Source organism: Mixophyes fleayi, chromosome 4, assembly GCF_038048845.1.
Source record: "Mixophyes fleayi isolate aMixFle1 chromosome 4, aMixFle1.hap1, whole genome shotgun sequence".
NCBI classification, from domain to species: domain Eukaryota; kingdom Metazoa; phylum Chordata; class Amphibia; order Anura; family Limnodynastidae; genus Mixophyes; species Mixophyes fleayi.
Genome location: NC_134405.1, coordinates 299,816,502 through 299,888,590, shown reverse-complemented (window position 1 = coordinate 299,888,590; position 72,089 = coordinate 299,816,502).

The window sequence follows — 72,089 nt, the reverse complement described above, 5'->3', positions numbered from 1 at the left end:
AAGGAAAGATTTGCCTATGATCAAATATTTTGCAACATGCTTTAAGCGCTATTCCTGTAAAACATAATTTCTTGTTTTTAAAGCAATATTGGCAATTATGTGGTTTCATTTATTCTTTCGCAGTCTAGAAATGAATTTTCCTGGCATGTAGCTGTGTTTTTCATATGATTTTGGCCCTTGTGCAGTAAAATAATTCAGCAAGATTTTTAAATAGCAAAGTTGTGTCTTTTAATAGTTTATCCCACTTATTTGCTCAGTTTACTGCCAAAAAGCAAAACTAGTATTGCCAAAGTATTTGAGCATCATTAATAAAGCAGTCTGGCTACAAAATAAAGTTTAGAGCTCACTTGCCAGGCAGGTGTCCTCTATTTCTTGACCACACACAAAAAAGATCAGTTTCAGTTGGCTCAACTCATCCTTGTCAGTGAAATATCTTGGACGTCACTGGCAGGAAAGTTATCAGGGGTAGATGATTGAATCCTTGCAACATTTAAAAAAAAAAAAACTGCTGGAACTTCTGAAACTTTTGCAAGTTTGAAAGATTTGACCACTTTGTGGAGCCTTTTCGAGCAGTTTTGAGGCTGTTTGAAAAGCCATGAACCTGTTTAGATCTGTTGGATGTTTATGGAGCCTGTTCAACGTACATTAAGATCATGTCCGACTTCTGGTTGCAATAACCAATTTATGTCAAGCTGAGAAGGAACCGGTCCAAATCATGAGTGTACATTATACAAGTTCAGCCACTTTCAATCAAGAAGTCTCTTAAACACAATATCTAATCTGGGGCAAGCAGAAGGTTTTGAGTGACAGTATTCTAAATATATAAAATGAACAGTAGAGTCAACAGGATTCAAATCAAGAGCTTACCACAAATGTGTTCAAGGCCATATCACATAAGTATGGTATATATAAGTCCTGTTCTAATATAGTCTACTAACTACAGTGTATGATAACTATGTAATTTGCACAGAGTTGGTTTTAAATGGTATTTTTTTTTAAATGAGCTTCTTTGGTCCATATTTCTTAGCTTGTAGGGATTTGTGGCACCTGGAATCCTTCACAAACATTGCAAAAATTATGGCAACTTTTAAGTAGAAAATGTTATATTTCCAACAGTATTTTTTTGGCTTATGTCATATTATTATATTCAAGAGCTGAACACAAAAATCTGCATTCACCTTTGTGACATACACCTAACATCTGTTAATATTTTGTTAAGTCAACATGAAGTTCACCACTTTAATGAGTATAAAATAAAATCTTTGTACCTTCTGTACCAGACAATCACTGGTGGGTAATGCAGGAAAATGCTTGTGATTGGTTGATGGCGACAGTTCTCAGGATTTCCCATTTTGATAAATTCATAGCTCAGTGCTATTAAAGAGGCAGGTCTTTTTTATTGTTATTTTTCAATTGTTTACTTCTTCATTTATACTACAACTGATCAAGACAGAAGAAATGAGAAAATTGATTCCTATGTAGAATACGATGAACAAGAGCAAGAATGTTATTTAATATTTAGTAAAGTAGTGAATAAAGATTTGGGGGAGTCATTTTTTTGCTTTCACTATAGCAGGAGAAACAGATGCTCATTATCTCCCTCTTAAAGTAAAGGCCATCCAAGGCTGTCTAACCTGAGGTTGGTTTTCACTATGGAAGTGGTGCCATGCTGTCGTGGTCTCTCTTTTATAGTATAAATCATCCCAGTGTGTGTAGTACTGAGGTTAGTTGAGTATTTGATAGGGAGGGACTTCCCCTTTTTTTATTTATTTCTAACTACATAAAAGATGTCCCTGTCTTCCTTTCACTGGTTTTAAGCAGGAAAAAGGAAGACACAGGCGCTAATAATAACAATGATATAAAAATTATTTCATAACCTACATTGTACACATTTAATAATGGAAAACTTCATCACAGCTCAAAAAAGGAGAATTGCAATTTTATTATCAAGTTAAGGACTACAAAAAAATAATGTTGTAAGTGCAGATCGCAATAATCAGGAACAGGGTATTCAATAAAAAAAGTAATTAACTGGACAGCACGGTGGCTAAGTGGTTAGCACTTCTGCCTTATAGCACTGGAGTCTTGAGTTCAATTCCCGACCATGGCCTTATCTGTGAGGAGTTTCTGAGTTCTCCCCGTGTTTGCGTGGGATTCCTCCGGGTGCTCCGGTTTCCTCCCACACTCCAAAAACATACTGGTAGGTTAATTGGCTGCTAACACATTGACCCTAGTCTGTGTGTCTGTAACCTTATCGCCGATTCCATAATTCTTCTCTGCAGGGAGAAACCGAGGAGAAAAAAAAAATCACAAGGATGATATTTACCACCTGAGTCTCTCTGAGATAGTACCGCTTTGACCCCTACGGAGGATGCGTCCACCTCTACGAAAAAGGGCCGTTGACAGTCGGGTTGAAGAAGAATTGGCGCTGTACAGAATAAGGTCTTGAGATCTTTGAAGGCTTGGACTGCTTCAGGAGTCCAGATTTTAGGATTGGCGGATTTACAAGTGAGGGCTGTAATGGGAGCTACTAATGAAGAGTAACTCTTAATAAACTGTTGATAATAATTAGAGAATCCTAGAAATCGCTGAGTAGCCTTAAGGCCTGATGGTTGTGGCCAATCCAGGATGGCTTTAAGCTTGGATGGGTCCATTTGAAGGCCAGTTTCGGATATAATATATCCTAGGAAGGAAGGGCTCCTCTGTTCGAACACACATTTTTCAAGTTGGCAAAATAGTTGATATCTTTGAAGCCTACTCAGTACTTCTCTTACATGTCTGCGATGAGATGAGAGTTCTGGGGAAAAGATAAGGATGTAATCTAGGTAGATAACTACAAATTGATAGAGTAAATCTTGGAAGATCTCATTCATAAAGTTCTGGAAAACAGCAGGAGCATTACATAGCGCAAAGGTTATTACCAAGTACTCAAAGTGTCCATCCCGCATATTAAAAGCTGTTTTCCACTCATCCCCTTCTTTTATTCTGATTAGGTTATATGCACCTCTTAGGTCCAACTTGGAAAAAATGTAGGCACCCTTTATTTGATCAAAGAGCTCAAAGATCAAAGGTAGGGGATATCTGTTCTTCACCGTGATAGAATTGATGGCACGGTAATCAATACAAGGGCGAAGGCCCCCATCCTTCTTTTTTACAAAGAAGAGGCCTGCCCTGCTGGAGATGATGATTTTCGTATGAATCCTCTCGTCAGATATTCTTGAATATATTCAGATACTGCGTTGGTCTCAGGCACAGATAAGGGAAAAATATGTCCGCAGGGAATGGGTTTACCAGGTTTAAGATTAATAGCACTGTCCCAACTCCTATGAGGTGAAAGTTTAGTGGCCTCCTGTTCACAGAAGACATCTGAAAAACTTCGGTAATGAATCGGCAATAATTGGGGATTGCCCAGTTGAGCATAAATTTTGGAAAAAATAGGTGTAATCTTAGTCAAACAACTGCTGCGGAAAGGATCTCACCAGAATGCCAGTCTATCCCAGGAGAGTGAAGACGAAGCCATGGCAGACCCAGGATCAAGGAGTTGATGGCCTTAGGAATCACTAAAAAAGAGATGGTTTCAACATGTAGCGCTCCAACTCTGAAGGTTAAAGGTATGATTCTGAACAGAATGTGTCCTCCAGAAATAGTGCCTCCGTCAATGGCAGTGAGGAAGATGGGCCTCTCTAAGGACTGGGTAGGAAAACCTAATTGGGAGATGGTAGCCGAAGAAATGAAATTGCTTGCTGCCCCAGAATCCAATAATGCAGAAACAGGGTGGACCTTGGAACCTACCACTATTTCACAGGGAATAATAAGACAATCTTTGCAGTTGAAAGAAGAGAGGATGTGAACAGAGGGACCTAACTAAACCTCCCTACTAAATGTTAGGTTCTGTCGTTTCCCGGGCGCTTAGGACAGGTACCCAAAAGATGACCCCCCCCTCACCACAGTACAAGCACAATCGGTTCCTGACCCTTCTTCTCCTCAGCCGAAAGGCATGTTCTTCCAAGCTGCATGGGTTCCTCTGGAGGCTGAACAGGGGTCTAGAAACTAGGAGCAAGACGAAGGGACCACGCCGGGATTGTTCCTTCTCTAAAGATCGCTCTTTGAAGCGAAGATCAATTTTAATGCATAAGGAAATTAAATCATTCAAAGAAGTAGGGAGTTCTTGGGAAATCAATTCGTCCTTAATTCGGTCTGTAAGACCTTGCCAAAAAGCAGCTGTTAAGGCTTTGTTATTCCACCTGAGCTCTGAGGCCATTGTCCTAAACTGCACAGCATATTGACCTACAGAAAGGCTTCCTTGCCGGAGACGAAGGATAATGGTAGCTGCGTTGGCGACCTGACCGGGCTCATCAAAAACCTTCTTGAAGGTAGAAAGGAAATTGGAGTAATTATGTAGTAAGGGAACATCTCTCTCCCAGAGCCGGGTTGCCCAGGCTAGGGCATGATCAGACAAGAGGGATATTATATATGTTACTTTAGCCTTTTCAGACGGAAAATTTCCAGGAAGAAGCTCAAATTGTATAGCACATTGATTTAAAAGTCCCCTTCATAACTTAGGTTCCCCATCAAACTTAGGTGGGTTAGGAATACGCAGAGATGAGGCTGCATCTGCAGGTAAGGGGGCAACAGGAGGAACCTGTATAGGGGCTGATGCCATTCCTGACACTGCTAAGGTTGTCTGCAAGGTATCCATTTGGGCTGACAGTCCTTGCAAAAATTTAAGCAACTGATCCTGATTAGCTTCCTGCTTTTCTACTCTTTCTAACAAGTGTTAGAGCAAATCCCTAGGAGAAGTTTCTCCCGAAGTATCCATATTTTTTGGTCAGAGCAAACTGTAACAGCTATGTAACGTGTGCAACAATGCAGTAATGTAGGTAATAAAATAGGGAGTACTTGCCTTACTCTAGATCAGCGCTGGCTGGCCAGTGGTGCGGAGTATAACGAACCCCCTAGTGTTCACCAAGAACCACCGCAAGGCGGGATGGGCTTCGCTGCGGAGGATCGCAGGTCGCGGTCCACTGGTCTGCCTCTAGAGGTAAGGATGTAGGAGGTAGCTCACGATCACACTGGAACTGGAAGGTAAGTATGAACAACTCCGTGGTCAGGATAGCCGAGGTCTGGTACACTGGATACAGATAATGCGTGGTACAAAAAGCTTGGGTCTGGTACACTAGAGTGGAGATATATACGTAGTCAGCAAGCCTGGGTCTAGTACACAAGAGCAGAGATATATACGTGGTCAGCAAGCCTGGGTCTGGTACACTGGAGTGGAGATAGATACGTAGTCAGCAAGCCTGGGTCTGGTACACTGGAGCGGAGATATAAAAGTGGTCAGCAAGCCTGGGTCTGGTACACTGGAGCAGAGAAGCCTGGGAAATCAGCAAAGCAAGTCTGGTACACAGGGAATCCACACAGAGAACACCAAGTCAGGGAACAGAGGAAGTTGCTCTGACGCTGCCCAGGTCAGAACAGGGTTTTCATAGTCTGCAGTTTTGAATTCCCCACCCTGTGCTGTCATGTGACAGTGCTGTCGAGACCCGGAAGAAAGAGAGGATCGTGGCGCTGGAGCGAGGACAGGTGAGTTGTAACAGTGTCCTACTGTGTGTGTCTTAGGGAATTTAGACTGTAAGCCCCAATTGGACAGGGACTGATGTGAGTGAGTTCTCTGTACAGCGCTGTGGAATTAGTGGTGCTATATAAATAAATGGTGATAATGATGATGAAGTCTCAGTGTCACTGTCTGTTTGGTAGCTGGTTGTATGTATATAGCTGTTTGGATGTATTGTATGTGTTGTATGTAGCTGGTTGGATGTATATTTCACTGATATCAGCTAAATGTAGTTTATGTATCATATTTATGTATTTTCTATCAGACTACCAGTAAAACTGTAGAAATAGAATACCACTTGTTTTCTTTTAAATTCATGGCGAGATTGATACCTATGGGATATTAGGTACGTTCTTCAATGTGCAGTTAAGCCACTTAACTCATTTCTGTGCTTGAGTTGTTATTTTGAGAAAGGCATTACGACTGGAACTGAAAATAGAGAGAAACTAGAGAAAAGTGTTACTTTTGTGGGTGGAAGTGTGTGACAGAAATATGTGAGTGGAATAAAGATGTGCTATTGCGGTATGTTAGATAAAGTGTAATCAAAACACTGTTTGCTGCAGAGAAGATGTTTCCATTAGTGAGTCCACAGGTCCATAACCCATCCTTGATTATGAACCACAATCACATTTCAAAAAATACGTGAGCCACATGCTAAGTAGAGGAATATGTTAGCATATGTTTAAATCTGCAATATAAGCAGAAGAAAGAGATATTTTAGCATTGATTTTTCAAGCTTGAAAAAACATAAGGAATGGATGTGCAGCTGAACGCTAAGTGGACATTGAAGAACGACAACTTCACAGTGCAAAAAGGGCCTGATTTAGAGGCGGACACATTTTACACTGAAATTGTAAGTGTAAATTGCATCCCGTAATTTACATAGTATTCTAAGTGGCACGGATCTTTAAATCTGTGCAACTTAGAATACTGTGCAAATTGCACAAACACACCCCTTTATCTGCTTTATGGGGTGAGGTGTAGGTGTATCATGCACAGCGCCCTGTAAAGGAGATAAATGATTAAAAAAATAAGTGTAAAAAAAAAATTAAATTGTGCTTTTCTCCCCCAAACAACACAAGGGTTGGTTATGCTGTTTAGGAGGGGGTGCACACCTTTTTTTTTAAAAAAATTTAAATATTTTTTTACTTTGTTTTTGTAATATATCAAGGTCTCTTGCACCAACTAAAAGCACCAGCAAAAGATACGGCCCCTATCTGCGGCACGCCATTGCATTGCTAGTCTTGTCCATTACCTTCCTTGTTCCACCTCTCTATGCACAGAGAGGTGTAACGGGGAGATTCATCTCAGTCAAAATGCAAACTGAGACGGATCTAAGGGCAAAGCGCTTTTTACACTGATCAGAAGGACTTGCATTCGATTCTAAATCAGGCCCAAAGTGTGAAAAAGACCAGTATAGTATTATTTTTCTGCTTCCCTGGGTTTGGTGATAATAATTAATATTATTGTTTATTTATATACCACCAGGCATATTAAGCAGTTTTGTACCGAGGATATGTCATTTAGAATATAAATTCCTTACCACACTGTGCCCCATTTTGACAGAAACCGACTAACCTACTTTGGATTGTGGAAGGACACAGGAACATCGACTGGAAACCTGCAGGCAAAACTCCACACAGATAGGACCCATCTTGGAATCAATCTCATGACCTCAGCACTATGAGGCAACAATGCTAACCACTGTGCCACCATGCTGTCCTAATAATGAACCAGATGAAATACATATAAAGGCTTATTAACAAACTGTAGTAAATGTAGATGTGCACCATTTATTTATGTAAGTGCACCTATTTGTCCATCTACTACAATTCAAGCTACATTCCCATATTATGGTCTTTAAAAACACCCCCATAGAAACAATCTGTGGCTACTATCGCAAGTTAGTGGATAGTCTAGAAAATGCTTATGGTGGGAAAAACAAAATGGTGACATTATAGTTCAACCGATTTCCATTTTAGAAACACCTCTTTGTTTAGCATATTTTCCTTAAAATACTGCTCAGATTAGCCTAATTTAATTTATCACTTATTATCTTGAGTTAGTCATGAGAGTGATGAGGCATCAGGACTGTTTTTAGTTCATGTGTCGCTTATTGTGTCTGAATCGTTTTATTACATTACACAAAGTATGCCTAGAAATGAAAGAACAGAAAGTAATGCAGCTTTTTGTGAGATCAAAAATATCTCTAAGATGCATGGTTGGCTTGTCCGTCCTTCTTATTATACTGAAGTTGCATGAAACGATCCTGACCAGCCTCCTTAAGTGCAAGAGGATGCAAAAATATGATACACTTTAAAACAGACACAAGTTGAGCGAATTCATTTTTTTAAGTCATATTTATACATGGTACAAATAACTTAGGCACAATTCTAAATCAAGCCCTATAACTTTTTTTGTTGTGTGTGAAATCCCATTAGAACAGTGTGTGGGAAGTGGTTCTAGCTATCTGTAATTTACTGTTTAACAGACCTGCAGTGGGAAGTAGGAGAAATACTGAACTGTGCATTTTACCTTTATAATTACTATTACAAAATGTAAATTTTGGTGTTTATTTCAGGCTTTTTTAAATTAATTTTCCTGTTTCTACTTCATCTGAGTGATGTATAACATCTACTAATGTATTATGACTGAGAATAATTATCCTGTACAGATTAAGATTACCTTGGGGATTGAAAAGTAATTAAGACATGGCTTGACCACTCACTGCTACCCACTCTAACCACTGTTTTATAGGACTGTGCACGTTTGTTTTTATTTAGAGATTAGCGAATGTGTGACAGTTAGATTTACAAAAAGATTGCCGACACTGGGATATCAGTTCTATTTTATCAAAACCAATTCATGAATATTTTATTACTTGTTTGAGCAAAAAAGTTGTTCAGAAAGATGTTTAAGGGCATAAAAGTTAAATTATATGCTAATTTGTGCAATTTGTTCTGTAAGAATTCTAAGCGTCACACAGACATTTAAAATCTGATATCTGATATGAAAAGGTTGATGATGGCCCTGCTTGTTAGAGTTTACAATCTAAATGATAAAGGGGGACAAGTGAAACACAAAATATCTACAGTACATTGGCTGTAACACACTTCACCTTTTCAACTTTTATTCTATTACACAGGATTTTTAGAGGGGGGTTGCCAAATGCTTGATTTTAGAAAAAAAGCAAAAATAAAAAAATCACTTGCTGCAATAATAATAAAATTAGAAAAATACAATGTATAGAAATGTAATAACGTTTGCTAAATAAAGTAAATGGAGCATAAAGCAAGCTGTACATTAAAAGACCCACGTTAATGTTAATCTCCTTTTAATAAATTAATCTTGACCGTCTTACCAAAATAATAAAATGTAATACCTTGTGAAGTAATACAACAAAATGAATACTAATCTCCCACTCACATCCAATTAAAAAAATATACTACTATTTTTACTATTATATACAGTTACTCACCAATGCTTAAGATCCCTCTCAGCAGTCAAGAAACTGCTGAATATCACAAACAACTTACTTTTACTGCATTTACCTTTTCCCTAAAGTCACAAAAACGTTAGAGCCAAAACTGAAAACAATCATGGTGACTATTTTGTTGAAGCCAAAGTTCCCTAAAACATATGCAGATCCCCACAAAAATAGGTCTTATACTGCATATTGTTATATATATTTTATTAATGCAGACAGATGAAGAAGTTGCCTAGAAGCTATTTCCTCCTTCCAAACCACAGAACTGCAGTAATTCAAGTGAAGGGGGGTTTATGGGCAACTGGAAGCCACCCCCAATAAAGGGGCCCCCTGGTGCTTAATATGACCAGAATCCCCAATAAAGATCCTCACAAAATCTAGAGGATCATTATCTATCATCTGTCTGCTGTCAGCTTCTGTGCGGGATCAGACTGTAGTATCAGGCTGCAATGAAGCCAGAAGTAATTCAGCATGTGTGTAGTCAGTTTAATAAAGTTACACCACTCCACTGCTAGTCGCGATCTGGGTAACGAGATCCAGGTTGCAACTCTGCCTTTTGTGATATTGGAGGCAGATACATTATTTACTATTTAGAGTCAGCCCTGGGTCCATGTCATTGCCTAAATACGGTAATAATGTCTTGCTCACTGAGCTGTAGACTGGTCCACTCTTTCAGTAATGGAAAATAAACAGATAATTAAATAAAGTACTTGGATACACTGTAGTTACAAGTTATTGACACTTTGTTGGGATCCCAATTATAGTGAAACTTTGCTGGGTCCCTTACAAACAATATGTTATTGGTCTTGTGTTATTTTTTCATTCTTGACTCTGTAACATCCCTTTGTTGGCTAGAGGAAAATAATAATCCCCTATATTGTGTGAGTGAGTGAGTGTAACACCCTGGTGGTGTGACTGGAGTGGTTGGAAGGACCAAATTATTTAAATAAGTGACTTGTGAGTACTGAGAGAGCTTTGGGAGCTTATGTGTACATTACCCTTTGGGACTATCCCGGATGAGTACCTGATCAACTAGTAGGTGCCTCTCTCACTATGATGATGATTATGTAAACTGGTTGCTGTACAACTGAAAGTGTCTGAATTCCTAGATGGAGGCTCTGGAATTTGGGGTAAGGTGAGAAGCTGTGAGTGGTTGCTCCGAGATACAACTGTTATTTGCAAAACTACACTAGTTAGTTACTGAGTGTGCCCATAGGCAGCAAAAGTATATCTGTGCCCAGCGTGAGAGAAAACTGGAAGATGGCAACCATGTATGAGGTAGAGGTGAGAGACAGGATGACAGATCCATCATAGCTATCTAGCTCCTGTGCCTAGTGGGACAAGGCATTGTACTGTACTAAGTAACAAAGAGCTGTACTGCAGTGGAATAATGAAGTTATAAACAAAGCTATCTTATTTATTTTTATTAAAGAGAGATATAGTCTGGAGGCCATTTTTATTTCCACTTGTACACCACTTCCCTTGCTGTATCTGCTGTACACTAAGGAAAGGAAAGTAAAAAAAAGGAGTAAATTTGCTTCTGGACAAACAATTTTGCAATGCAAGCGGTGCAAATTAGTTTATTGTTTTGCACATTTGGAAAATACTGGCTGTTCTTTCATGTAGCACACAAATACTTTAACTTTATTTTTACGCTGAAAGTTAAAGTTGATCTAGCACATGTCCTACCCAAACTATAAATCTATCCCCACATTTTAAATATACCTCCCCCTCCAATGCACCATGGTTTTGCCAAGGTGCAAAGTTATTAATTTTTTGCTTTACTTTTCTCAATGAATCAGGTGAAAGTGTTTAATTATTGAACCTTTATGTGCCTGTTTGCTTACTTGTGCACCCACAAGGAGTGGATAAAGAGACAGTACCTGTGTATTATTAGTGCCAAACAAGGGGCCACAACTAGAGCCTTTGCTAAACATTCCTAAGTGTTAGTTCATTATTATCACCAGACAGGGAGGTGCTGATATAACTAATTCCATAATTTACACACACACAGACCGAGAGAGACTACGGGCAATTTAATAGTCGCCAATAAACCTACCAGCATGTTTTTGGAGTGTGGGAGGAAACCGGAGCACCCGGAGGAAACCCACGCGAACATGGGGAGAACATACAAACTCCACACAGATAAGGCCATGGTCGGGAATCGAACTCATGACCCCAGTGCTGTGAAGCAGAAGTGCTAACCACTAGGCCACCGTGCTACCCACAGATGTGTATAACTGACTTACGTGTGTAACTGCCTGATGTGTATAACTGCCTGATGTATGTAACTGCCTGATGTGTATCACTGAATGATGTATGTAACTGCCTGATGTGTATAACTGCCTGATGTATGTAACTGCCTGATGTGTATAACTGAATGATGTGAGGTGTGTTGCTACCAAACCTGTATGTACAGTGGCTATTTTTTCCTATTCGCCAACGATGACCAGAGTATAAAGATCCTGAGCTAGATCTGGGTGACAGACTGCAAGGTAATACTGTTGTGCTAATGACAAATGCACCTACCCTATGCATCAGACATATAGAGGTCTACAGCTCCAATTGACTCATGTACATTTCCTTCAAAGGTATCTTAGTCTTAAGTGCAAGAAAAGCATCCCCTTATCTGAAATAATTTGGTGTAGCATCCCAGTGAACTATGGATAAAAGCATATTTTAAAGTACTTGAACCGTTTTGCTTTTTGCAATGATCACAGCAACAATAAAACATATCCACAAAATTACATGTTGTAATCAAGGTTATTTTTGTGTGTTGAATTCAAAATTGGAAAAAAAAGTAACCCTTTATTCTTTGCAATCTATTTTCAACCCATTAACTTACATCGCAGAGAAGAAGACTAGTATCATGTTCTTAAATGATCTTGCTTCACTGATTGGCAGCAAAGGGCCTTGATTGAAACGTTCTGTTCTGGGCCATTACATTCGGCACTACAGCTCTATTAGAATTGGATTGTATAGCTATACAATTTCAGCAACTTTCACATGTCCTAATGGAAACCTTTTGTCTCCATTAGACTGTCGATTTGTGAGCTGTGTTCGACAAACTACCTAGCTAGCAAGCATTTGGAACATGAAAATTTTACGTCTACATACATTTTAGGCTGATTACTGACTTTTATTGAAATATATAATATTATTATGTACTTTTATAGTGTGACAAAGCTTGTTGAAACACATAATTAACGGTAGCTATAACCTATTTTTTCCCCAATAGACTGATCAAACCTTGAGCAATTTTTAGAAGAGAAATAATTCCTAAAAGCATTAGCGGCACTTTTTATCATCATGCTAGAAGAATTAGGCATATGTCTATTGCACAGAGTAGCAGTTCGTTATTATGATTTTAGTATCAATTTTATAGTGCTTTCGAGAGAGAAATGAGAAGAAATGGTCATGCGTAAATTACTGTATGGTATACTTATTTTTCCTGAGAAATGATATGTGTACAGATGTAGAGGGTTTGCTGCACCATCTGGCGAAACATAATTAAAGACATTTTGAAGAACGTGATCACATTAGTTTTCTAATTTTTATGGCATTTTTTATTTAAGTTTAGAGAATTTTAGTAACAGAATCTACATAGTGATAACTGTCCCATAATGTGTCAATTTTCATATTTTAACACTGAAGTAATATATATCAATCAGTATCGTAGAACAGTGTAGAAATACAACAGAGTACTTTAAACAGTATAGCATATTGTTAGGACATACTTAGAATCAATTCATCTAAATTTTCATGTTATGTTATATACTGAATATATTCAGACATTATTGTTGACATTTCATGAGCATATTGTACCCGAAACTGAATTTTCCCTTTTGGGTGGAATTATCCTTCACTGAAAATATATATTTTTTTATATTCATTTATTCAAAGCAAAATTAAAGCAAATATAATGTGTGGCCCTTAGGAGGAGTCAGCGGTGCAGGTGACGCCCTCGAAATCTAGCAGGTTGCTAACAACTGATTTATGGCAGTGTTGGGTATTGTTAACTTGTTTCATGTGTATATGTATTTGTTCATTGACTCACACCCACTTCATCTTAACAAAATATCTACAGATAATACAGCAAAATCATGTACATTGTCTGGTCGTTACCTGAATCTTTTATTAAAATACATCCACATTGCTAGTTCTCACTCCATTTCCCTTGGCACTGAAAGGATCCATTTGTAATTATAACAGCACATTTAAGGCTAAGAGATTGATAGGGCTATAATTTTATCATAACCTTTGTGCCATGGCATTAAATATCAGACAGGCTTAGGAGAAAAAAAATCATTCTGCTGATATGCAGTATTTCGACAGCTTAAATCCACTGTCTGAAAGCAAACCAGCTGTAGATTTGATTTATAAGTTTTCAGATATAAAATTGTAACCAATTTATGATTTTTTTTTATTTACTTAAATATTTACTCTATTAGCATAAAACAAACCTATTTGAATGTTTAAGAAGTGATGTTTTTTTACTTGTAGTGAACTAGTTACAATATTAGATCATTAAAACTAACTTTGCTAATATTAACTTAAATGGTATTTGATATTAAAGTGCTATTCTTAGGTATAAATAATAGTAACCTGCATATTAACATTACTTATTCACATAACATGCTAAGCTGTGCACTTGTAATAAAATGTGAACTGTAAGCTAAATATGATGTAAATAGTATATAACTAGCCAGTGTAATTAATATTAGTATAATATACAATTTATGTCAATATAAGTATAACATCCTGTAAATGTACAGTGAGTTCTGATGTCATTATATAGTGTAATGTATTATTATATAAGCCAATGACCAGTTACATATATCGAAAAGGGTAGAAATAAGCAACAACAATATCCAACATTGGATCCCTTTCTGGTGATGCATGATCTATTAAGAGATTAATTCAGACTCCAAAAACATAACAAGGAGAAACAGCTTAAGGAAGGACCTAGTAAGGACCTAGCCTGACCTTTTTCAAGGTCAAGTTAAGAGGGAAACTTTGGGTTAAGATCAGAGCTGATCATGACACTTTCCTCCCTCCATTCCTTCTCCTAAATGTGGCTGCCTCCTCTTTTCTCCATCACTGACACATGTCACATGGGATGTGCACAGCATAACAGGCGCCGTCCCATGTGTGCAGAGCTGCAAGAGAGGCAGACAGAAGAGTCTGCATCTCCAGTACAATGTGGGTGAAACAAGGTAAGTGTGACGGAAGGGATGATGTCCCAATTAAATTGTTTTATGTTTTTAGATTTAGGGCTTCTTCATGGGTTCTGCACATTAAAAGTCCGACTTATAAGGAGATCAAAGAAATTTATCTACAAACCCACAATTGTTCTTCTAAAGGATAAAAACATATTTAAATATACACACGGGGGAAAGTGGATACATTTAGTTGTTGGTTGATTCAATTTTTATTACACATTCAGACTATATCATCATCAACATTTATTTATTTAGCGCCAGAAAATTCCGTAGCGCTTTACAATTGGGAACAAACATTAATAAGACAATACTGGGTAACACATACAGACAGAGAGGTAAGAGAACCCTGCTCGAAACCTTACAAGCTATAGGACAATGAGAGTTAGAAACACAATGGCATGTGCTACATCATATTGCACAATGGACCAGCCAGACTGCAAAGGTAAAAGTACTGAGTGGGCTGTGTGTGTTGCAATGTTGGTCAGAAGGTTGTTGTCTTGCGTTAGCAGTGTAGAGGATGGCAATAGGGTAATCTAGGGAAATTAAGATGATGGTTGAGGAATATCATAACCTTGTCTGAAGAGGTGGGTTTTCAGTGAACGCTTGAAGGTTTGAAGACTAGAGGAAAGTCTTACTGTGCGTGGGAGGGAATTCCACAAAGTAGGTGCAGCCCGGAAAAAATCCTGTAAGCGAGAATGGGAGGATGTGATGAGAGTGGAGGAGAGACGTAGATCTTGTGCAGAATGGAGGTGTCGAGTAGGGAGATATTTCGAGACAAGTGAGTAAATGTATGTCGGTGCAATTTAAAGGAATATGTGCAAAAGTATGATGAGAGCACACTGAAATGATTTAAGGAAAAAACATTCAAATTGAAATAATGCTTAATTTACATTAATAACCTAACATGTTATTTTAAAATATAAACTTTTCTGTTAAAATTTAATGTATAAATTTACTATTTAAAAAACAGAAAAAATATTTTCAGTTACAAATTATAAAAATGTATTCATCGTTACATTGGAATATGTTTAAATAAATAAATATATAATCCTTAAGAACCCCCTTCTTTCCAAAAAAACAATAGAATCTTGGGAGTCCCATGCCTGGTATTACCGTGGTTCTACTATATTTGGGAGATAAGCTAGGGGTATCCATTTTGCATAAATTGAGTGTATTAAAATAAAAAATAAATAATACCTTTTTAAATCTGTCATTTAAAGAACTGATGAAATGAATATTGTATCATTCTAGCTATGTAATTGATATGGCATATATGTCATTTTTGATAGATAGAGCAGGGATTCCTCAGATACCCCTAACAGTGCAGGTTTTCCATATCTCCTTACTGGAGCACAGATGTATTCATTACTGACTGACACATTGTAACAGAACCACAGGTTGTATTCATTATTTCATATGTGACCTGGAAAACCTGCACTGTCAAGGTGGCATTAGAATTTCCTTTGGAAAACCCTGAGATAGAGGAAAAGTGGTCAGTAGTCTTAGAAGTCTAGCAGCAGTTTGATGTAAAGAAAGGAGGCAGTGAGTTAGGGCAGCGGTGGGTACTTAGTGGGAGTAAGCAGGAATAGATTACAATGTTAGTGTACTAGAATGGATAAAGAAGAGAGGGTATCTGGGTTACATTGAATCTTAGCAACATTGCAGTGGTAGTTTGTTATAGGGACATACTGTACGACAGGGTGTGTGGCCCTGTTGCCTCTTCATCTTGATGCTTTGTACAATTGCACAAGATGTACATTGAGTAACACTGGACATTTATATGTGGTACAAAAATTCCAACTTGGATTCCAAAGAGAACTATGAGAGGTTTGAAAATCAGTAATGGATTGATAAGGACTCTTTCATGAGGCATGTGGTGTTTGTTTTTAGATTGGTAAGGAGTGATGACAGAAGGTTTAAGGAAATCCCCTCAGCATAAAGAGGGAATGGTTTATTGGAATTGTAAAGCACTTGCAGTAGTGTTCAAACCATTGGCACAGAAAGTGGTAGCAGTATTGCAATAGTTTCTGCTCACAAAAGTGTCTGGTACATGTATGTTGCAACAAATGAATGGATTTGTGTATAATATTTGTTGTTAACTAAAAGAAAACTACAAAGTACACAGAGAGCTCATTTGTGAAACATTACACTTATCAATAAAATAGAGCTTCTTTGTGTCCTATAGCCAGAACTCTGACATTAGGTACACACTTCGTAGAAAGCCAATGTTAAATACTTAATTCCCAATCAACCGCCATCAATACCAAATGAGTGAGCCTGTGTGAAACAATTATCTGCAATAAATCTTGCGAGGTTAGAATTGCCATAGTGGGCCAACATCACAAAAGTGGAGTGAGATGAAAAATTATGTTAATAACATAAATTTTTAATAAAAATATTTTAATTACATTTTCACAGACATCTCAAATCATTTTAAGACGGCTACAATAAAAATAATAAAAGTGATCTTAAAATTAGAAAGGGTTAAGATTTATTATTATTATTATTATAATAATTATAATAATAATTCCCTTAGATTGTACGCTCCTCTGAGCAGGGCCATCTCTCCTCCTGTTTCCACCACTTCTAACTCTGCTCTCCAGCTACTTAGCCCTCCTCCTCGAGGCTCCACTCCACGTCCACTCTCGCTTCCTCCTGCCCCCTGGGGGTCTCCCTGTCTTCCGCACCCTCCTTCTTGGGCCCCGTCATTTGCGGATCCTACCTCCCCCTTCCCCACCCTCTCTACCTGTGCATTGAGCTTACTGAGTTGCTGTGCTTACTGTTTACTGTACTGTGCTCTCTCCCATTGTATTGTAATTTGTTTGTCTCTGTACGGCGCTGTGGACGCCTTGTGGCGCCTTATAAATAAAAATTTATAATAATAATAATAATAATATTATTATTATTATCCACTTTATATACCAACAACATGTTTTGTAGTACTGTAAAATTAGAAAATGTGATTCAGTTACAACTGTCAAATATTAACATAAACATTAAAATAATTAATTTGCAGTTACTGACAGCAGATTAACAAAGGTTATTTTCAGCATTAGTTACAACATATTTTTAAAATTTAATTTTAAAACCAAACTTACATCATTTTTCTGAATTAAAGTGTGTGCTGGAGTTCAACATTGCTTCTACACTGAATGGCATAGAATATTGTCCTCGTTGTCACCATTCAGTTGTAATAATTCATATACTGTAAATTAATGTTTGTTCATGCAAAGTTTATTTTGGTTTTCATCTCTGGCTGTAGGAATACATAACATGTTTTTTTGTGGACTACAATTCTCTGCCAACCTTGCTATCATTCTGAAAGGCTGAGCCAGGACAGAATTGTCAACAATGATTTTTTTAATTAATATAGACCATTACATCCCATACAAAAGTTATTTAAACAATTAATCAGACAGCAGTAATAAAATGGAAAAGTGTTGGGAAATACAATACCACATAGCATCTAAAATGTATTTTGACGAAGGTTGTCCTTTAATGTTTTAAGCATTTGTGCACATAGTAAATCAGTGTTATACACACTAAGCCTACCAACATTTGACATGTCAGAAATAGAATGTGATACCACTTATGACTCATAACGCTATCGGGCATAATAAATCAAGAGAATTAATGTTCAACTAGGAAACATGACAGGACTGTGTACTTGTTCAGACCCTTGGGACTCCAACAGTAGTACAATGATAAATCCATGCTGTGTCTCTCTGTGGAAGTGGGAATATCTGATGGATGGTAACAGAGCTAAAGATAGATAATCTTAACAAAAAGTAATGCCATTGACTTATTGTTGCATCCATTGTGATAAGCAGTTATTATGGTAGAGAAACGATTTACCACCTCATGTCTGAAAGTTCCCTTTTTTCAACCTTTTATCAGGCAAAGTAGTTGAATGAATTCATAAGAACAAGACATCCTTGATTTGAACTAAATTACTGACAAATGGCTAGAGTAGTCCCTTTGGGGTTTCTGTTAATAAGAATAGATTGACATTTGTTTTTTGATCTTCTTTGTGAATTGCAAAAATAATATTTAATCAGAATTTCAAGCACAGAATAAAGATCTTAGCACATATCCAGCTTCATAGCTTGAGCGATGACGTACATTTAAGAATGCAACTTTATGCTGGATTTATGTTTCACTTTCTTACTGAAACCTTATTCACTAGCTTCATGCTAGTACCAAACACTAGCACTGAGGCATTGTATTGATTGGCTTTCTATACTACAGTCTTAGAATGGTCTTCAAGTCTTCAACATTTCTTTATGGTGTAGAAGAGTTTTATTAAAACTTTTCAATTTTTGAAATGTACAACCCAGAGAGGCAACTATTTGAGATGCTCAAATACCAATTTTAGTGCAATTGTGATTTTTTTTTGTTTTCATTGGAAATCTGTCAATCTATTGCTAGCTAGGAACCATAGGCCTGGTTCATTAAGGATCTTAAATGAAGAGTTATCTTATTTCAGTCTCCTGGACAAAACCATGTTACAATGCAAGGGGTGCAAACTAGTTTTCTGTTTTGCACATAAGTTAAATACTGACTGTTTTTTCATGTAGTACACAAATACTTGATAGCGTATTTGTACACTGAAATATAAAGTTCATATTTGTGTGCTACAGTGAAAAAACAGTCAGTATTTAACTTATGTGCAAAACGGAAAATTAGTTTGCACCCCTTGCATTGTAACATGGTTTTGTCCAGGAGACTGAAATAAGATACCTCTTCATTTAAGATCCTTAATGAATCAGACCCCATGTTCCTAAGTTTTTTAAGTCAAGGTTTATTGTCACTTTGTCTTTTCCCTTCCTATGAAAAATAAGGATAAAACTGGAAGCTAACATGTTCTGGTAACTTGATCTGCATCTTGTATCGAAGAACCTTTGTAATATTTGCATCATGATTGTAGTGGTACATAAAGGTTAATGCAATTACTGATAAAACGAAGGAAGTGATTCAAATATGTATGTATTTCTATCAAGGTAATAAATATAAAAAAACATTGTATTTCTTTAAAAAAGAATTGTCTCTATGCTCATGTAGAAAAACACCCACTCGGATCTTCCTGTTCTTAGCAACTCATTGGCAAATATTCTTGGTTGCAATGTTTCCATAGTGGTTAAAACTATATTGAGAAATTATGCCCAAGATGAGGTCTGGATAATATAATCAAACTTACTAGTCCTTAAGCTGAAGCTGTCCTCAAATAGAGCAATCTGGTGGGTAATGATACCACTGAAAATTGAACTCTCTTGAAAAACAAATTCCATTGTCTAGGGTTGCATGAAAAATCAGGTTTTTGCTTGTAGGTTTTCAGGTTGGAAATCTCATTAGACTACTTTTTGACACTTAATTTTCCAAATTAATCATTTTAGGGAGATCCATCAGATCAACTACTCTACCTATGAGAGGCTAGTTGTAAATTAAATCAGTGTGGAAACTTTCATTTGTACCTGACTTGGAACGCTTTTCCAATTTCTTGATCATGACATGGAGAAGTATATATTCTCTTCAATTTACCTAAACTATATAAGCAAAATTATGCAAGCACTAATAAAAATAAAATATTATATTGTCAAATTACATTTTTTTTTTACAAGGACTTTGCTACAGAATGATTTTAATTTTTGAAGTTGGCGAAGAAAAACAGAATACCTTTACTTGGGCTTATTCAAAGTAATTGTTTCTCATTTTAGTAATGCCTTATGGACATACACAGACTATTGTAGAAGGATAAACAACCTCTGTAGAATGGTAAATATAAGAACTGGGAAAATAGAAAAAACACCAAGCAATTTATTTACTCAAATTAAAATGCCCTGATGAACATAGGATAAATATTTTTGCCTGAAGATAGTTTTGGAATGTTTTATTCATTTTAATAATTATATGGATAAAAAGGTAATAGAACCTAAAGGTTCTCATGAATGTTTAACTTTATTTTAAGGTTTAAACAAAAGTAACAATTGCAGACAAACTAATATTAAAGCATGATATATTCATATATTGTTTCCACCTCATCACAAAAAACACTTTCTATATAACATTATTTAGCACATCTCGCAGGGGCAAAACTTTTTTTTAACTGTATAAGTCTATGTAAGTGACACCAAGGAAGAAATTCAATTATTATTATTAAGTGCCACCGGAGCCTTGCACGATGTGCTGCTCTACGCACTTCTAGATGTTGAGGAGTAGAGGAATCTCTGCTCATTTTTGTTCACACCTCACAGAGATGTTTCCAAAAATGAGTGGAGATATCAGGCCCGATATCTCAGCAGTCTCACCACTCCTTCACTTTGAATTGAATTCCCCTCTGTCGTGAACATAGAGAGCTTGCAGTTATTTATAAGGGATAATTCATAACTGCAGTGTAAATAGATTATATCAAATGAATCCATTGATAAGTTTAAAGTGTAAAATTTAAAGACAGAGGGGGGTATTCAATTGTTCATCCGAACCGCCGAAAAACTCACGCTCTAAAACTATTACAGTTAATACGGTAATATTGCGCATAAAAACCGTTCATACGGTAATTTACTCGCTGAATTTCAGCGTGTAATTACCGTATTAACGGTAATAGTTTTAGAGCGCGAGTTTTTCGGTGGTCTGGACGAACAATTGAATACCCCCCAGAGAGTCTGATGTAAATGTGTTTTATGACTTTGCACATCCCAGTATGAGAAGATAAGCATGCCACCTTTAGCAGCTTCAAAGATCTCTTACTGTTAGTTTTAGACACTTGAATAGACTTTGTGGTGCCGATCACAGCTGGAGATCCTTGTAGGCAGCATGTGAAAGCCTATACAGGTATATAGAAATATGACCTTCAATGGAAAATGTTGTCATAGTTCATATTTTGGGAAATCTGGGAGTCACTTCATACTGAGGAGCAGAAATCACACCAGGGTTGTGAATGACAGCTATGGGTGGTATCTGTGAATAGCTAAAATCACATATCTTTGGAAAAGGTATGTTACATGGTCATAATTCCATCCTGTTTGGTATTTAACTGTATTACTGTTTATTGAAGGGGGAGTTATTTCTCTGGGATATATCTGTGAAGAATTACCAACAGGTCAAGACTTTGGGAATATTTGTGAGCAAAGTATAGTGACACCCATGGGACATCCCTGCCCCATATTAGCATTAAACACTGCCCCTGTGAAGACCATCCCATTTCATTTTGCTTAAAAACCTGTGTTTTGAAATGCCAAACTGTCAGACTTTTTGGGGAAATCAATCCACATTGATAAGCTGTCTTCCTAGCCAATTCCCCATGGCGCAGATTATGCAACTCACGTAAGTGCTATTCTAAATGTAACTCCTTTTATTTTAAACTGTCTTGCTTGTTATGTCAATCTATTAATTGTTATTCATTATTTATTTTTGCCTTGTATTTTTGTATATTAAATCTATAATTTAATAAGTTGCATCCTTGATACTCTAACAAATCCATTAGCCTATTAGAAGAGATCGCTGGACCAAGTTAACCGTTGGAATGCCAGTGTGTGATTTGTTGATACATTTGATTAACAAGCTGTCTGTGCTTGCATTTACTTTTGTGTAACAGTCTGGAGGTGTGAAGAGGTAACCCTTTGTGTGCTGGTGTGGGTCTTGCTAGTCTGTGAATAGCTACAAGTCTGCGTGCCAGTGTGGGACAGTATATTGGGGTCCTATTGCCCGTACTCAAAAGGTGGTGGCAAACGTGAAGTGTCTGGGGGTATAAGAGCACTGTTTTTGAGGGCTAATCCATAGGTCTATGACCTGTGTGATAGGTAGAGAGAGACTGCGGGCTGAAATCGTGTGTGACCTCATACAGCGAACACCCCAAAGTCGCGGCAGCTGGGAGCGTGTTCGTGACACCCTCCAAATGTGTTTTCTGTTTAGTTTATTTAAAATAAACATATAGATGTATACCTATTGTATACATTTCACTAAATGCGTTTGCCCGGAGGTTTATTTGGGAAAACAAAATTAGAGGTTTTACCTTTGTAGTTTGACTCGCTGCTGTGAAAAAGTAGAACAACAGGATTTCTCTATTTCGAACAAAGTCAGAGACAATTGCTCTTACACGGAAAGCTCTACTTAAGGTGCCTCTTGACAATCAGCATCTTATACTGCAGAAGAACCATCAAATCATCTGACAGATGCAATTGATCTTATTGATTTCCTATAAAGAGCAGTGATGAACAAGGTTAATGAGTCCTTGATTTGAATATTGTGTGTCACACGCTTAGCATAATGCAATTAGCGAAGTTACATGTATTAACAATACTGTGACATGCCAGAGGCTCCAGTAATATATCCAACACATTCACCTTAAATACAGGTAATAAAACAGATTCCCAATATATGTGTTCAGTTAGCTATAAGAAATGAAATGTTACTCTAGAGAGACATTTGTCTCTTCAGGATTACATAGCTTCTGGTACACAGGTGACATTTTGCTGTAAATGGTGAAAATCTTGATTCTAACTGTTCAATGGCCCATAAAAAATATTTTTTATTACATTTTCTGACCCTGAAATAATAAGGAAAAGACAAAAGCTTTCCACATTCAATGCCTTAGATAAACTTTGCTTAAGGATAAAATTGTATATTAGTTTTACTATTTACTGAAGGTTTTATGTATAAATTGTACATATTGATTTATAATGAATTCTGCAATAGTTGACACATCTTACGGAAATAGAAAGAACATTATACATTTGAAAGGGAGAGATATAATGATAACACTGCTTGTTTTACAATGGGAATTTGCATTTAGATGTCCTTTTACTACAATGTAATATAAAAATTTTATTTTTATGGTTTGGTATTTGTGAATGTACAAAAACTCTTTAAACACCTTGAAAGACAAGCAGGACATAAGCATAGCAAGGAAACAAAGAACATTGCCCAGGGTCCAGCTCCTACTCTTCGGTGGTTTAGGTAAGTTTAGGAGGCAGACCTGTTAGAGTTCCCCCCAAGATTTGAGCCAAATAGGCCTAAAGAGCAGAAGAAAGTGAAAGAGGGGAGTGAACTGTGTTATATTTGGCCACTACAAGTTATTTAACCAGTGGGTTTGCACTCCCCCATCTCCTTCCATTAGCCACGTAGAGACAATAAGGAGCCTCCTGCACCATAGGGAGTTTTCTTGTTTTGTTGAAGATACTTTTGCTGTGTAAGAAGCTTACTGAAAAGAGATGAAACAGTCACAGAAGCAGGAGAGGCGTCTTCTGGGTTTGTGACATCTGGACCAGAGGTGACCTGCGAGGCAGCAATGAAAGTCCTGTAGGTTGGCATCCAAGAAAGAGATCCAGATTTGCCCCTGTCCATTGTGTTTCTGTCTGGAGGCACAGCAAAGGGATCTCCTTTGTTACCGAAGTGCAGCTGAGTAATGCTGTGCTGGACTTTTAGGGGCTGATTCACGTATCTGATGATTTATGTGCATTTTTAAACAAATGCATGTTGCACTCAATATGCGTGCCTTGAGTATGTGACCCTTAGAGTGTTAGATACACACAGGCTGCGGTGAAAATGAATATAGCTCTGTTTTCCTTTGTCTTTACAGGTGCAGAAGTCTCTGCCTATTGCATAATGAAAAATGGATATTTTATAAGTGCAAGCGCAAGAGGGTGTTTGATATAATCATATAAAATGGACTGGTGGGATCACAAGATTAGTGATCCTTGGTTCGAATTATTAGGATTGGTATGATCAGTTAACATTGGTGGTGATTAAAAAACTATACACATAGAAAGTATTACACTATTGGTGTGTGGGAAGCCACATCTGGGGTGCTCTTGAGAAGATATAAGCAGAATTTCATTGTAAAGCATAGAGATGTGGCTGGACAGTGTTAGTAGTAAATGTGAACGTTCCATTACCCTATTAGTACACAATATAATAATGCAGTGGTTCCCAAACTTTTGCAGTTCGCGGCACCCTTAGAGTCTCCAAATTTTTTAAAGCCACCCCTCCAAAATAATTATTGAGCAGTACTGTTTTAGAAGTAGTTCGGTCAAAAAAATGTAATAAGTATTTAGGTCAGGACAGAAATACTTATTTAGTTGTATGCAAAAATGCCCCCTCTGCATCCAGACACTCTGCCCTCAGGCACTCTGCCCCCTCTGCATCCAGACACACTGCCCCCTCTGCATCCAGACACACTGCCCCCTCTGCATCCAGACACACTGCCCTCTCTTACACTGCCCCCTCTGCCCTCTGTCACGCTGTCCCCCCTCCTCTGCTCTCTGTCACGCTGTCCCCCCTCCTCTGCCCTCTCTCACAATGTCCCCCTCCTCTGCCCTCTCTCACGATGTCCGCCCTCCTCTGCCCTCTCTCACGATGTCCCCCCCTCCTCTGCCCTTTGTCATGTTGTCCCCTCCTCTGCCCTTTGTGTCCCCCTCCACTGCCCCTCTTACCCTGTGTCCCCCTCCACTGCCCCTCTCACGCTGTGTCCCCCTCCACTGCCCCTCTCACTCTGTGTCCCCCTCCACTGCCCCTCTCACGCTGTGTCCCCCTCCACTGCCCCTCTCACGATGTCCCCCATCCGCTGCCCCTCTCACGATGTCCCCCTCCTCTGCCCCGCTGTCACCCTCCTCTGCCCCTCTGTCTGCCCCACTGTCTGCCCCTCTGTCACACTTCTCTGCCCCGCTGTCTGCCCCGCTGTCTGCCCCTCTGTCACACTCCTCTGCCCCTCTGTCTGCCCCTCTGTCACACTCCTCTGCCCTTCTGTCTGCCCCTCTGTCACACTTATCTGCCCCTCTGTCTGCCCCGCTGTCACACTTCTCTGCCCCGCTGTCTGTCCCGCTGTCTGCCCCTCTGTCACACTCATCTGCCCCTCTGTCTGCCCCGCTGTCTGCCCCTCTGTGCCCTTCTGTCTGCCTGCTGTCTGCCCCGCTGTGCCCCTCTGTCTGCCCCGCTGTGACCCTCTGTCTGCCCCTCTGTCACACTTCTCTGCCCTGCTGTCTGCCCCGCTGTGCCCCTCTGTCTGCCCCACTGTGCCCCTCTGTCTGCCCCTCTGTCCCACTCATCTGCCCCTCTGCCTGCCCCGCTGTCACACTTCTCTGCCCCGCTGTCTGCCCCTCTGTCTGCCCCTCTGTCTGCCCGCTTTCTGCCCCACTGTGCCCCTCTGTCTGCCCCGCTGTGCCCCTCTGTCTGCCCGCTGTGCCCCTCTCTCTGCCCAGCTGTGCCCCTCTGTCAGCCCCTCTGTCACACTCATCTGCCCCTCTGTCTGCCCCGCTGTCACACTTCTCTGCCCCGCTGTCTGCCCCTCTGTCTGCCGCTGTCTGCCCCGCTGTGCCCCTCTGTCTGCCCCGCTGTGCCCCTCTGTCTGCCCGCTGTCTGCCCCGCTGTGCCCCTCTGTCTGCCCCGCTGTGCCCCTCTGTCTGCCCGCTGTCTGCCCTGCTGTGCCCCTCTGTCTGCCCGCTGTCTGCCCCGCTGTGCCCCTCTGCCCACTGTGCCCCTCTGTCTGCCCGCTGTCTGCCCCGCTGTGCCCCTCAGTCTGCCCGCTGTCTGCCCCGCTGTTACACTTCTTTGCCCCGCTGTCTGTCCCTCTGTGCGCCCCGCTGTGCCCTCTGTCTGCCCGCTGTCTGCCCCGCTGTCTGCCCCGCTGTGCCCCTCTTTCTGCCCGCTGTCTTCCCCGCTGTGCCCCTCTGTCTGCCCGCTGTCTTCCCCGCTGTCTGCCCCGCTGTGCCCCTCTGTCTGCCCCGCTGTGCCCCTCTGTCTGCCCCGCTGTGCCCCTCTGTCTGCCCGCTGTCTGCCCCGCTGTGCCCCTCTGTCTGCCCGCTGTCTGCCCCTCTGTCTGCCCAGCTGTCACACTCCTCTGCCTGCCCCGCTGTCACGCTCCCTCTCACTCCTCTGCCGCGAGCTAGCCATAGGAGAAAACAAAGAGCACATAAACTTACCAATCCGCGTGGCGCCGGGACCCAGCAGACTCCTCTCTCCCGCAGCAGGAGTCGAGAGGTGAATCTGCAAGCATCCAATCAGAAGCAGCTAGCTAGAGCATTATGTCTGCCTGTACTATCCCTCTAGCACCCACAACGAATACTGCTCCGAACAGGTGTATATGTGCCTGCTTCCAGGTCAACTTGGGTCACAATTACATGAACACACCTTTACTTAATTCGGTATATGCTCACCCACACCTTCCTTCCGCATTCCGCCTCTCCACTAGTAATGAGGCACAAGTGTAATAAGCAACTAAATCTGCATACTGACATATGCATATGTATTTTTTCGTTCACATTCGCAAACTTTTGCCGTATGTCCAAGTGTACATGAGCAGTATAGAGTGTATTTACAGGTATGCAGTGCCAGAGTTCGCCAAGCCAACGTAACACCCTTGTCGAAGGATTACCTTTACAGGGGATGTCAGTGCTTCCACCTGAATCTTGGATGAGTAAACAGGGTATTGTTTTGAGGTTTGCACACCAGGGGGTAAATGTATCAAGGTCTGATTTTTTCAGCGCCAAAAGTCACCAGATGTATTAAACTGCGATCTTAAAAATCGCTAGTCATCTCTGGCGATTTGCTGCGATATCAAACAAAATGTGTTTAGCAAACTCTCCTGTGTTATCCTCATCTAGCTGCGTGTTTAGTAAACACAACACTGTTAAAAAAGCGTGGGGTCCCTCCATTTGAGCACTATTAACCCTAATAAGCCTATTAAGGCTACTGCTGGTTACGTGAAAATCGGGGCAAATTTTTGCGTGGGGTCCCCCCGATTTTAACATAACCAACACTAGGCAAACCAGCCCGGGGTGGGTGGCACTATAGCAGGGGGGGCACGAGGCAGAGGTCCCCCTGCCATAATGACAAACCAACCCCAGGATGTTCATAGCTGGGCTGGATTTCCTAGGGAGTTGAGTCCGCCGAAAAAAAATGAGCGGTCGTTTGCAGTCCAGGTATAATAACTGAATATAGCGCCCGACTGCATTAGGTAACGCAATCCTTTTTTTCTCTCGGATTTTCGGGTTTGTTCATTGTTTTTATCGCTACCCAAATGAGCCATAAACATTTCCATTGTCTGTCAGTCTTTTGTTTTTTGTTTTTCATTGCGCCCTTAGACTACAATAAATAACTGGAGTTATTAATACAAAATCATAATCTCTTTCACTCTTTTACGCAGTTGGCCGCGGCCAAACTGGAGCACTACATGCTCCAACCCTCTACTACCTCTGCTAAAGATGCCCACGCATCGGCTGCGGCCTCCCAGCCCGCCACAGATCCTGACTATTCGGACCAAGAAGGCCAGGCTCGCCGTCTCTCCAGCAGGTATTGTCAGCTATCATGGCCTCTGAAAAAAGACTCACTGACAAGACTGGGGAAGTTCAGGCCGTTCCTCACTGATAAGGCATGATATGCTAAAAATACATGAGAGTTAGTGAAACTGAAAATCATATCGTATCTCTATACTGGAAGACAATACGGCACCCATCAGGGGAGAATTGTCAAGTCTGGCCGCACAAATTTCTCTATGTGAAGTTAAAATGACAGATTTTGAGGGCCGTCTGAGGCATAACAACTTTCGACTTGTTGGTCTTCCGGAACATGCAGAAGGATCTACTCTTGAAATATTCTTGGAAAACTGGTTGGTTGAGTGGTTCGGGAGAGAGGTCTTTTCCCCCCAGTTCGCCATTGAAAGGGCACACTGTTTACCACCCCAGGCACCTACACTAGGCGCCCCACCTCAAACATTTATAGCCAAGATTCTCCACTTCATGGACAGAGATGCTGTCCTTAGGCTGGTAAGCCAGAAGGGTCCCTTGAAGTTTGGGGACAACCCCACATCCGTATTTCCGGACTTCGCCCTGGATGTCCAGAAGTCGAGAGCACAGTTCACAGAAATTAAGCACAAGCTCTGTGATCTAAATCTACCTTACTCCATGTTGTTCCCGGCCAGACTTCGGTTTGAGGCGCAAGGTCGTCACCACGTCTTCTCCACACCAAATGAGGCCATGGACTGGCTGGAGAGGCACCCACAGGAGAGAGAATGGGATGTTAATTAATGCTCCCTGTCTCTGTGTGTATTGATTTGACTTGCACAAATATTCTTTTATAGTCCCAGTACAGTGTGTTCTACTGTTATTTCTGCTGTACATGGTAGGTAGCGGAGAAGTGGCGCTACATTTTATTACTGGATAGATACATGCTATATATAGCTAAGTGTTTGCTTGTGTATTCTTTTTGTTTGGAGAAAACAATAAAAAATGTATCTGTTTTTTTTAAAAAAAAGAACACATTGTTGTGGTGGTGGAGCACTCATCTTCAAAAGGGATGCTCATTGCTAGAAATACCATTTGGTTACCATATGTTTGGTATGAGGAATGGCTGGCAACTGATTGGCAATGCTTTTTTTTTACCGCCACTTTAAATTGTTTTATTTCAATAACCTTTCTCCACCAAGCCTGTATCTTTATCTCTTAGTTAAGGGGACATGTGTCAAGAGCATTATGTAAAGGGTGGTTTGGATTAACCGATAGGTGGCTTAATGCCACAGTAACTCAGACTACTGCATTCTCAGGTTTTTGTCCTCTATCAGGACTCATAAGAACACTTTGCTAAAGATGTAGGCTGATATTCTAACATACTGTAATGCGCTAGGGAAATGTTACTGTGCTTTTTAGCAGAGCTGCTGTATTGGGTTTACACTGATGAATATATATATATATATATATATATATATATATATATATATATATATATATATTGAACTGGTTCATATTTGAAATATCTATATATCTATTGGTGGTCCTTTGTTATCAATTTTCCATCTCTTCCATTTACTTAGGATGCACACACAGGATAGATGTTGAGAACAGTGATAATTAATGAGCAATGTATTTAGAAAAATGATCCTACATCACATTGCATTACAAAAATCATTCTGTTAAATGCCAGTCATTGTGGGACAATGTGATGGGCAATTAATAGTGTTATAATCAGTTTATCACGCGTTTTATTAATCCAGAGAATTCCTTTCTTATTTAACAATGTCTAGTCACTAAATCAGCCATACACACTGACTATTTGATGCTATTAAAATTATGCCGAAAACAACTCACAGCCGTAGCTTGGGGATTTCTCTATCAATTCCTGTTTAAAGTATGGGAGATTAACTAACTTGAAATGCCATCTGGTTTCTTTTTCATGTAAGATTCTATTCTACCTCCGCCATCTATCCCTTTAACTGCTTCATCATTCATTTTTTGTGATATCACTCCTGTTCATTTTGAAATGTCAAGCGTTTCAGTGGATATCAAGATAGTAACAGAAAAACAGTTTAAGTCATATATACAGGTATTTGGTTTACTTCATTTTTTTCTGCTTTATTTGATTTGTTTATGAAATAAACATACTGTCATGTCTATATAACCTGGGCTAAAATTATTCAAATCTGACATTTACAGTAAATACAGATGAGCATAATATTTTGGTAGTGTTTTATAGTGAATCAGTTTGTGAAGGTCGCTCTGAAAGACTTTTGGAATTTGGAGTGATTTGTTTTTAAATTTAGTTTTCAGTTTGAATTCTTCATGGAAAAAAAGTTTACAAATGTCACATCTGACAGTGCCTTACCGAATGACTGACATCTATAAACATCATCAAAACTGAATGCAATTTCTACAGTGTGATAGCATGTGATATCATTAGGTATTTCCACTAGGTCAGCAGGCCTGAGTCCTGGGTCCCTAAACCAGCTCTTTCTCATCTAAGGCATTACTATTAGATCCATGCAGAAATGGATCTAATGATAACTGCTAGTTTAGCTACTAATAAAAGCAGGTTGCATTGGATCAATTAGCGACAGAAATCAAGGAGACTTATTAGTACCTCTGATGACTTAAAAAAAGCTCTCTTTTAGTTTGTCAAAAAGAAGGCTTCATTTCTATGCATTGAAATCGAAGATCTGAATCCCAAAATTGAGGACATTGAAACCACAACTCACAGAAATAACATATCTGTGGATAGAAATGCTCTAACAATCTCTCATCAGGGGTTCAGTCTTTCTTTTACATATCCCCCATAAACATAAAGAAAAAAAGAGACCTGATCAATGTCACTAAAGCTCTGCAGAATCACAGCCTCCACAACAGGTGAGGATCACTTTTCACTTACTAATATTATTATAGAGATGGAATTTTGCACTCGGAAGCATTCACCAGTATATGTCCCTGCTAGATAAATTATACATCCTGGCTGCCCCCACCATTGTAGAATACATTTGTGAGGGCCCAGATAATGTCACCTCCCTGAACAAAATATTCCATATTCCTGTGCCTCTCAAAAGCAAAGTGCTTATAATTCACTTTTACAGGTATGACCAAAACGAGATCAATGTTACTAACATTATGGGGTTGATTTTTCAAACCTTCTATTCAATTTCTATATGTGCTAGATAAATAATAGCTGGTATCTGATGGTGATGATATCTGATTGGTTGCTTTGCGTAATATCTCCACTTATCTTTCCTAGGTCATTATTTCTCGTGCTCAAGTCCAAAGTTTTTTAGGTTAGACTCTTTTGGAGGAATACAATATTATGTTTAAATTCTACTTAGATCTATATTTATATACCATGTTTTAATTAAAGAATATTTGTATTCAAGAATAACCCGATAACTTAGCTTTTGAGACTCCTGAGACTTTGGTAGCACATGAATTCCTCTGATAAAACTGTAGGAGAACTCTCTCTCAAAACTAGAAAGAGATAATTCTTTGTCTGAGAATAATAACTGTAATTATTTCCTGATTGAAAATGTTTTAATTTTCATTATTGCTGTTACAGCTGATATATTCTCTTTAAGAAAGTGTTAGGGCTTGAGTTCAATATTTTAGTAGTTCATATGCATGATAGATTGTAAGCCTATTTAGTTTTGTAATATAGCATTTATACATGTGATTCCAGAAGTATATTCTGTGGTGTTATTGAAATGTGAATTGGGAACTGGATTAAAAACATTTTTGTCCGTGGTACGGTTGTATAGTCTGTATCATATTGATCAGTTATGTATAAAATAGTTGTTTTCACTGTCCCATGTTTAAACATTGTAGTGTCTACCCTTCTGACTCCGTCCTGCACGCTCACCAATCCACTTTTTAGATCATAGGTCCTCCTGCAATAAAGCAATAATAGGATATAATAGGTAAGGACTTATCCTCCTGCATTCTACCTAAGATTACCCAGACACATATAAAAAAATAAATGCAGACATCACTTTATAGGAAATCTCCAAAGCAATAGGAAGGTTCAAGGCCTCCCCTCACAGGATGATGAGTATACAATTATTTTAAAAAGTCCATGGATTGATAAGCTCCTAGATTGGGTAACCTTTTAAATTAATTTTTAAGAACGTAAAATTTGATTCAGCAAACATGCAAACATAGTGATAATCTCAAAACTAGATAAAGATCCTATCCTGTATGTATCTCTGTTGAATGTAGGTCTTACAAGTTTCACTAAAATTTGGGCAGCCAGATTGATCTCTGTGATCTCAATGCTAGTTCACCTGGATTAAGTTGGTTTTATCCCAGGTTGTCAGGCCCTGAACAACAACAGAAGAAATTCAGCTCTCATTCATCTAGGCATCAAGATTCGCTCCCACACATTAGTCATTGTCCTGGATGCAGAAAAGGCCTCTGATATGATCTCCAGTTCCATTTTGTGGAAAATATTTGCCACATTTAATTTAGGGGGGAATAATTAAAGGGATAGCTGCGTTATACTTCTCAGCAGCAATTGCGGCAACTGAATTTTGTCCCCATCCCATTAACATTAATAATGGTACCCGTAAGAGTTGCCCCTTGTCCACCTTGTTTTGGTGATTGAGCCACTTGCCACCTTATCCGAACTAACAAGAATATAGCAGGTTTCCAATTATCCACAACAGAATACAAAAAAACCCTTTATGCTGACGACACACTGCTGATAATAACTACGCTCCAGAAACTTCTTTAGGAGACTGGAGAGTACATCAAGTTGTCAGGTGACAAGATTACCTCATATAAAATTGAAGTACTAGAAATTCAGTTACCTCCAGTGACTAAGCAATTATTAGATATTCATTTTAAATTTTGATGGCAACCTCACAGCCTTAGATATCTGGGAGTGCAGATAACTAGATACCATTCTTAGATGTATGTTGCCATCTACGCCATCTTATAGGGACAATCCATAAGGATTTGTTGAAATGTGACAAATGAAATATCCTGGACTGGTTGCCATTAACATATAGATCCTTACATGACTGCTGATTTTTGTCAAGACACTGTTGGCCAGGCACACTAAAAATCTACAACAGATGGTGTCACTTGGAGTCTCGACCCAGAATCTACCAATAGTTGACTTTATCCACCAGAGGCGCAGAGTCTAACACAGCGGCTGGTCTTCTCCAGGAACTCCTGCAAGGAAGTATGGGTTTTAGCGGCTTCCACTGTGCAGGTCACGGCCCTCTGTCTGCGGCTGACAGGTGCGGTAGAAGGTACGCTGGAGACGTACTGCGGCTGACAGGTAACACGATCCAGGAGGTGAGGACTCCTTGGTTACCTCAGCAGAATGAGGACCAAGAACAGGCAAGGGAAGTAGGTCAGGGGTGCCTTAAATAGGGAGAGGCAATTAGTGAACCAATGAGAAGACGAAGAAGGTTTTAATAGTCCTCTGGTTTGCACATGCGCAGAAGCATAGCTAAGATGGTGGAAGGCCGCGGCGTTGCAGAGCAGTGAGTGCACTGGATCTTGGCTTGGAGGGACCAGAGGTCCGGTGAGTGACAGATGGGTTCTAAGTTCATCTGTGAAGCAACACATGATTAGATTGAAAACTCTTCATAAACCCACAATGGATGGTAGCCTAGGGGTCCCTAATTTCAATAAGTACTATTTACACATCTCACTCAGTGTATTATGGTGCACTCCCTTGTGGAATAATATGGATTTCAAATCAGGAGTTACCAAGATAATGTTTTTATCAATTCCTTCAGGTAAGACACATTTACCAATCCACCTCCTAAGCAAACTCATATTGCCAAAGAACAACTCTAGAATCCTAATATTCTCTTTGGTCCATCTCAAAGGGGTTGATATCCACCATATACAGAATTCTGATGATTGATAATGTGGGAACAGGATATTGGAGTGTGTCTATAGGCTAAACAGCAGGTTGCTTTTAGGCATAATCTTTTCTAAAAGCTCCATCTGCACTTAGATCAATGAAAACAAGTTTAAACTTTTCTGTTGTTAGTATATTGTTGATGCTAGGATATACAAGATTTTAACCTCATTCTTCTGTTTTGTGTTAGAGGAATGCTTCTCTGGTAGGCTGCGCTAGAATAATCTCATTTTAGGCAGCAGTTAGGCACCTGATTGAACAGTTTTCCAAAATCTCAATCCCAAGTAACCCTAGCTATGCCCACCTTCCTCAGACCATCCCGGAGTCAGCAAACAAAACAGTAGACTTGTTAGGCATGTACTCAATGCAGCAAATTTTCAAATTGCAGTTTCTTAGAAAAAACCCACTTGTCCTTCTCTCCCACTCCCCTTCTCTCTTCAACACATTAAAGCCTGCAGGAGGCAGACAGAGGAGTCTGTCTCCCACAGCATTCAAGCTCTGCAGATTAGGTATAGCTATATATCTAATGAGAAGGTTCTTCATGTAATGTACCAGCAGATGGGAGGTCTATAGACTTAATATGGGGTTTCTATTAAATCTGGGGGTTATTACTGTTATGTGGAATTAGTGGGGGTTACATTGCTATTGGGAGTTATATTGTTAGGACTAATAATGTAATGCAGGGATCTCTGTATTAAATGTGGGGGGTAATAAATTAGTAACAGTGCTAGCTGGGGGGGGTTGGTGAGGCCTGTTTATTAAATGTGGTTATTATTGATTTAATGTCAGGTCTAGTAGAGGTAGAAATGTTACTGTTGATTTAATGTCAGGACTGGTTGAGGGAAAATGTCTACAATGTTCACTTATTGATTGGCTCTCTATGAGGTGAAAAGTAACTACCTCTGTTCCAAACAAGGTCCCAACATTACACAATCCAGCCAAGCAGTAAGAAAGACACCAGAAATAACAGGTTGTTACAGCTGCGACAATTATGAGAGAGCCATGCAGTCTGTTATAAATCTGGTTGGTAGGTCCCGATTTTCTACTGACTGACTTTGTTCTGACTGCAGGGATAGTTGGGGGGTTATGTTCTTTTTCATGTTGTTTATTCTCCAGCAGCTCTTATCCTGCTGTATGTGTCTGATGTAGTAGGAGTCAAAGTAGTGCACTGCACTACAAAAGAGCTGCTCACAGTATTGTTCTATAATGTGGGTGGTCTGTGCAGAGCACCAATAATCTCACTGTGCCACTGCTGCTGAGTTCCTTCTCTTATGTAGAGGCAGAGGTGGGAGCAGCAGTGGAGATAAAATAACTACTCCTCTGGACACCACAGCAGGTTGGAACCTGGTTTGAGGATGAAGACTTGGCCAGATAAGGGAAGAATGGTGGGGAGGCATATATGTCATTGTAGGAAGAGCATATGTCAAATATGCCTTCTTCACTCATCCCTCAGCACATATGTTCCTCCACCATTTACCCCTTGTCACATATGAGGGGAATGTCAAAGCACTAGTCTTTCATACAGGCCAACTAAATTCATAAAATGCTCCTTGTGAAGTATCAGAAAAGTGATGTGCAACTGTAGTTTTATGGATGAACAGCCCATATATACAAAGTTCTGAAGATACAATCGCCATTTTGCTTCTCGTTCCACGTACTGTATTTTTAAATTTGCATTTTGCTGAATTTCTAGTTTATTAATAGAGCTGGGAGGACAATAGACAATAAATTCTTCTGTTGAGGTAGGACTGGGATCAATTAGGCCAAATCTGCCATACAAAGCTTTGTGGCTCAATGTGGAATGAAGCGAACATTTTGTGGGTCATTTTTTAAAAATTCTCCTCATTTCTAGCCTGGACATAGAGATGTGAACTACCTATGGTCTTGAAGTGGTTAAAAAGCAAATTCTAAAAAAATACACCAATAAATGTAAATATAAATTATTTTCTTTAAAACCAGTGATATGAGATTAGAGAATCGATACAGCAAACATAGAACTGTTGCCTCACTATTGTGAATCATTCCTGAAACTGCACTGTTTATTTATAGATATCATTTTTTTAAAAGCCATGTCCTGTGCATTAGTCAGCACTTCATTAAATAGTTTATAGTCAGCTCATCTTTAGTATGTGTGTGTGTCTCAGTTTGGAATGCATATAGTACACATTGAGTTTCTGTGATTGGTGATTTAGAATGCTCAGATTATGTGATTGCAATTATAAAAAGTGATTAACTGATTAGGGGCTTACTTCCGTTATGAAACACAAAACATCTCTTAGCATCTCTCACTGTTCAGTAAAGAGCTGCATTTGTGCAGAATTTTTCTCCTTTGCTGTACTGTTAGGTGCATTGGCAGTTTGTATCTGAGCCAGATCTGCATCTTAAAAATTCAAATATAAAAAAGTTCACATAACACATTTAGTGGGCAACATTATAGTCATCATTATGACTTCTGGGGGTATATTTACTAAACTGTGGTTTTGAAAAAGTGGAGATGTTACCTATAGCAACCAATCAAATTCTAGTTATCAATCTCCTACATGCAACAGCATGTAGGAGATTGCAGCAGCTGCAAGACGAATAGAATTTGAGGGGGAATGTACTTTATGTACTGCACAATACTTTCCGTGTTGTGCAAGGTGCTGAAACCACTTTAAGTAGTTACCTGTGAAGTGAGTTCACACACTGTTAGCTTGAGTCAAGTGATTCCCCTATTTAGACTTTTGGAAAAGGAGGTAGAGAAATTGAATGAGGAGATGAAACAAAGCAATTCAGCTAGCTATATCGGACTTATAGATTAAATACTTTATTCGATTCACCAGGATCCAAGAGTTATCAAGATCTTGAAATAGGATCACTACATTTTGACAACTATGCTTGATCCTAGGTTTAAGAGCTAGGTCTTCTCTTTATTTCCAACTATCCCAGACCACAAGCTCCTGGTGAGCAAGTTGACAGTTCAAGTGCTACGTGACACGACGGCATCCCCTCCTTCAGTTTCTCAGGCCACTGCTGCTAGTAAAAAACTAAGCTTTTCCAAGAGACCCAGGGATGATATATATTCATTTCTGCTATTAAGTGTGATCATGTGATCCATGTCTGAGACAGGATCACAAAGTTTCCGCTTCTAAAGTTACTGTGAAGAACACTGCTAAACAATTTAATGAGGAGAGAAATACTAGGGGCAGCGTGAGAAAAGATAGGGATATTATTTAAATGGAATTTAGTATATGCTAGATGTGGTGCCAAACAACTTCTTATTCAGAAAACTAATTCACTGGCATTTAAGATAATATATTCTATATATGGGTATATTATAAATGTAACCATAAGGGAAGTCATGAGCTAGTTAATATAAATCCTCATGAAAACTAAAATGTCAAGGGAAAAAACATGTATAAGATTCTGGAAAGCAGACAAAATCTATAAAGTAGAAAATGAAACTACTTTACTGGTGCTGGGCTGTTCCAGTACCTAGTTAAAATCTTCAGAAATTATTTAACATTAATGGTCTGGAAAATCATCTTAAATGAAAATTAGTCATTACAGATACTGTTGTCATGCTACATATATTCACAACGGGATTCAATTTCAAACTCAATTTTTACTGGATTACACACTCTTGATTTTTTTTTTTTTTTACTGTGTGTATGGAAAACAGATGTTCAATGTTCCAAGTGCTTTTATTTAACTCTTTCTGTTTTAATTCTGAATAATACTCTAGGACAAAACTAGTCAGAGGTTGGCACGCCATCACTAGATTTGTCGTGGGTATTCATACAAATCAAATATTATATTATTTACCTAAGAATAGGGCAAACATTATCTCTTATATCATGTCCTTTATATCAAGGTTATTAAAGGTTTGAATACAAAGAAAGATTTTACAAAGCAAAATAACATTGTCAAACTTTCTCAGAGTCAAAAATATTAAAATAGGAAGTCAAACTTATTATATAGTAAGTTACCATAGCACCAGGCCCTAAAAATGTGTATTCTTTATTAGGGCTGTCAAAAAGGAACCATTTTGGCCCACAGCAAACTATCTAGAACAACCAATGGTTTCACTGAACCCACTATTCATGCTGCTGTGTTGTTATAATTGACGAGTGGCTATAATAACCCCTTTTAGCTTCAGTCTGAGAGGTCAGAGCTACCCATGGCTAATTAGAGTGGGTTCAATTAGTAACTGAGCTTGCATGAAATCATGATAGTTTCATTGACTAAAATGACTTAGGATTTCAATAATATAAGCCCCGTGAGTTAACTGTATTAAATTGAAGGGCTTTCTTTGTATACGCTTATCAAACTAGCTGACATTAGGGACAGGACCACTGACCATCAAGGAGTGGGATACAAAAGTGGTATTAGAAGTAGGCAATTATTTATCTCAAAAAGAAAGTGTTATATTGTATCTTGTTTTACTTTGTATGCATGGACATCTGTACAATGGCTCTTCTGTTGCACAGTATGTAGGAAGTCATTCTCAGTATGCCTTTATTCTTTATGCACAGACAACTGAAAAGAGCCACTGCTTTTGGCAAGCATGCAGTTGGCAATGTCTGTTCTTTTTCTGTATATATGACAACTGCATTGTATTACATAGCTTTATTTCAATGCTTTATTTATTCTCAGTATATATTTAAATTGAGTTAATTAATCCCTTTGCTGCTAAGACATTTTTTTTTTATACCCAAGTGTTTATCGTGTTTTGGCACTTTTGGGATGATCACATTCCTACAGACATGTTTGTGTGCTGTACGCACACAAATTAGACCGTGTTTTGCTTCGGAAGACTTTGCATTTTTAGAAAATATAATTTCATTCTAACCCAAGTAACAGCAGAAAATAATGCATTTTTCATTTATTTACTAAAAACAAAGTTGTACAATCAGATCAAAAGAGGGGATTGTCATATCATTCTAAATATCTGCAGGCCTCTTGATAAGAATTGCACCCTATTTGTATGGGGTAATATTTTTATATTTGTACTCCTGGCATCCCCTATGCTGCTACATGTTTTTTGTTATATTTTTTCTAAATATAAAATCAATGTACCCTAAAGGTTGTAGAGGCAAAAAACAAATAAACCACAAAGTTGCCAAAGGCATACCAGTCGGGAAAATAGACACCCTAACGTGTTAAATGAGTGGCCAATTATCTTCCTATCCCAAGACTGGAATACAGAATAGATTTCAGGAGTTGGCGCAATAGAGGAATTTTTTTCCGATTTTTCATTTATTTACTAAATGAAAGTTGGACAATCAATTGAAAAAAAGAGATAATCCTACCTTCTCGATTAGCTGCTGCTTTCCCGACAATAATTATGTTTTAAATTATGATTTGTATCGGTTGACTTGACATAAAGGGGTGCCAAGAGTGCAAATATGCATGTAATATTTTTATTTATATAAATATTTGTTTCTTTGTCTTGTGTTCATGAGTGATCAACAGACAATAACAAGAGGAGGCTCTTCTTTTTCAAATGTGGGTGCCTGCAGACACATTTTGAAAATTAAGGGAGGGCATAAGTTTGGTTTCTATGTGTGCCAGCCCCCTTGTAGTTACTTAAATATTATTGTTTTTGTGTGGTGATCCCCAAATAAGAAATAAAACACATTAGTTTAAAAGAATAGATCCCCTTCTTAAAACAAAGGTGCCCCTTTTTAACCACAATGGGGGAGTTAAGTGCAGTTCTAAAATAGCCGCCCCCCCATGTTCTACTTAAAATTATAATTTAATTAAAAAATATATATCATCATCATCATTTATTTATATAGGGCCACTGATTCCGCAGCGATGTACAGAGAACTCATTCACATCAGTCCCTGCCCCATTGGAGCTTACAGTCTAAATTTCCTAAAACACACACAAAGACAGAGAGAGAGAGACTAGGGACAATTTTTGATAGCAGCCAATTAACCTACTAGTATGTTTTTGGAGTGTGTGGGGAAACCGGAGCATCCGGAGGAAACCCACGCAAACACGGGGAGAACATACAAACTCCACACAGATAAGGCCATGATCGGGAATTGAACTCATGACCCCAGTGCTGTGAGGCAGAAGTGCTAACCACTTAGCCTACGTGCTTTTTTAGAACAAAAAAGAGGGGCACCCACATTTTTAAGAGGGGGCCGACACTTTAAAATCAAGATGACCCATTTATGTTGAAGACGAGGGAGTGAAATCTGAGCCCCTTTAAAGCTTTCCCCTCACCTATATACATGAACTTTATTTATTGCCTGCTGGTCAAAAATGATTAGCAGGCTATTATTAAAAAGAGACAAACAAGGGTGTTACCAGATATTCCAGAGCCAGGTTTAGGGAAAGTGAGGCTCTGAAAGATCCTCCCCAAATTCCTGACATTTTTAGTGCTTACTACTTATCATCACCATTTATTTATATAGTGTCATCAATTTCACAGCATTGTACAGAGAATATTTGTCACTGCCCCATTGGAGCTTACAGTCTAAATTCCCTAACATACACACACACACACACACACACACACACACACACACACACACACACACACACATGCAAACATAGGGAGGACATGCAAACTCCACACAGATAAGGCCCTGCTCAGGAATCAAATTTATGACCACAGCACTGTGATAGCCACTGAACTGTGCTGCTTATTATTATTATTATTAATATTTATTTATAAGGCGCCACAAGGCATCCGCAGCGCCGTACAGAGACAAACAAAATCACAATACAATGGGAGACAGCACAATACAGTAAACACAGCAACTCAGTACGCTCAATGCACAGCTAGAGAGGGCGGGGAAGGGGGAGGGAGGATCCGTAAACGACGGGGCCCAAGAAGGAGGGCGCGGAAGACAGGGAGACCCCCAGGGGGGAGGAGGGAGCGAGAGTGGACGTGGGGTGGAGGACCCTCGAGGAGGAGGGCTAAGTAGCTGGAGAGCAGAGTTAGAAGTGGTGGAAACAGGAGGAGAGATGGCCCTGCTCAGAGGAGCGTACAATCTAAGGGGAGGGGATTAGGGGCGATTATATGCATGCATGTAGTGGCACCAACCTGTCTGCCTCCAATGTGTGTAGGTTATGTATGCACTTTAATATCAGGTTAGTTTTCAATTTAAATGTGTACTCATTTTAAATTATAATGATGTTTACTTACTTGCATACCATCTGGAAGTAAATGCACCTCATCAAAACAGTAAAGGTATAGATTAAGTAAATAGAAGATATACAATATTTATAAGTATGGTAATTTAACTTTCTATAAGTGATCATTAAAGATTATGTACATAAGTCATTGTGTTTATAGAGCTTTATTTATTTTTACAATTACATGTAATATTGTGTTGCCATTATGATGTATCTGCCATGGTAAAAAAAAATACCATCTAAATATTTTAGTGGAACTGTGCCCCCCCAGTAACTATAACATTATAAAAACCTTTGGATCTTTCCTTGACTTTAGCACAACCATCATTTTTTGATGTATAGCAATAAATGTTTCTCAAAGTAAGAAAGCGAAAAGAAAAGTACAGTACAGCAGCAATATTCTAGCATACCTTTGTAAGTACCCTGGGATGTACTATTTGAACCTGACCCCAGTCTCCAGAGCTTGAGATTGTTAATTGTTGAAAGCAGCTCACTTATCATTATGTATGCAGGAAAGAAACTGAGAATTGAATAACAAAACTTCCACAATTGCTGACTCAATAGTGTTCTGTCAAGTAATTTGCTAAATCATCAGGGCTTTCTACTTTGAAGGCTTATCTTGCAAACAAAACATAAAAAGGGCTAAAGACTCAACACAAGGTGAATTCATTCTGTAAACATTATTTATTTATTTTGGACATTATGTTATTGAGCTTTGCAGCACAAAGAAGTTATTTCCATAATTGCGATGCAAAACCGAGACAAATAGATGTAATACAAAAAGCTTTTCTTATAATGGCTAAAATATGTGATTTCTGTTGGAATTTTACATTCATGCAGCACGCAGAAGAGAAACTTGATTATTCCTGATAAAAAGTAATATAACAGATTTAAGGACTTGATGACGGAGGTATTAAATAGACATTTTGCATGTTTTAAAAACAAAAATTTACACCAATAACTAAGTGAAGTTTAATCTACAGGAGAAGAAGGCTGTACTTGGCAAATTATTTTATTTGAAATAAAATAAATAAAATATTTCAAATATAGCAGACTAAGAAAACTATAGACACACAGTCAGAGAGGGAGACAGACTGGGAGAGACTAGGGTCAATTTTGATAGTAGCCAATTAACCTACCATGACAGTTTAATAAAAGACAAAATCCCTATGAAACATAATGGCACAGCAGTGGCATATAGAATTGCAGTTTAATAGAGTAAAGGACACCTTTAAAACTTAAAAGTAGAGCATTGGCTGAAAAGATGGTCATTTTTAGAAAAGAAGATAGACCGAGGTGTCCTGCACCCAGAAGTGAAACGGTTTAAGAAAGACCATGGACTTATTTGTGACTGTCAACATTAGACAGTATGTGTGACACATTGTAGAGAGTCAGTTATAAAAACTCAGTAAATGAATAGTGGAGGCATCAATAGACATTTAAGAAAAAAAGATAGACCTTGGTGGGCAAACACCATAATGTAAAATATTGTAAAATGGAATTGTCCTTGGGCCCTTCCACCCAACCATATGTTAAATGTATAGTATAGAAAACTAACCACTACAGGCAATGCTGATTTTTTGTTCAATTTGTTGAACTGTAGAATAGATAAGGATTTCAACAGTTTACTAATCGGAATTAGGCTTACAGTGGTCATCTTCCTCAATGCAGACAATGCTATCACCACCCCCATCATCATCCTCATTACTGATGTCAAAATATATGTAATTGACATTTTAGAAAAGAAGATACACCAAGTAGGTGAATGTTAGACAGCAGGTGTGACGCATTGGAGAGGGACAGCAACGACAGTAATAAAAGCTCATTAGATAAGCATCATCATCATTGGACCTTTTAGACAAAACGATATACCAAGGCCATAATGTAAAATAAGACAAGATGAAATTGTCCTTGGGCCCACCTACCTACCTTCATGTTAAAAAGGATGGGCATTGGTGTGATATAGAGCACTGGCACGTACCTCTGATATTAGTGTTCCCACTAGAAATATATCCATATTAGCCTTAACCAAGATGAATTCAGGCCTTAATCTCACCCTCTGGAGTGCAAACGGTATAGCCACATTTACTGACCTATTCAACGAACAGGGTCTGCTTTCCTTTCAACAAATACAGGAAAAGTACCATCTCCCTAAATGGGAATTCTATAAATACCTTCAGATAAGGCATTTGCTTACCTCCCACCCCAGACAAGGACTCAATCTCCTGCCACCCACAGGCCCTGTTAGATATGAAAATGATGAAAGGTGACAATAAAGTCGGTATAACCTTCTGGTATAGCTTCTCCTTCCCCGTTGCTCTCCAGCATACAACCAAGGTGCAGTTGCAATGGGAAGCAGATCTCTCTAGTGACCGGTGGGAAGCTATCTTCCTGAATTCTTATTGTCTGTCTAAATGTGTGAACCATACAGAAATGTTAATTAAATTAATTAACAGCTTGTATCTCACTCCAGCTAGATGTGGCCAGCCCAGTTGAAGTTGGGGATAGTGTAATATAGAATATTTATATATTATATATATATATTATATGTGTAATGCCTCCGATAATGAATCTTAGATTAGCCATACTCTAGACTCTCGTCAATTTCATGGTCACCTTCAATATCTTGTTCATTGGAAAGCTTATGGCCCTGAGGAGAGATTGTGGGTTTATAAGGAAGATAATCAGGCTGCACGGCTGTTTGCTCATTTTCTTAAAGATCGAGCCTCAAGAAGAGAGGGGGGTACTTTCAGTCGCCATCCCCAAACCTTCACCTGGTGCCAGGGACAGACACCTGATCTCTCTGCTCGTTGCGTCCCGTTGCCTAGCAATGGGACGAATGATGTATTTCCGCCCAGCACATGCGCAGTAGCCTGCGTCACCATTGCTAGGCAACGGGATGCCGACGAGGCTCAGCTGATCCCTGTCCACCAATGAGAGGGAGGTAATCCCTATTTCAAAAAGTCTCTGGCACCATTAGGGTGCTATAGTATCAAGTTATGGTCTTTTTCTGCAGCATCCCACTGTGCTTCCCAGCACCCTGATTGATTTCCTGGCTCCTGACTTGGCTTGTCCTGACCTTGCCTGTGGATCGTACCTTGGCATTATCGCTCCCTTGACTTCGGACCATCTGACTACGGTTGTGCCTGCTCCCTTTGTACTGCGCTGCCAGCCCGGCTTGACTTCAGATCATTTGACTACGTTTCTGCCTGACCCCTTGTAACTTACTACCAGCAGCCTGTTCTTGGATTGCTTGTCTATGCCACTTCACTGGTGGCTGACCTGGAGGGCTGCGACCTGCGTACTCCTGCAGCAAACTCCAAACTTCCTTGCGGGGGTCCCTGGTGAAGACCAGGGGTACATTTAGACTCCATGCCTCCTGGTTAGCAGAGCTAATAGCAGTAAGTAACCTTAGTAACCGGTATCATGACACCAAGATGACCATGCCCATGCAGCAAAACAAACAGTAGGTGTTAGATCGCAAATGAAGAAGTAGTGCTCAAGACTGCCGTAGGCAACCATTAGAGACCCAAATAGCAGTGATATGATAGCAGCGGTCATGGTGGACCTGAGTCATTAAGGAGAGCAAAGCAAAAAAAGGAGTAAATTTGATCCTGGACAAACCATGTTACAATGCAAGGGGTGCAGCTTTGTTTATTATTTTGCACATCAGTTAAGTACTGGCTGCTTTTACATGTAACACACAAATATTTGATAGATTTATTTTTACACTGAATTTTAAAGTTGATCTAGGATATGCCCTACCCAACTATAAATCTGTCACCACATCTTAAATTTATCTCCCTCTTCAATGCAACATGGTTTTCAGGGCCAAAGTCCTTACCATCCACCAGGTACTGGTGGATTCTCCAACAAGAATATTTGTAATCGAGGATTTGCTTGACCTCAAACTCATCACCTTGTTTGTAGTGATTACAGATGGGGGAGAAGAAGACGAAGAGAAGTGATTTATAATCAGAGGTATCAATAAATAAATATGAAAGATATTAGAAATGCAAAGTGAAGTTGGAAGTTTTAATTTGAAGGACACCTGGTTGACTACTCCAGGAATTCTAAAGGTTCCAATGTAATATTTGTCTCCTTCCTTAAGTGCTGCAATAGCCCGTCATTTCTTGTCAACAAATAATTTGTAGCATTTGGAAGATTTCTTGTGGCTCACAACCATAATCGACCAAATGGTGGAAAATTCCTGACGTAAGGAGTTGATAGCAGGAATGGAGTGGCAAAGGAAGATTCATGGAAAAGATTATTATGTGCAAATTCGGCGTAGGAAGAAGGTATGACTAGTTATCTTAATTAGAAGAGTATCTTGATTGGAAGAGGTATAAATTCTGATGAAGGTCTCCAGATCTTGATTCAACATTTCAGTTTGACCATTTGGTTGGGAATGGTAAGCAGTGGAAAAATTTAGATGGATGTTAAAGGATTTGCAGAGACCTCCAAAATTTAGAGACATATTAAACCCACCTGATCCGAGATGATCTCCAAAGGACACCCATGCAAATGAAAAATCTCTTTAATAAAGATCTTAGCGAGAGTGGAGGTTGAAAAAAGACCAATAAGTTGAATGATGTGGCCCATTTTATTAAAACTATCTATTACCACCCCTATGGTGTTGAATCTCTTGCTATGAGGTAAATCCTTAATGAATAAGTTATTGTAGAAGTAGACCATATGGTACTGCCAGCTGTGAATGAACTACTTTACTCTGGAGAAAACACCAGTCATGACAGTGTTTGCTTTGTTTTTTTTTGTTGATGCGAGTGTATCAATAAAGTATTAAGAGATTGTTTCATACGGTTTTACGCTATGTGGATTTGTTTATTCTCTTTCACATGACTTTTGGATTATTCCTCTGATTGGTCCACTGGGAGGATACTCGTCGCACTTCAAGTCAGCGGTGATAGTGATCTCCACGAATGGGCCAGCTGAGAATTTAGTTTTTAACACGGAAATAGCGGTGAAAGGGATTCCCACATAAGAACCTGCGGTGAGAAGGAAGGTGGACGCTTATGATCTGGTGGTGTTTTTGCGGGAGAGATTTGTATTCTGGCGATCAACTGATTACTCTCTAGGTTGTGAAATCACATGAGGCCAGGACTGGAAGTGTATTCACGTCAATAAGATTTGTTTTTTTTATATAATTTTTGTACCTTTAGTGGAACTAAGAGTGCTTGTCAGTTCCTCGTTCTGTTTTTTGTTCTCTTTTAAAGCAGGTTATTATAATTCAGATCCCTAACCTCTGGAGGCTATATAGATTTGTTTTCCAGTACAAAGTAAAAGTATAGCTAGTGACACATATTTTTTGTTAATTGGAGGTTTATGACTTCTGTCCATGACATTTAAACTTTTTTTTTATGTGGATGTACATAAAATTCAAGGCAATATAAATCAACATTCTGTAGTGAAACTCCAAACAGAAATACTCACCAATTAATTTAGAGCCATTGGTAGTGCTTCCAGGGAAAAGTAAGTCACATACAGAGAAATATACTACCTCATTTATTAACAATATATGCTTAGCGACAGAACTTCATGTGGCTTCCCAGTGCAGATACTATAATCTAATATAGACTAATGGTTTATATAAAATCAAATGGAAAAGGATTGGAAAAGGATTTGGGAGTGCTCGTAGACAGTAGACTTAGCAATAGTGCTCAATGTCAAGCAGCAGCTGCAAGGGCAAACAAAGTATTGGCATGCATAAAAAGGGGCATAGATGCAAGGGAAGACAGTGTAATTTTGCCACTGTATAAATCGTTGGTAAGACCTCATATTGAATATGCAGTACAGTTCTGGGCACCACTCTATAAAAAAGATAATTTGGAACTAGAAAGGGTTCAGAGAAGGGTGACAAAATTAATAAAGGGTATGGAGTCATTAAGTTATGAGGAAAGGTTAGCCAGTTTAGGCATGTTTACTTTAGAAAAGAGGCATCTAAGGGGCGATATGATTACTATGTACAAATACATTAGGGGTCAATTCAGAGAACTTTCATGGGAACTTTTTACCCCAAGGACCATACACAGGACTCGTGGTCATCCCCTAAGGTTAGAGGAGAGGAAATTTCACAACCAGCAAAGGAAGGGGTTCTTTACAGTAAGGGCAGTCAAGATATGGAATTCATTGCCAGGGAAGGTTGTGATGGCAGATTCAATAGATATGTTTAAGAAAGGGTTAGACAAATTTTTTGTGGAAAGGTGTATCCAAGGATACGACCGTTAATTTAAAATGAAGGATAGTAGTGGAAAAAGGGTAAAATAGGACTGCAATATTGAGTCTGGGGGGATTTTCACAATTGAAACAGATTGGCGGTTGCTTACTCTGGATTAATTTCAAATATAAGTGCAGGATCGCAGGAGATCCAAAATAGGTTGAACTTGATGGACTGGTGTCTTTTTTCAACCTCATCAACTATGTTAAATAAATATATTCTGGAAAACATACCGTACATTTCCTTGCAAAAATACAGTGTTACTAAATGTACCAATATCTGGTTATTATAGTCATATTTCTCCACTGGTTCTCACATTATTATTATTATTATTATTAATATTATTATTAATAATAATATTAATAATAACAATAATTATAATAATAATAATAATAGCCATAGACGTGATCTGTCACCATGGAAAAATATATAGCATATGAGCTCTACATTTGTTATATATTAAATGCAAAGGGTGTCTTTCATCAGTAAACGCACATCCACCTATAACAGAAGCCTGGTGCAGAATAGTGCTACAGAATAATTTACTTTGTTACAGGTCTTTTGTAAAGAACTAACAGGACTGATTTTTACTTTGACATGAGCTCTCCGGCTTCCTGATCCTTTAATATATACAGTTATGGTGGTGCAACTTAAAAATGGCCAAAAATGCATCTATATTAATTAAAAAAATCTATCAAATTCTTTATCTTATGTTACATATTTGGCAGAGCTGAGTTATAATGAGCCTAAAAAGCCCCCAAAACATAAAAAGTACACACAATTCATGGTGCAAAAATAGCATTGTCTCACAATACACACAATAAGGTATTTCATCCTAACTGAAACAATTCGGGAAGGATACATGATAATAATTTCGCCATGCAAGACTGTTTAAATAACACACTGTTTGGGTCACTATTAGGTGTGATATCTATTGTGACCTAGTTAAGCCTGAAATATTACCATGGATACTCTTTAATCCTAATACTTAACGAGAATGGCAGAAGATTTGTCACAACACTGCATCCTGTCTTCTCATGGGTTACACAGTATGTGGGGATATTGTCACAATGCAGTTTGAAGAGTAATATTCATCTCTCTGACACATAACTGGATAAATTCAAGCCTTACAATATTTCATTATGGTGTTCGTTACGGGTTCTCCTGAAACGTGAGTTATATGATTAATCACTGACTCCTGCAAAAAATATGAATCCATTTTCTGGAAATGGTAAATATAATATAGCAACATGCTGAGGTACCAAGCTGAGCACCTGGAACCCTGCTGAGAAAGTTATAACGCAAGTTCAGCATCTCTCATAGAAAACTGATGATTACCATTATTCCTTTTCACTGCTGGGACACAGAGATCTAATCAAAGTATTCAAAAGGTGACTATTACAGTATGTAGGCAAAAACATGAGGCCAAGTCAATAAATACATAAATTATACATACTTTTTTTCAGCAGATGCTTTTAACAATATGTACAAAGGGATGACGAGAACAGTTTTCATGCACAAATTGGATGTAGTTGATGTTAGTATCAATATAATCAGCTTTCTTGAATAAAATGCATTCAGCAGGGGATTGTTTACATAAAGTCTGTTGTATAAATAACTAATTTAAAGGGTACTGCTAGTTATCAAAAGAACTTGGACCTCGACCAACAACCAGTCTCAAGTAACTCCAATAAGCTGCACAATATATACCATTAATTAATGAACAAGGAAATATCAGGTTATTTTACCCAGACTTATGTTGCAGTCACACAACAGTATAAGTGCAATCTATTAAAAACACAATTTATATTACATATATCACATAAACACAGACCAAATTTGTAAACCACATAAACACTAGACAACATTCTGAAAATCAGTAATATTAATTGGGATATCTTAACTAGAGATGTGCGTAGATCTATGTGTCTTGGTATTGGCTTTGGTTCTAAGACAGTCTTTGAGTTTTGGTTTTAGCCACAAATCCTCATGTGTTTTGGTTTTGGATCTGGAATTCATTAAAAATTGTGAAAAATAGTAGAAATCATGTAATTTTGGGGTGTTTTGGTTCCAACATTAGTATTTATATAATTAACATTCATTTACAGTCTATTTTCTAATGGCTTCTTCATCGCTGTCAAGATTTTCACCAATATTGGCCAAAGGCTGCATCGAGCTGGCTGATTAAAATTAGTGACAGAGCAACAGCGCAAGTACATGACAGTTTGATAAATTATATAAGGACTGCATCATTAAGGAGTGCAAAACAATTAAAAGGGTGTAAATTTGATCTTGGATAAACCATATTACGATTCAAGGGGTGCAAATTAGTTAATTATTTTGCCCGGAAGAAATATACTACTTACTTTTTCATGTAGCACACAGAAAATTGATAGTGTTATCTTTACATTGAAATTTAAAGTTGATCTAGGACATGCCCTATCCCTACTATAAATTTGCCCACATATTTTAAATTTGCCTCCCCCTTTCAAAGTAACATGGTGCAAAATAATATCCCATTCACAGTGGCTCAAAAACCCGGGTTATTGCCAGGGCAAGCCCAGACGACTCAGGTCAAGGCTCAGTGATGATCCCGGAATTAGACCCGGGTCTTTTGAAGAGTTATTCCCGGATCCGATCCGGGTAGCCTCCAGTGTGAATAGTGAGACACGGTCTTACCGACAGCTAATGTAAAGTTAAAAAAAAAAAAAATCACAAGAGGAGCCAATCAAAGCTTCTCTTGTGGTGTTGCCAGGGAGACCAGGGCAGACCCATGTTCAGTGTGAACATGGGTGAATATGTTGCCGGGGTGTCCTGCACTGTCACCCGGCAATATCCCAGTTCATAAAACAGGGATTTTGCCAGGGCGGCAGTGTGAAAGTGGTATAACTCTTCTTTTATTTGCTTTGCTCTCTTTAATGACTCAGACCCATAATCCCTATGAAACATAGTGGCAGAAATTAGTGCCCAATATAATCATGTATCTTCTGTAGCTTCCCCTTCACCACCTTCTCACCCACATTAGTGCATAAACAGAACTCCGAGACTGAAGAATAAGTTAGATGTGCACACAATCTTAAGCCGAGTCTAAGGGTGTCTATGAGTGCTATACTTGAGTCTGACTTTTCAGATATGACACCATATTTATAGGGCAACTTCCTTCCAATATTTCATAACCATTTGGAAATGTGGGGATGAGTAGTAATGATGATGCTTTGGGCAAAGAATTGAGGATGCTAATTTGGAACTTGCAAATGTGCAACAGGATGAAGGGGATGCTTGCAGATCAGCTGGAAGCATCAGCCTCCTCATTATTGGTACATAGTCCAGCATCTATTTTCAAATACAAACTGACTCCCCTAATGCAATCCATGAATCGAAAGGGCATCCTTGTGCACTTCGGCTGCCGCTGCTGGTGCTGGGGGTGAAAATTCTGTACAGAAGGGGACCAAGAAAAGTAAGCATAGTTTTAAATAGCAATTCTCTGTGAAGTAAGCATTTACAAGAAGAACCTATTATGCCAGAATTCTGTCGCACAGTGGATCACTACAGCCTTGACAGCTATGTTAATTTTGGATGTGTGTCTAATTTCCACCATGAAGGCATCAGGTTTTAGCAGATTAGTTGAGATCATGTGACTACACTACCAAATTCCATTTTGAATTGGGATCTTAGCCGTATTTACGCCACTCGGCGGTATCATATCACCGTGCATCTCCCTCCTGTCAGAATACAGCATTCTAAATCCTGGGACAAAGCGTGACTTCTGTCTGCTGTACTGGAGGCTGCCAACTTGGGTGAGACATTTTGCTACATTCTGCCTATTCTGAGCACCTGACTTCATACACCAATTAGCTCCCACTGCTCCTCCCACACTCAGCTAATTTTCACTGCAACACTTCCCTAGTTTGTTTGCTGATTCCTTCTACCTGCTGTTGTACAGACTTCAGTCATTAACCCTTCGTGTGAACTCAGCTTCATTCTGCCTGCTGCTGTACAGATTCCAGATTTCACCCCTCATGTGGATTCAGCTCTCTTCAGCCTATACCTTTGACTCACCTACTGGCTATTTGTGGTAGTGGGTTACTGCTCTGAGTCTTCCAACTTCTGGAGCCATGTCTGTGTCTCTGGGTACTGGCTTCCAGTTCCAGGCTTGATGCAGGTTCTGAGTTCTGAGTTGCCCAGGGCCAGTTCCAGGCTTATCCAGTTCAGGAAGTAGTTACCCCTGATAATCCATTGCCTGAGTTCTAAGCATTCCCAGTCCAAGTTTTGGTACTATAATGTTCTGAGTTTCTGGATACTTGGTGGTACTGAGTCTCTCGCCATGGGTTCAGTCCCTCTGTTCCTACATCCAGGTTCTAGTCCACCAGATCCAGATCCCAGTCACTTATTCCAGTACAGAGTCCAGTCCAGCATTCCTCTTCCTGACATCTGGTATACACGAATAGAGCACATCCTCCCTCTATGAGCAAGACCTTCATCCAGCCTCCTAGTTTTCACTTCATCCCTGCACAGCTAGTCCCAAAGGTCCCGAGACGGATCCCATTAATCATATTGCCGTGACATGGAGGTTAGACAAAAAGTCATTCAGTCCCTAGAAAATGTCATTGTACTGACTATCCACCCCCTACAAACCACGCCATGAGCACACATTTGAAGAAAACATATTACTACCCACATGGCATTAATTCTAAAATGGCAGCTGAGAACAGGAGGGAGGGTTATATATAAAAGTTATCAATTCAACACTCATGAGAATCGTCATTTTACCGGAAATTACATTTTGTCTTGTTTTCAGATCCGAGTCATGACTCTGTTCAACTCGGTACCCCAACATTTGACTCTGTCGAATTTCTCCAAATCCTAAGCGCTCATCTCTAATCCTAACACACCAGGACTGAAGGATATCAGAGACATAATTCAGAAGGATAGTAATTTTGATGTACACCAGAGTGCAAGTTCTTTCATCATTGGTCTGCTATGATTATAGTTTCTGTATTAAAACATATAACAAAAAATAAAATATGAAATTGAAAAATTTAGATCAGAAGAAAGTGTAACTACTAGATTAATTTATTTTCCTGTGTGTGTTCCTCCTAAAGCGTTAATTGCAATAATGGAACATAGCACTGCACAAAACACCAGCATCTCATAAGCACAGCATGAAAATGATCAACATATATGTATATACATACATATGTATATAAATATATATATATATATATATATATATATATATATATATATATACATATTATATATATATATATATATATATATATATATATATATATAAAGAAAAATATAAAAAAAAATATTCTGGTGAAAATTACCAACTTCAGGTTGAGCTTCACTTGCAGGATTGACCCAAGTATTTCTGCAGAGTTACTGAATCTGCAGGCCATTAATTGATGACTGTGACGATGTTGCTGCCATATGGTAAGATTCAGTGGTCGAACTTGGTGTGTATACGAAGGTATGCCATATCGCCACTTCTCCTACTGCCTTCATTTCCTTACATTCCCTTTACATTTTTCACATCCCCACTTTTAAATTTCTACTTTGACCACTGGAAAGACTAAGATCCCTTTTCTATGTCTTTTTGCACCTCTCCCTCTAAGTATTGCTCCATTTTTCTCTATATGTCTTGCCTATACCCCCCCAACTTTTCCATGTGTCTTATCTATGCCCACTGTTACATAAAACGTCCTTACAAACAGTGCTGAGCATGCAATTGAAGCTGGATTTGTTTGTTCAAGAGGTTGGGAAACTGTAAAATTCCATTCAATCTCTCTGGGCTTCATTTTAATAAAACCATATAACATTTTATTAGGTTTAGAGTTAGAACAATGTTTATTCATAGGTTTGTTGCATCAACTACTCTATGTGTATTTTGTAGTTCAATAGATCTACAGTTTTCTAGGCATTATTAAGTTATGAATTACTTGTTGATAAGGTTAAAAAAGTATAGAAGACAGGAAGCCAAAAATGGAAAAGTATTAGTATTTAATTGGTGTAAGCTTTGCCCTGCTGCCACTGCTTAATACAGCCATACTTGGGAGCAAACTCAGTAGTAGGAAAAAACAAAACCAAAAATAATTATTTTGCATCACCCAGTTATTCTCCTATGTGTCTTTTTAACCTGTTTTCTCCATGTTTTCCCCTGCATAGTGTAGTTTCTCCTACTATGTCTTTTGTTTATTCAGGATTCTCATTTTGTCTTGTCTGTGGTCCATTCTCCCCTCCTTTTTTGTATGGTCATTGTCACATTCAGACCCACATATCTGCCTGTATCTTGCCTATTGTCCCTTCACCCCTCCTCCCGTGTCTATAAATTCTCTAACACGCCTCATTTCTGCCTGTGTCTTATCTCTGGTCATGTCTGGTTCATTTTTCTCTGGTTCATTCTCTCCTCCTTATGTGCCTGTACATTCTCAATCACAATTCTGCATGTATAATGTCTGTGGTCCATTCTCCTTCTTCTTTTGTCTTTGCCTTCTTGACCACCTGCATTCCTGCCTGTGTCTTGTCTGTGGACTATTCTCACCTCCTCCTGTTTCTGCACTTTTCCAATTTTCCAACTGTCATTCTCTCCTCCTGCATCTGTACATTCCCAACCACTTCTCATGTCTTGTCTTTGGTCCATTCTCCCCATATTTTATGCCTGTACATTCCCAACCACCCTTCATTCCTGTCTGTGTCAGTCCTCCATTCTCCCCATCTTCTTTTTTTGTACATTACGAACCACCTCTTGTTCATGATTGTACATTGTCTCAGGATTATTCTCCCCTCTTTCTGTGTCTGCACATTTCCAACCACCAGTATTTCCTATCTGTGTGTTATCTGTTTTTCATTCTCCCCTCTTCTTCTTATGTCAGATCATTTCCCTCAACCCATTTCTTCCTGTTTGCCCTGTCCCACCTGTTTTGGCTGCCCCTATGCCTTGAAAACTGCTCATAAATCACTTGGTCTTCAACTCCTCATTGCACCTTGTTGTTAGGAACCCCTCCAGCCGGCACAACACAACCCGGAATCTACTCTGCCAATCAGGTGTTCACTAGAGCCCCTGATGGTGGGGACAGACTGGGCCGCAGACTGACAGAGGGTCGTGAAGTGTGTACCGGCTGGGGAGAACCCAGGCAAGCGGAGTGAGGTCCACGCAGAGGTCAAGGGCCGGCAGCAGACAACAGTATCAGTAAGCAAACTGAGGTCAGGGGTCACAGGCGGATAGCAGAAACGGTAAACAGGCCAGAGATCAGGGTCACAGGAAACACAAGCGAAGTCCAATGCAAAGCCAAGGGTCATACATGGGAAATCAGTAGCGGTATCAAAATACAGGAACATGAACTAGCAGGTCAGCAGACTGGAGCACAGAAGCTATAACCGGCAATGAGGCAGCAGACCTCATTGCCTTAAATACAGACACAGACCAATCAGCAGTTGAACACACTCCTGCAGAGTAATTACAAGAATCCAGCAGGGCCAATCAGGGCTTGTCCCTGACCTACACAGTTGCAGGCTAATGCCTGTTAATCAGCCCCATAGACTGACTATTTATGTGCATGCGCCCGGCTACCAGCACCGCCGGGACGCAGCGCTAGTGAACTAGCGTCCGGCCGTTGCCCTGGTGACGGCCGGACAGGAGGAGGAAATGACGTCCCAGTCGTCAAGGGGACGGCCGGGACGCTGGGGCGCATGAGAAGCGAGCCACGGCACGTGACAGTACCCCCCCCCCCTTGAGGAGGTGTCAAGGAACCCCGACACCCAGGTTTTCTTGGAAATTTCCTGAAGAACTCCTTCAGTTGTTTGGGAGTATGGAGTTGTCTCCGCGGAACCCAAGACCGTTCTTCTAACCCGCGTTTCCTCCACTGTACCAGGAAGTGCACCTGCCCTTGCACTTTTTTAGAATCAAGGATTCTTTGAACCACGAACCTTTGTGGCCCGCTGGAACCTCTCCCAGGCACACTAGAAGACTGGGCTTGACCAGGGTATAGTACCGGCTTCAACAGCGAACAGTGAAACGTGTTGGGGATCCTCAACGAGCCCGGAATTTTTAACCTAAATGCGACGGGATTCACCTGCTTGATGATGAGAAACGGCCCGATGAACTTAGGACCCAACTTCTTACAAGGATGTTTGAGCCTGATATTTTTTGTAGACAGCCACACTTTCTGGCCAACCTTAAGGGAGCAGATGGTACGGTGTCGGTCCGAATTTTTTTTTGCAACAAGTGAGGCTTGTCTCAATGATGAGTGTGCTTTCCTCCAGATAACTCTGAGATCCCTGGCAGTGGAGCGGATCTCCTGGATACCAACGGACTGAAGTGAATACAAGGATTTAGATCTGGGGTGAAAACCGTAATTACAAAAAAACTGAGAGATTTTGGTAGATGAGTGACAGGAGTTGTTACAGGCAAATTCCACCCAGGGCAACAAGGAGGACCAGTTATCATGGAATTCTGATGTGTAGCATCTTAAAAATTGCTCTAGAGTCTGGTTTACCCTTTCGGTTTGCCCGTTAGACTGAGGGTGGTATGCGGATGACAAGCTGACTTTAATTCCGAGTAGGGTACAGAAGGATTTCCAGAATTGAGCAATGAATTGTGATCCACGATCAGAAACGATATCAGAAGGAAGTCCATGGAGACGGAAAATATGTTGAATGAAGAGAATAGCTAGATCTCGAGCAGTAGGAAGCCGGGTTAGTGGAATAAAATGTGCCATTTTGCTGAAGCGGTCTACCACGACCCAAATGGTATTGTGTCCCGCAGAAGGTGGTAAATCAACGATAAAGTCCATGGACAAATGTGTCCAAGGTTTTGCAGGTGCGGTCAACGGAACCAACTGACCTACCGGGCGAGTCCTGGGAACTTTGTTCCTGGCACAAACTTCACAAGACAAGACGTGACTCTTGACGTCGGCAGACAGTGATGGCCACCATACAGTACGGGAAAGGATTTCCAATGTTTTGATGACTCCAGGGTGTCCTGCAGACTGACTATTGTGTGCTTCGGCAAGGACTGCCTGTCTTAAATGAACAGGAACAAACAAGTATCCTACCGGAGTATTGTCAGGAGCCAACCTCTGGAACCTTTGTAAGGTACAGCTCAAATCTTGAGTTAATCCGACATGGATTATAGACACAGGACTAATAGGTTCTGGGCTAGTGCAAGGAGCATGATGTGCCAGAAAACTTCTGGACAGAGCGTCTGCTTGAATATTTTTAGAACCAGGACGATAGGTGATAATAAAGTTAAACCGAGTGAAGAACAGCGACCAACGAGCCTGTCGGGGGTTCAGACATTTGGCTGACTGTATATATTGCAGATTCTTATGATCCGTTATAATGGAGATCTGGTGTGCAGCACCTTCCAACCAGTGTCGCCATTCTTCAAAGGCCCATTTAATTGCCAGCAATTCTCGGTTTCCCACGTCATAGTTGGTTTCTGCTGAGGAAAACTGACGGGAAAAAAAGGCACATGGATATAAGCGGTGGGTCTGGGGATCTTTTTGTGACAAGCTGGCCCCAGCACCGACATCAGAGGCATCTACCTCAAGAATAGACGGTACCTTAGGATCCGGGTGTCTGAGGTCCTGAGCAGACACAAAAGCTTTCTTCAGGGTTTCGAATGCAGTTATTGCCTGTTGAGACCAAACAGCTGGATCACCTCCTTTACGGGTCAAGGTGAAGATAGGAGCCACGATATCCGCAAAGCCGCCAATAAACTTCCTGTAATAATTGGCGAATCCCAGGAACCTCTGGACCGCCTTGAGGTTATTCGGTTGTACCCAGTCTAGGATTGCTTGGACCTTGGTTGGGTCCATAGAGAATCCTTCCGAGGAGATTATATAACCAAGCAAGGATACCTTCTGAACCTCAAACTCACATTTTTCGAGTTTAGCATAGAGATGATGTTTTCTCAACTTTTGTAAAACTTGTCTGACATGACCCTGGTGTACTGACAACGAGTCCGAATATATGAGGATGTCGTCCAAGTAAACCACAACAAAATGTCCCAGAAACTCACGTAGCACTTCATTAATTAGATCCTGAAATACTACAGGGGCGTTACTCAGACCAAACGGCATGACCAAATATTCATAGTGGCCAGAGAGCGTATTGAATGCCGTCTTCCACTCATCACCTGCTCTAATACGTATGAGGTTATATGCACCCCGGAGATTAATTTTGGTGAAGACTGTTGCACCTCTTAGTTGATCGAACAATACAGAGATGAGAGGAAGTGGATAGGTGTTTTTAACTGTGATGAGGTTCAATCCTTTGTAGTCAATACAGGGTCTTAGCCCTCTGTCTTTTTTAGATACAAAAAACAACCAGCTCCTACTGGAGATTTGGATGGCCTGATGAAGCTCTTTTCCACATTCTCCTCAATATACTCCTGCATGGACTTGGTCTCGGGAGCTGAGAGGGAATACAGGCGTCCCTTAGGCAACTTGGAACCAGGTATGAGCTCGATAGCGCAGTCGAAGTCACGGTGAGGTGGTAGGGTATCTGCCGCTCTCTTGGAAAACACGTCCCAGAAGTCGTGGTATTGTGAGGGAAGTTGCTCCGGAATAGACTGGATCACCCGCAGCGGTAGTGACAAACAGGACTGTTCACAATAAGAACTCCAGTGGACAATTTCTCCTTTTATCCAGTCCACTACAGGGTTATGCCGGGAAAGCCATGGGTGACCCAGGATCAAGGGCACCGATGAGCAATCAATAAGGTGGAAGGTTATTGATTCTGAATGGAGGGCTCCGATATTCAACGGTAGTGGCGGGGTCTCCCAGGAAATCTTGCCACCAGGTAACGGAGCTCCATCTAAACCACAGACAGTAACAGCAGACTTGAGTCTTACCATTGGAATTTCAGCAGCGCGGGCGAACCCGATATCAAGGAAGTTGCCTGCAGCTCCACTGTCAATGAAGGCTGCCAGGTCCATGGAACGGGTATTGAATGTGAGCTGCGCTGGGATCAATACGGCATTTTTCGGGGAGACAATCTGCAGACCTAGGTGAACTTCCCCTCATTCCCTAGGCATGCTCTTTTCCCGGCTTATTTGGGCAGGAATGGGAGAAATGGCCTCTTGTGCCACAATAAAGACATAGGCATTGTGATCGTCTCCTGACTCTTTCCTCGGGGGAAAGACAATATGCTCCTAATTGCATCGGTTCCTCACCATCCCTGGAAACAGGAACGAAAGCGGATGGAGGTGATGATGTCTCCTTTTCAGTTTTCCGCTCTTTAAACCTCCTGTCAATTTTAATGGAGAGGTGCATCAGATCCTCCAGAGAGGTAGGAGATGGGTATTGCACCAAAGAATCTTTGATCTATTCCGATAGGCCGAGACAGAACTGACTACGTAAGGCGGGGTCGTTCCATCCACTATCAGGTGACCATCTACGGAATTCAGCGCAGTATTCTTCTGCCGACCGCCGGCCTTGTTTCAAGGCCCGTAGATGAGCTTCCACGGAGGCAACTCGATCAGGGTCATCATATAGTAGACCCAGTGCCTCAAAGAAAGAGTCTACGGACTGCATGGCAGGACTGATCTGTGGCAAAGAAAAGGCCCAGGACTGGGGGTCACCTTGTAGGAGGGAAATTATGATTCTGACTCTTTGATGCTCGGACCCAGAGGAACGGGGTCTCAACCGGAAATAGAGCTTGCAGCTTTTCCTGAAATTCCGGAACAGAGATCTATTTTCAGAGAAGCAATCCGGCAAATTCATCTTAGGTTCACAGGAGGAACTTGGAGTGGGTTGAGAAGTTTTTGCGGCTTCTTCTTGAACAGACAGACGCTCAGCCAATCAATGGATCATCTGATACAAGGACTCAACATGGGCTGCTAAGGCTTGTGCCGGAGACAGTGTAGATCCGCTTCCATCCATCGCAACCTCGTCTCAGTGTGTGGGCCGGTTATAATGTTAGGAACCCCTCCAGCCGGCACAACACAACCCGGAATCTACTCTGCCAATCAGGTGTTCACTGGAGCCCCTGATGGTGGGGACAGACTGGGCCGCAGATTGACAGAGGGTCGTGAAGTGTGTACCGGCTGGGGAGAACCCAAGCAAGCGGAGTGAGGTCCACGCAGAGGTCAAGGGCCGGCAGCAGACAACAGTATCGGTAAGCAAGCTGAGGTCAGGGGTCACAGGCGGATAGCAGAAACGGTAAACAGGCCAGAGATCGGGGTCACAGGAAACACAAGCGAAGTCCAATTCAAAGCCAAGGGTCATACACGGGAAATCAGTAGCGGTATCAAAATACAGGAACAGGAACAAGCAGGTCAGCAGACTGGAGCACAGAAGCTATAACCGGCAATGAGGCAGCAGACCTCATTGCCTTAAATACAGACACAGACCAATCAGCAGTTGAACACACTCCTGCAGAGTAATTACAAGAACCCAGCAGGGCCAATCAGGGCTTGTCCCTGACCTACACAGTTGCAGGCTAATGCCTGTTAATCAGCCCCATAGACTGACTATTTATGCGCATGCGCCCGGCTACCAGCACCGTCGGGACGCAGCGCTAGTGAACTAGCATCCGGCCGTTGCCCTGGTGACGGCCGGACAGGAGGAGGAAATGACGTCCCGGTCGTCAAGGTGACGGCCGGGACGCTGGGGCGCATGAGAAGCGAGCCGCGGCGGCTGTGAGTACTGCCGCGGCTCGTGACACTTGTATTTGCATGTGATGCCATCCCAATACATTTTACCATGCTGTTCACAATTCCTTCACTCACCTGTGGTTGTAGATCTATGGTTCATAAATTCTGTACCTATAGAGTAGATTTTAGTCTATACTCTTCAATCACAGCACAGCACAGCACGTTAAAACTAAAACTGTTTTATTGGTGTGTGTAAAGGATATTACATCGGTCTCTCCTATAGATTCAAATGATATATTAGGCCATTCCATCATCTTTCCATTGACAAATAAGATTTCCTAAGTGCAACTGGGGAAATAAGTCTCTATATACTGCATGTTGTCAGCATGTATATTTGATTTTAAAGTAACAAAAATACATTTTTAAAAAGAGATATGTTTCATCCCCCTCAATATTATGAGGTCTGGATCTTTTAAAATATATTGTAAAACAGCTCTGTTCCATATAAGGTAACCTTCTTAAACTCTTTTTTCTCTCACTGTTGACCTCATTAGCTCACATAAAACAGAATTACATTAAATGTACAATTAAATTTGCCATCTTGTTTTTGTTTTTGCAAAATAACATTGCAGCTTAGTAAACATGGGTATCCACAGAAAATGAAAGCAGTACACCTACAGCACAATGGTGTCTGCTTACTAAGCATCAGCTTTTGCACTAGCACTCTAATACTTATTCCATAAGCCCTGTAATAAACGTTGAAGAGGACAATTGAGCTGGGAGATTAACCCTAGTAGGTTTCAATGATGAGTAGGATAAACTGCGAGATATTGACAATTGCTATAGAAACTCAGCAAATCTGAGCCCCTTACCAGCAATACTGGGGAGATTTTTCCAAACCCTCCGAGGTGACAGGGTACAGGACAAAGTAACAGCCCCCAACTGAGTGGAGGTAGAGACAGTGTGGTTGAAGCAAATTACTCATGCTTGCCAACTCTCCCGGAATGTCCCGAAATTCGGGTAGGTCTCCCGGACTCCCGGGAGAGCAGGCAAGTATCCCGCATACTGGAATTTACTCCACAAAATGAGACAATTTGCGGTGAATCGCGTCATTTTGACACGCCCCCAGCGACATAAACGCCATTTTGTCGCGGGGACGGGGCCAAAATGACGCAATTCTCTGCCCCCCACCCCCTTCCGTCCGCCAACCACGCCCCCTGCCTGGGATCTCCCGGAATTCACTTATTAAAGGTTGGCAAGTATGAAATTACTGGAATTGTAATTAGTCACTACGCTGCAAGGGATTGGGGGGCTTTGACAACCTATGGCTCTCAAGCTGTTTGGGATTTAAAAGTCCACGCATGCAATCTCCAATCTTCCTATCTCAAAGCTAAAATGTGCAATGTTGTGAGTAGAATAATATTTAGTAAAGGACAACATTGAGAAATGACTTTATATATGTGATCTGCCATCACTTTCTTGGACGTGGAAATTTGGGGTATAGTTGCAACTTGCAACCTCAAAATCAGTCTAAGTAAAACACATAAAACACATAAAGAATGCAAAATAAAGGAAGTTGGCTTGCCTAGTCTAAATCTTAAAATACTACAATTGAATAAAATGGTCATAACATAGCTTATAATAATGAAAAACATACTTTAACTAGATTAAACAGCAGTGGCGCACGCAGGGGGGTTTCTGAGTCTCCAGAAACCCCCCCCCATGCGCTAACTCAGTGCCCACCATATTGGCACTGTCCTATACAGCAGCTGCGGCGCTGTCAAAGAAGCGTCCACGGCGGTGCTTCTTTGGCAGCTGTGCGGCTGCTGTATAGGACAGCGCTGCCGAAACGGAGTGGGCACGGGCAGCAGCTCTCTCTCATGGTTTTTTTTTTTTTGGTCAGGGGGGGCAATGACAATCCTTCGTGCGCCCCTGAACAGCTAACAAAATGTTTCAGAGCTGTACCAGGTTTCTTTATGAAAAACTGCTATGGAACATGTGCAGTCATAAGTACACACTTATAAAATAAATACAAGTGCCTTTCAATTTTATATAATTAGTCAGTTGGACATTAAGAAAATACAAATACATGAAATAAAAAAAAAAAACTTAGAAGTTTGCAATATGAAATAAAAACACATAGGGCCTGAGTCATTAAGGAGAGCTAAGCAAAAAAAATGAGTAACTTTGCACCTTGGCAAAACCATATTGCATTTGAGGGGGAAAGTAAATTTAAAATGTTGGGACAAATTGATATTTGGGTAGCGCATGTCCTAGACCAACTTTAAATTTCAGTGTAAAAATAATGCTATCAAGTATTTGTGTACTACATGAAAAAGCAGCCAGTATTTAACTTATGTGCAAAATAATAAACTAATTTGCACTAGAAATGTTCACTGGCCCCAGTGTTCTGGTTTTGGTTTTGGATCTGGATTAACTTCATGTTTGGTTTTTGGTTTTGGTTTTGGCAAAACCATTCTTGCCTGTTTTGGTTTTGGTTTTGGATCCCAATTTCTATTTTCTAAAAATCCCTTTTTTTTTTTGTTAAATTCCCCTACATTATTATTATTAAACTCAATAACACTAATTTCAAGTCATTTGCAGTCAATTTTGACCACCTCACAGGTCACAATATTATTTTCATACACTTTCAAACAAAGACTGCAGCAGTTCTTGCCAGTGAAAAGAAGGAGGCCATTGTCATGCCTGGGCATAAGACCAAAAAATCCATCTCTTATGTGTGGAATTATTTTTACCCAAATCCTGTCAACAATTGTCTAGCTATTTGTAGCATTGTAAAGTCATAGTCAGTAGAGGTAGGGACCTTAACCATCTAGGTACCTCATCCATGTAACGCCATTTGAAGCGAGTTCATGGCAAGCTGTTGTGAAAATCAGAAACATATGCTAAAAAATAACAACAAGTCATCCATCATCAGCTACCTCCTTTCTCTCAGCTAGATATCAGCACCTGCAATCTACACCCCCAACACCTTCATCATTAATATCCTTACAAGTGATTGGAGTTTGTCCTGCATCCAAGTTTCTAAGGTGAGATGACTCCTCCCCTATCCAGGAATCCTCAGAAGAATCCTTGAGCATTAGGCCCACAGCTGCTGCTCCTGCTGCTGGGGGTGGATCTTCAACCCAGAAGCAGACCAAGAAGAAGACTACTAGTAGTTTACCACAATTGACTGTTAAACAATCCTTTGCAAGAGGAATCAAGCATGAAAGCTGTTTCCCAGTCGCAAAGTGGATCACAAACGATATGGCAACTATGCTAGTATTAGATCTGCATCTAATATCCACTATTTAATGCAGCTGATTTTAGACAGTTACTTGAGGTCTTCTGTCCCGCTTAACAAATTCCATGACAACATCATTTTACTAGAAAAGCTATTCCTCACCTTTATCAGAAGGCTCATAAAAATGTAATTATTAGGCTACAAAATGCCATTCTATCCACTGTACACTTAATCACAGATAAGTGGACAAGCGGAACTGGGCAAACTAAAGATTATATGATTGTGACAGACCATTAGGTTGGTGATTCGCCGTCACCGGCAGGGACAGCACCGGCATGTATCCAAGAACGTTGCATTTTTCAGAAGCAGGCTGCTCTGTGTATCACCTGCTTCACTAAGAAGCATATTATTATTATTATTATTATTATTGTAGATTTGTTAGGCACCACAGTGCTCCACAGCGATGTACAGAAGGGAAGACAAAGACATACATAAAACAAGACATACGTAAGACAAGAACAGACAAGGTAAACAAAATGAATGGAGACATGAAAACAAAGGGTATGGAGTACCCTTTTTATTAGAGAGCTTATATTCTAAATGAAAGAGAACACTAAAGCGGGGGGAAATTCCATCAAAGACCCTGTTTTACTCACACAATCAACTTGGTGGTACAGAACTTTTTAAAAAATGACAATGACATGCAGGAGATGCTGTCTGTGTCCCAAATATTTAGAGTCATTTTCGGGATTCTGCAACAGCATGTAGGAGAATGCAGCAGCTGCAAGAAGAATAGAATGTTGGGGGTATGGAAATTTATTTCAGCATAGTGGAGAATACTTTGCGTGTTGTGCAAGGTGCTGAAACCTCTCGAAGTATTCACCTGTGAAGAGAGTGCAGACACTGTTAGCTTGAGTCAAGTGATTCCCCTAATAAGACTTTTTGAAAAGCAGCAAGATAAATTGAAGGAGGAAATATAACAAAGCAATTCCGCTAATTATGTTGGACCTGTAGCTTAAGTACTTTATTCGCTTCGCCCAGGATCCAAGAGTTATCAGCATCTTGAAATCAGATCATTACCTTTTGGCAGCTGTGCTTGATCCTAGGTTTAAGAGCTATGTCTTTTCTTTCTTTCCAACTGACCCAGATCTCAAGAGATGCAATTAGCTCCTGGTCAGCAAGCTAACAGCTCAAGTTGTACATGACACAATGATGTCTCCTCCTTTAGTTTCTTTGGAAATTGCTGCTATAAAAGAACTTAGCTTTCCCAAGAAACCCAGTGGTGATGCAGATGAGTCTGCACAACATTTTGACATTTGGTCTGGTCTAAAAGATTTGCACAAAACTCATGACAGCTCTTCCGTAAAATGAACTACAAATTCCATGAGGAAGGCAATTACTGGCAATTACATCAAAGTACACAGACTTCTGTGATGGTGGATTCCAGCAGGGATGAATTAGTATTGGTTGAGGATGATGTACACACTGATGAGGATGAATATAATGACAATGTAGATTGCAGGTGCTGAGATCTAGCTGAGAGAAGGGAGCTAGCTGATGCTGGTATGCTCGGTAATATTTTGGGTAGAATGGCATGTTGGCAATTCTATGTTTTTCTACAGTAAATTTTCACCTTTTTTAGAGGTGTATTTTTCTTTAAAAAGGTACAAGCTTTTTATTTACATTTTTGTTTCCCTGACGTAAAACCAATATGCACTTGAACACTGACTTTAGCACATGAGTTAGAGGGATTAGTATCATCATGACTGAGACTGGAGAGTGAACAATGCCACCCCTCCTGTTTCTGTATGAGCTATGACACAGTAGAATGTCACTGGAGACTTTTAACAACACTGACAGCCCTATTATTACAATTTCTGTTTCAGCACTGAACCCTACCACATCTCCTGTTTCTGAGTGAGCTATGGTACAGTTAAATGTAACTGCAGATTTAGAAGACCAAGCCTGCCAGCCCTAGTATTTCTATTTCAGCAATACCAATTAGCAATGGAGCAATGGAGCACTCCTCTTTGTGTGTTACCTATATAACACAGTACAATATGACTGCAGATTTACACCAAGACTGCCAGCCCTATTATTTGTATTTCATCAATGACAATTAGCAAAGGAGCAATGCAGCTCTCCTGAATGTCACTGGAGACTTTGAAGAACACTGCTACCCCTCCTTTTTCTTTTCTAGCTTTCTTTTCTAGCTATGATGCTGCCCAACTGCTCTAGAGACTGTGCTACCCCTTCTGTGTCCCTCTGTGAAATGGCGCTGTAGAGGGTTCGATGACGTAACAATGACATTTTGCCTCGTTTTCAATTCCGAGGGTGCGCAAAAGTACCGAGCCGGCTCGGCTTGTACTTGGATCTGCCAAGTTCCGATATGTTCGGTTCTCGGGGAACCAAGCTTGAGCATCTCTAATTTGCTCCCCTTGCATTTCAACATGGTTTGCCCAGTATCACATTTACTTCTTTTTATTGCCTCTTAATGACTCAGGTCCATAAAGTTTGATTTCAGGTACCAAAATGATTCAGGGGGTTTTCAGATGTGTTCATTTAACTAGACCTTCTTTATGCACAAAGCAATGCTTGCATATAATAAATTATATTTCATATAGAAATACACAGTTAAATATTGATTAGTGCTAGTGAGTGGCACTTGTACATAATAATAGGCTACACTTTAGGATTTTGGTGCAGTCAACAAAATGTATCTTTTCACTTTCCTGCATATATCAGAATATTTGCCCATTTGATGCGATAAAAGGAACTGAAATAACCAGACAACCATCAAGACTTTCCCTTTCTGTGTGCATGGCAGCAGTGTGTCTACCCAACACATATGACAAGTTGAGTTTGTGAATCTAAAACCTTTTTGCTTCACCATTTACACACTCTAGGGGGTAAATGTATCAAGCTGAGAGTTTTCCGGCGGGTTTGAAATGCCAATCAGATTCGAACTATCATTTATTTAGTACATTCTACAAAATGACAGCTAGAATCTGATTGGTTGCTATAGGCAACATCTCCACTTTTCAAACCCGCCGGAAAACTCTCAGCTTGATACATTTACCCCTAGGTGTGATTTAAAGTTGAACGAAAAATGCACCGTTTTCACATGTACAAAAAAATGCATCGGCACATGTTCATTTTTACATCTGTATTTTGAGTTGCACATATCTTGAGTTAGGTTCATTCTAATATAGAGTGCTTAGATGCGTGCGTTGAAATACGCAAGTAATCATTTACTATAAAAAATTTGTAATTGAGGTAGGTACAAATATTAAATTTAGAAACAAACTTATTTTAAGCCTAAATTGGACACATCTCAAAGGGACGTGCATTGTTTGCGTGTGCATGTCCTTACCATACTCTACATGAATGCCCCTGATCCACCTCTCAAAGTGCAAAGCATTACAAGAGCAAGCTACATGCTTCTCTAGATATGGGTGCAAATCGAACACAGGGATAGAACACATTGCACTACCTCTCTTAATGGTGTACAGATTAATGCACTCATGCCAGATTCTTAATCTCCTAATACATTCCCAATGCATAACTACATATGAAATATGTGTAACAAATTATATGTGCTAGTAATATTGTAATAAGAACCAACCACTTTCAGGTTGGGAGAAAACTAAAAAAAAATCTGTGGTCTGATACTTTTTTTTTTTAATCAGAAATGTTCATCCAATGGTCAATGGATTTTACTGTAACACATACTTCTGTGTGACACCTGCATTGTCTATGGGCAGATATATATTCCGAAACAGTCTGAAATTTCTTCAGCCATATCCAAATGTGACAATGATTGATAAGAAGAAATGGTTATTGTGCATACTACAATATACTGCAGCCAGTTCTAATCAAAAATGCTTTGTAATATTAATCTGCAGGATATTTCATAAATCAGTTCATGAGTAACATTTTGCAGATAATGGACCAAGAAGGATAGATATGGCTTCCTGTCACCAAAACTAATTCATTTGGACAGCAAATGCCGAGTGAAGTGAAATAGATAAATGCTTCACTGACATTTGCAGTGCTAACTCTTCAATGCCATGCCAGGCCTCATCCCTGTTATTTTATTATTACTGCGATTTTTATGTTTTAGATTACAGTAGAAGTGTTAACAAAAGTAAGTTCATGCTAGTTGCCGCAGTTTTAACAACATTTCTACTTGAAATTCACTGTTAAGTCCTAGGAGGTGTTAGAATGATTATATTTGACTTGTTTTTTTCCCACACTTTTTTTGATTTTTACTAACAGATTGTATGTACGTCTTGTCTATTTAAAAGAGAAATGTTATTTTTATTTTAAAGACAGAGATAAATAAATCACTTTGCTGTTGCCATCGTGTAGTGTAACTGAATGCAGATTTGCACATATTTACATCAGTGGCATATCAAATAAAATCCAAATAAATGCAATAAATATTACATTCAAAACTATTACAAAATTATATGAGATTTTACACCCCTCCTGTGAAATATAAGGTCAAGGAGCTGCTTGTAAAGATGTACGCTGACCCCTGTGTTTTGGTCTTAAATGTGGTTTGGTTCTAAAACTTTTTCGGGCTTTTGGTTTTGTTACAGGTTTTGCCTCAAAAACATGAAAGATTTTGGGTTCGGTTTTGGATCTGGATTAAGTTAAAAATTGTGAAAACAGATAAAATTATGTGTTTTGGAGCTGTGTTTGCTCCTATATTACTACGCATAGTATTAATATTCATTTACAGTCATTCACAGTCTATTTTCTAATGAGTTCTTCACAACTATCCAAATTTTCAATGACTTTGGCCAAAGTCTGCAACGAGCTGGCTGGCTAAACAGAGTAGCCGCAAAAATATGTGGCAGTTTACTAAAAGATGCAATCGCCATTTCTGCTTTCATATTCTTTAATTCAATTCCATATCTCATATTATAAGCCAACTTTTCAGTCCTAGAATTGGACCTTTGTCAAGACAACCACACAGAATAACAGAAAAGAGAAATAAAAGATAGAGGGCCTGATTCATTAAGGATCTTAACTTAAGAAACTTCTTATTTAAGTATCCTGGACAAAACCATGTTACAATGCAAGGGGTGCAAATTAGTATTATGTTTTGCACATAAGTTAAATACTGACTGTTTTTTCATGTAGCACACAAATACTTGAGAGCTTATTTGTACACTGAAATTTAAAGTTAATATTTGTGTGCTACATAAAAAAACAGTCAGTATTTAACTTATGTGCAAAACAGAATACTAATTTGCACCCCTTGCATTGTAACATGGTTTTGTCCAGGAGACTTAAATAAGAAGTCTCTTAAGTTAAGATCCTTAATGAATCAGGCCCAGAATGTTCTGATATGGTCATATATATGGTCATATATATCAGATGATATTTTTTTCATATGCATTTCATGCTTTCTATGTAGCTTTGTAACCATTTTGTTGATTTTGTACTTTTTTCTTCTAAATAAAGAATGCAATAAAAAAAACCAAGAAAAAAACCCACACACATGTAGTTGCCTAACTTCTTATACATTCCTAGATTGTCTCCAACTGCAGTTTGTGATTCATCATTCATCATCATCATCAACATTTATTTAAAAAGTGGCAGCAGATTCTGTAGTACATTACAATTGGGAACAAACATTAATAAAATCATACTGGGTAATGCATACAGAGAGGTAAGAGGTCCCTGCTTGCAAGCTTACTATCTATGGGACCATTGTTTGATACACAAGGGTAAGTGCTACATCATATTGCATATTTGTCCAGCTAGAATGCAAAGGTTAAAAAGTATTTAGTGGGCTGTATGTTCAGTCACACAACTATGTTGGTCAGAGGGTTGTTGTCTTGTGTTAGCTATGTGGAGGTTGGTAATAGGATAACCTAGGGAGATTAATAGGGTGATTGAGGAATATTATAAGCTTGTCTGAAGAGGTGGGTTTTCAGAGAATGCTTAAAGGGAGTGAAGTCCACAAACTGGGTGCAGCCCAAAAGTCCTGGAACCGACAATGGGAGGATGTGATGAGAGTGCAAGAGACGCAGATCTTGTGCTAATGGAGGTGTTGAGTTGGCAGATATTTTAAGACAAATGAGATGTATGTGAGTGCAATTTTGTTATAGCCCTTGTATGTTAGTAGAAGAATGTTTTATTGGATTTGTTGAAAAATAGGCAAACAATGTAGAGACTGGCAGAGTGGCTCAGCAGAGGAAAATCAATCTAGCTGCTGCATGCAAAATAGATTGTAACGGCTGGAATCTGATTTTGGTAAGACCAGTAAGGAGGGAATTACAATAGTCGATGCGGGAGATGATGAGTGGATGAATTTAAGTTTTTTCAATGTCTTGTGTGAGATATGTACGTATTCTGGAAATGTTTTTAGATGTATGCAGCATGATGTCAATATAGAGTTGATGTGGAGAACAAAGGATAGTTGTGAGTCAAGGATTATACCTAGGCAGCGAGCTTGTGGGGTGGGATTTATGGCCATGTTGTTATTATAATTATGTTTTTGAAAGATTGAGTTTGAGTTGGCAAGAGGACATCCAAGACGAAATGGCAGAAAGACAGTCAGTAATTTGAGACAATACAGATGGTGAGAGATCAAGTGAGGATAGATACATTTGTGTATCATCTGCACAGAGATAAAATCCAAAGGAGCTTATTAGTTTTCCAAGAGAAATGCTGTAGATAGAGAATAGCAGAGGACCTAGGACTGAGCCTTGTGGTACTCCAACTGATAAAGGAAGTGGAGTTGAGGTTGTTCCAGAGAACTTAACACTGAAAGAGCAATTAGATAGGTAGGAGAACCAGGAGATGACATTGTCTTGAAGATGTACAGATTGTAGCGCTTGTATGAGGAGAGAGTGGTCAACAGTGTCAAATGCAGCAGAGATATTCAGGTAAATTAGAAATGAGTAAAGGCCTTTAGTTTTAGCTGTGATCTGAACAGTCTCTGTGGGGTGTTGAGAGCGAAAGCCTGACTGAAGATGATCCACTAGGTTGTTTGCAGAAAGGAAGTGTGTGAGGGGAGTGTAGGCGAGTCTCTCAAGGAGTTTGGAGTGGCATGGGAGCTAAGAGATAGGGCATTAATTTGAGAGAGAGTTTGGGTCAGAATTTTGTTTTTTCAGAAAAGTAATCACATCATGCTAGAATAGTGATGGAAAAATACCAGTAGAGAGAAATATATTACAGATTTTAGTTAGAGGTGAAATAAGCACAAGACACATGGATCTACCAATTTGTGATGGTATGGGATCGAAAGGACAGGAGCTAGAGTAGGAAGATAAAAAGAGAATAAAAATTCCTTCCTCTTAGTCATGAACACACAATGCTCAGGACAGTAATAAATGAAATCAAAATCATCTATAAATATTCATAATTATTCAACATGGCTGAATCACTACAATAAAGCTTTAAATACGTTTTATTACATCCAATTATGTAAAATATTAAAAATAATATCATTTCGCCCTAACAGTATGTGCTCGTACATATAGAATAACTACATATGTTATTCAGGTGAAAATAAATATATTAACTTTCAAGTAAAATTCAAATGCAGGGTTGTTCTAGTAATCCAACCAACTTTTGAGTGCAGGGGTACATTTTAATCTATTTAGAGCTAAAGTATATCTCTACTGTATACCTTATATTAAAATATGTGCAAAATACATGCATTAGTGAGGAATGAGGTAACCAAAAACTGAATTCATTGTCAGATTTAAGCTTTTATTTATATAAAGCACCAATCACGAACAGTCGATGAGTGTAGGTAGTGAGCTGAGTGTGGGCAGGATAGTAAGCACTGCATGTGAGATACATTTCATTTGCTATATTTATTAGAGTCAAATTGACTGAATACCTGTCCCTGCACCTCTCGAGGGTACATTCTCCCTGGACCTCTCTCAGCCCTCTTTGGAGAAATTAGTCCGTACTAGCTACTAAAGCTATTTCCCATTATTATCAATTACATATATAGTTCTGGTCCAAAATACTTTTTTTCTTTAGTATATATTTTTCACACACATGCTCTCATGAGGTGTGCCTGTTGGGGATAGTGGATTCATTATTTAACTAGCTTTGCCTAGGAACCAGTGGCAGGGCAAGGTTTTGGCATCAGGGGAAGGCAAACAAAGTTAGCAAAATGCACCGCCCTCATTTAATGTGCCCTACATAAATACTCTCACACATTATATCAGCAACGCTCTGCTGATTATGCTCTCATTGTACCCACTGATCACAGTAAATACTTTCCCATATTGACATATTGATTGGCTGCTTGTAGTAAAATCATTCATATAAAGTCGAATATTATAGCAACATGCGTTTACAGTACAGTTTATCACATTTCTCCACTGGATAAGCATGGTTTAATCGGAGGTATGATGTCCATGTTGATACTTCTGCATATTTAACTAAGTAGGAATCAATAATCTTTGCTGATTAATCAAAGCAATTCATAAACTAATTACGAAAACAGTCAAATACCTGTTACGAGCCACGGCGGTGTCCATAACCGCCGCGACTCGCTCGCTGCTTTGCCCGGCGTCCCGGCCGTCTCCTAGACGACTGGGACGTTACTTCCGGGTACAGCTAAGGGCAACGGTCGGTCACTAAAACAGTTCAGCGCCGCGTCCCGGCAATACAGGGCATCCGGGCACATAGGTTAGCAAGCCTGTGGGCTAATTAATATTAGTAATCAATCGAGTCTGAGAGTGATTTCAGAGCTAAGCTCTGATTGGCCAATTTCTGTATTTAAGGCAAGGAGGGCTTAGCCTCCCTGCCGGTTATAGCGTTCCAGTTGCCTACTGTTGCTGACCTGCTCTGAATACTTTAATTACTGATTTTCGCTGTGACCCCTGCCTGTTTCTTGGATCCTACCTGCTTGCCAGTGACCCTGAACCTTTGGCCTGTATCTCGTATTCTCTGTTCTGCCTGTAACTGTTAGAGATCGCGGCGGCCGCGGGCACCACTGCAACTCTCCTGTGTTCTCTGATGACGTTTCGGCCGTTGCTACGGCAACCGGGTTGTCACTTCCGGTTTCCACGTCCTGGTTGCCTGGGCAACAACCGGGATGCTACAGGCTCCCTGGCGCGGCGCCCGGCCAGCTGGCCAATAGGCGGGTGTGCGCGCGCAGGGTTACTTAGGTGGTAGCCAATCATGGCTATCTTGATGCTCAGGAGGCAGTGTCTTTGGGTGGTATGTTTATTATGCAGCCTGAGCAGGACTGAGCCTCATTGCCGGTTATAGCGTCCTGTTCTCAGTTCTGCGGCCTGCTTGTTCACTCTTTGCTTGGTGTTTATACCTTTGACTGACTTCCCGTGTATGAATTTTTGATTGTTCCTGGACCTTTGAACATACGCTTCTGACCCTGACCATTTGCCAGAAATCCGGATTCTGCTCCTCCGCCAGTGCTCCTGACCTTTCACTTGTC